This window comes from Chenopodium quinoa, unplaced genomic scaffold (genome assembly GCF_001683475.1).
Source record: "Chenopodium quinoa cultivar QQ74 unplaced genomic scaffold, ASM168347v1, whole genome shotgun sequence".
In the NCBI taxonomy this organism is placed as follows: Eukaryota; Viridiplantae; Streptophyta; class Magnoliopsida; order Caryophyllales; family Amaranthaceae; genus Chenopodium; species Chenopodium quinoa.
In genome coordinates, this window is record NW_018745286.1 from 2,693,552 (window position 1) to 2,765,640 (window position 72,089).

At 38.4% G+C, this 72,089-nt stretch overlaps 2 protein-coding genes across 2 annotated transcripts; both read left to right on the top strand.

Moving 5' to 3' along the window:
* Positions 1–1,778: 1,778 nt before the first annotated feature.
* LOC110712036 lies at positions 1,779–3,102 on the top strand. Its single transcript, XM_021890460.1, has 4 exons — positions 1,779–2,216; positions 2,338–2,569; positions 2,643–2,718; positions 2,805–3,102. The coding sequence occupies exons 1-4, from the start codon at positions 1,779–1,781 to the stop codon at positions 3,100–3,102; spliced, it is 1,044 nt and encodes a 347-aa protein (XP_021746152.1).
* An 8,729-nt stretch (positions 3,103–11,831) lies between these two features.
* LOC110711993 (serine decarboxylase-like) lies at positions 11,832–16,634 on the top strand. The gene is made up of 5 exons (XM_021890429.1): positions 11,832–12,356; positions 13,360–13,591; positions 13,971–14,164; positions 15,126–15,262; positions 15,780–16,634. Exons 1-5 carry the CDS (start codon positions 12,026–12,028, stop codon positions 16,344–16,346), a joined length of 1,461 nt encoding a protein of 486 aa, XP_021746121.1. The 5' UTR covers positions 11,832–12,025; the 3' UTR covers positions 16,347–16,634.
* Positions 16,635–72,089: the final 55,455 nt, after the last annotated feature.

Sequence of the window (72,089 nt, forward strand, 5' to 3'; positions counted from 1 at the left end):
GACAATGATGATGAGCAAGATGATCCTTTAAATTTAACCCCCGAGGATAACAATGTAGATCATGAGAATGATTCTTCTAGAATATCACCTCCTCTAGGAAAGCGTAAGAGTTTGGGGGAAACTAGTAAAATTAATAAAAAGAGGATGAGTGACATTGACAAGTGTATAGAGCTTGTGAAGTCAACTATTCAGGCTGAGTCATCAAAGGTACATAGTAATCCAGTACAAGAAAAGTTCAATCTTCTTGCTGCAACTCTTAAAGAGATTCCTCAAATGAAAGATTACAGTGATTCTTTTTATATCCATGTTTTGGAGTACTTAACTAACGATCACAATAGGGAATTTTTCATGGCACTTACTACTAATCATCAGAAATTGTTTTGGTTGAAGTCAAGGGGTATAGCTTTTCCTGGAGACTATTATACTCCCCAATTAGATAATGAAATAAATGACTTGGACTTGTCATAAGTAGTAAAAACTAATGTGCTGGAGATTATTATGATGAAATAAATGAGTGTTTATTTTAATAAAAACTTTGGTCCTTCGTTATAATATGAATAAAATAATTTCATTTTATTTCTTTTGACGTTGTATGTTTATTATTATTATTATTATTATTATTATTATTATTATTATTATTATTATTTTACTATTATAGATTTTGTATGGTGTAAATCATGCATGCTCCGGTTTATGTACAAGCTCCTTTGATTATAAAAGGAATAGGTAACAACAGAATGAAATTACACGTTTTTGAAGATTCACGGTTTATTACAGATCGAATTCCTCATTAAAGTAGTATCAGCATTCGGCTAGTTTGTACAGAGTCATCAATTGATGAGATGATACTGACTTTGTAATTAAATTTTCATGAAACATCCCTTTGTAATGAATTGATGAGATAATGCATGCACCTAAAGGCTGTAATAACTTATAAGTGGTTATTATTATCAATGATTAGAGCTGAATTGTATGCTGGTGGGGATGCATTTCCTTGTACGTTGACATATGAAAATCCATGCAAAATTGTACACAAATGTCATTATACCTGAGATGACCTTATACAAAACAAGCCTTAAGGGTTTAATTTTACAATAAAAATAACAATCATTTAAGTATCCTATTCGCAAGGGATGGGGCATTTGTACATGTCTGATCACTAATCAATGAAACAAAATATTAACATTCCTAAATACAACATATATTTAACTTTTCTCAAAAAAAAACTACATATATTTAATAATATCTTATTGATAAAAATTGTAGTTCGTTATTTTTGGTAAATACTATATTTTTGGTAAATACTTTGTTAGTTTTACCATATATGTATTTGAGGAAAACTTTATTTGTTAAAAAAGAAATATGAGGAAAACGTTATATACGCCACTCTTTTTTTTTGACAAGTTATTATATGCAATTTTTTTTTTTGGTAAATATATATGATATATACGAGATATTGAAAAAGATATGGGAAAATCAATCTCTTTCCTTTGCGTTCTTTGTCCTTCGTATATATGGTAAAACAAATAATACTCTTGTATTGCATGTAGTTTTAATTGCTTATATATATATATATATACATATATATATATATATATATATATATATATATATATATATCTATATACTACTTGGGTGGGACGAATTGGACAATCATAAAAATATACAATACTTTTTGTAACCATCTACATATTGAAGGTTATACGTTAATATTTTTTTTATATTTTTTTTGTTTAAATTTGATATCTCGCTTCTTGTTGTTGCTTTTATATTGTAGAATGGACAATGAGTTGCTTCAGAAATGCATACTGTTTTTGGTACTATATGAATTGTCGAGACTCCTTACCCCAATTCATCGCTTACCTTTAAGGATCGGGGGTGAAAGTGGATCAGCATATATAACAAGGTTGTTAACAGTTCATCCTGGTTTGTTTAAAGAGCAACTAAGATTAGATAGGGATATGTTTGTGCAACTAGTCCAATTGATGATAGAAAAAAAATTATTATCGGACGGAAGGTTTGTAAAAGTGGTTGAACAAGTAGGAATTGGTCTATTTATATCGGCAAGAGGGGCATCTCAACGCCAAGCTGCTGACACATTTAAGCACTCAATATCCACAATTAGCAAATATTTCAGAAGGGTGTTGCAAGCATTGACAAGATTGTCATGTGATTTAATTCGTCCTTACCAAGATTTGGCCGATACACCACCAGAAGTACAAGAAAACTCATTATATTGGCCTTTTTTTTAAGGTTAGTATGTTATTTAATTTTCATATAAATGCATTTATAAAAGCATAATTTAATAATAAAAAAATTAATTTTTTCATGTGTTAGGATTGTGTTGGTGCTTTAGATGGAACTCATATTAGTGCAGTTGTGTCCGATGGTGATGGTCAACCGTTTCGAGGACGTAAAGGAACTAAAACTTGGAATGTACTAGCCTCATGCTCTTTTAATAGGTTATTCACATTTGTCAATGTTGGATATCAAGGAAGTGCTCATGATATAACGGTGTGGAGAAATTGCTTAACTGATCCTAAATTCGAATTTCCACACCCTCCTCTAGGTAGGTAATTCTTTAATATTATTTTCTTTTATCAGGATAATTTATTCTAATAAAAATTTTATTTTCTTATCAGGAAAATATTATTTAGTGGATTCTGGTTATCCTAACACACTCGGTTATTTGAGTCCAATTAAAGACAAGCAGACAAGGTATCATATGCTGGAATTTCTCCACCTCGAGGAATGCTAGAACATTACAATTATCGTCATTCTTCATTGCGTACTACAATTGAAAGGTGTTTTGGCAACGTTAAGGGGCAATGGAAAATTTTGAAAAACATGCCACAAATGTCTCAAACATATCAATTATCAATCATCTTATCAACGTTTACTCTTCATAATTTTATCCGATTGTACACTTTAGGGATACCAATTTCAGAAAGGTGTGCAAATGTTGAGCCTAGAGCGGAATACTCCATATTTGATGAAGGTAGGAAAGCTCAGATGGATATAGTACAAAATCAGATAGCAGAACATATTTGGCAATCAGTTAGGGACATCGAGGAAGAAAATCATCATATGGACGTTGAATAATAAACTTAAATAGTCATATGCAATAAGAAGCAATCCTTGTAATAATTTATGATTATAATAAAGTTATGATTTTATTCTTATTATTATTAGTTTTATTGTTTTGGTATGTTTGGTTGTAAAGTTAGGCAATGAAATTAAAGGCAGTATCCCTAAACCTAATATCATATACAAGTATATCAAATACATATTCCCATAATATATAGGCCAACCATTTTTATATACGATATTATGTAAATTTAAATGGTTGGCATAATATATTATCGTTATATATACCAACTATATAAATTACAAAAATAGATTATTTTACCTAATATATCTATATATATCTATTTTGGATTGTAATTCACCCGAAGCTAGGTTTTATTTGTTTATTTTGATTTACCCGAAGCTCATTTTATATTTTTTTAATTTTTTCCATCTGAAGCAACAAAAAGCCTCAAAATGGAGTTTGGATGCCTCGATCACATTCACTTTGGCTCTTAAATTATATATATATATATATATTTCTTAAAATGAAAAGACATCTTGGCTCTTCATCTCCAAAATCCAACGGATGATATTTTACGTATATATAGTGACCATTTTTTAACTCATAGAGACCAAATAAATTTTTTCACTTATAATGACTATTTTTATTGTTATAGTGACTCTTTTTACTATTATAGTTACCCCTTTTTATTGTTATAGTAACCATTTTTCTAACGTGAAATCTCTAGTATCGGATCTTACCATTTAAAGGACCAAAATATTTTCTTATTCTTTTTATTTTAAGCACTCTTTTTATTAGATCCCTCCTCTATATCCCCTATATCGAGAGATGCCCCATGTTTTATGGAGTTCACACTCTCCCTGACCGATATACTGATATTATATTAAGCCAGGTTTATTTTATTGTATGTTATTAATATTATTCAAAAAAATTTATAACAAAATTAAACATTGATCCGTGGTATTGTATTATCATTTTTAACGCATTTTTATTTATTGTTTTAAGAGTTGTATATGTGTTTAAAGACTTATCTTTATGGTGGTGCTACATGATGCATTTTGGCTAAATGGTGCAAAAATTATACGAAATATAAGACTACGCTCTCATGTATTAAGATTTAAGAGACTCAAGTCATCATCTCTTATTTGACACATCTATTATGTTGAAGATCCTAAATAGCGGTTACATCCAACTTTTATTTTTAGAATTTTCTCAAAATCAGATTTCTCTTTTAAGTTCAGCTTTAGGATATCCCAATCTCCTTGTAGCAAACAGTTAGAAATTTACAATGTAGTTGTTGCTACAAAAGTTTTCTTCTTCCAAGCTTTTGGCTTGCACTTTGGCAACAATGGGATGTACAATTTCATGGAAAAATTCCTAATTTATATCGGGTATAAATGTGATAACTTATATCACGTTAAAAAAAAAAAAATGCTTTCATAAGATCTCATATTATTATGTCACAAGTAGGTGTTACTATGTCAAATATGTGGTATTATCTAAAATAAAAAGCAAAAGAAAAAAAATATTTTACTGGGATTTCTGATAAAGCTGTTAGTATATCATATATATGTGATATTATCTTATGTATAAAAATAAAATTACAATAATGATACTATCATGTACATAAATAACATATCAAATATATAAATAATGATTTCAGATATATAAATGAAATCATGAAAATAATCCTTGATATACGCACAGTGATTTATACTCGTATAAATTACAAAAGCTCCCAGTAATATGAATGTCATTGTTGTTGACCATCAGCGCGAGCACTTACTCGTATAACTCCGTATTTAATAACAATGGACGATGGTCACCTCAAAATGACAGTTCATGACTTTGTTTTTAAACAAAGGGTGCATTCTTTATGGTCCAATAAAAATAAGTTCTAATTAAGTTTAATACACTTTCTATTTTTTTATTATTTTCATATTTCATATTAAAAAAATTTATAAAATTCTTTTCACTTTGAATCTTCAGGCAAATTTTTGTAACCATTTAATCCTTTTTAATTACTATTTTATTCTCATCTACCTAAATTACTCTTCATTCACATACTTCTATCTCTTTCATTATTTACTCTATTTTCCCTTTCCAATTTTTTTCAATCTTTAATAATTCTATTTCGTTTTAATCATAAAACTATGATATTAAGAAATGATCTTTATATCTAGTTATTTATTTATTACGAAAAAATATAAAAACTTAATGCTTATATAAATTATCTTACTTGCTCCCCGATTCCAAATAAAAAGAAAAGAATAGGAGTATTAACATTCAATTAGGTTTAGCTAGTTCCAAAAAGTTTCAAATAAAGTTAAATCAAATACAGTCATGCTCAAACTGACACCGACAAGTGATCAACAAATGTCATATATAATAAATGAAGGTTTTTAGTCACATAAAGTTTTGTAGTGCAAAAATAAAAAAATTATAAAACTTTTAATTATTGCTCTAACTAAAAAGTGTGTACAGAAAATGTCAATTCTAAAAACTTTCCTATTCATTAACTTGGTAGAGGAAGAGTGTCATTGCCTCATTGGGCTGATTAGTGAAGCTGAGGGGTGGTATTCTAAAAAATAAAACAAAATTTATGAAGGATATTTTTGGTATTTTGATTAATAAAATACATGAGTTTTTTCGGGAGGTATCTATGATATTTAGAAAAATTCACAAGATATTCAAATATAATAAAATTCACACAATATTCCCTAGAATTGCAATATTATATTATGTCCACAAAGTATATTAACTAGAACTAGCCGACTGTGTGAATATAATATCTTATTGTTAAACCAATTAACCCAATAGTATGTTTTAACCCCTATAAACTTCTTAATAATCCATTTAATACGGAGTATCTTAAATACCCACATAATAAAAAGTCTTTTATGAGAGATTTATTAGAAATTTTTACGTTATGATTTGTCAAAAGAGAAATCCTGTATGAACTTTTTAAATCCTTTTATTTTTTCAGATATCCACATAATTAAAAGTCTTTTTTGAAAGGTTTGTTAGAAATTTTTACGCTATAATATATTAAAATAGAAATTAAGTTAGATTGAGTAATTCAATTAATTGGTTAGTTTTAAGTTAATAATAGTAAATGTCAGTAGTTCTTTAAGGGGTTTATTATTGAGAATTTTAGAGGTATATGATTAATTTTTTTCTAAAATTTGCTTTGTGAATTTTGAAAAATCTGAAGGACACCTCGTGAAAAACCATAACAACATAACAATTACATACTAATAATTCTAAATTTTATAGAGAGTACCTAACTCTAAAACGTGTTGCACCAAACCGTCTTTAAATAATGTTGTAATTTAAAGAATATTTTTGATACGGAGTATCTTGGAACGAAATACAATGGCATCTTCCTGCGACATGCTATTGGCTAAGTAATAGACAGGCTACCGTGGCTAAGTAATAACTAACCATGTGAGCATCCTCACTAATTGCCTCGGCATCCGTTACACCATTTTAATCTTTTCATAATCAGAAAGTCAACCAGTTTCCAGGTCCTATCTTACACGTGTTCACCTTATTATCCTCCAAAGAGTCAAATGATTTGTAATTTAATAACAGGGGCTCTCAATTAATTATATTCTTGTGAAATGAATACTTCACAATTTAGTTATTAACCAGATTGTCCTTGTCTTTCATATCATGTCGAGAGATGCCCCCATGTTTTATGGAGTTCTCACTCTCCCTGACTCAGTGATATATGATATTATATTAATTCAGGTTTATTTTATTGTATGTCATTAATATTATTCAACAAATTTATAACAAAATTACACATTGATCCATGGAATTGTATTATTATTTTTAACGCATCTTTATTTACTGTTTTAAGAGTTGTACATAATATGTGTATAAAAGACTTATCTTTATGGTGGTGCTGCATGATGCATTTTGGCTATATGGTGCAAATATTATACGAAATATAAGACTAAGCTTATTAAAATGTATATATGTTGAACTGAAATTATTTATAGTATATTTAACTATCACGTTGGACTTTTGTTTTCATTTTCAATAATTAGATATTAAGAGACTTATTTAATCATCTCTTATATGACACATCTATTATGTTGAAGATCCTAAATAGCGGTTACATCCAACTTTTATTTTAGACTTTTCTCAAAATCCGATTTCGCTTTTTAACTTCTGTTTTATGACATCCCAGTCTCCTTGCAGCTAGCAAACTGTTAAAATCTAGTTGTTGCTACCACAGTTTGTACCTCCAAGCTTTTGGCTTGCACTTCGGCAACAATGGCATGTACAATTTTATGGAGAAATTCCTAATTTATATTGGGTATAAATCTGATAATTATATCACATTATAAAAAACTAAAGAAAAATGCTTTAATAAGATCTAGGTGTTATTATGTAAGAAATAAGTGTGGTATTATTTCAAGAAAAAAAAAAGCAAAAGAAAAAAATAATTTACTGAGATTTCTGATAGTAGTGGTAGTAACTTAGTATTAGGGATGGCAACGGATATTGGATTCGACCCGGATCCGTGTATCCATATCCGTTTTTGCGGATACAGGTCTTCAAAAATTAGACCCGACGGATCAGAGTCGGATTCGGGTCCTGTGACTGAAAAATGGATCCGGGTACGTGTCTAACTATAATACCCGGATCCGTTACCCGTTTATTCATTTACTCATTTTTACTTGTTTGTATTGTTATTCAAAAGACATGTAAAAATTTGATTTCATTCATTTGTACTTTGTTGTTTTGTAATATTTGAGTACTTATATCAATTGTATTCAAGTATTGAACTTATGTCTAACGTTGGACTGTTGTCGTAGATGTAAAATGAAGATTTATAAATTTGAAATTATTGTCGCAAAAAAATAGACAAAATATGTAGGATCCCTTTTGGACCCAGATCCGTTGGATCTGAATTTGGATCCTTACTTTCCATACCCGTCGAATTTGGATCTGGATCCATCCTTGAAAAACAAATCTGGATTTGGATCAATAAGGATCCGATCCAAATCTTGTCCGTTGCCATCCCTAATTAGTATATCATATATAGGTGATATCAGAGGTATAGAAATATAATTACGAAAATGACCCTACTAGTAACAGAAATAACGATATAAGATATACAAATAATGATATCAGGTATATAAATAAAATTACGAAAAAATCTTTGTTATATGTGTAGTGATTTATATCCAGTATGAACTGTACATACAGCATGACTTTTGAAAAGTTAGGGGAAATGTGCTGTACATTGACAGTGGGAGTACAAAAAAGTTCTAATAAATTACACTTTTGCCATAAAAAAGCTGAAAATTTTTGGGCCATTAGATCTTTTTATCAACGGTGATAAATGATTTCTCATATTTTAAAAGTTCTCATAAGGGGAAGGTTCTCACATGATCCCTCCCATATATATAATATATATATATATATATATATATATATATATATATATATATGAAATGGGATCATGTGAGAACCCATGGCTTAGGTGAGAACCATTTTAAAATGAGAACTCATCTAACACCATTCATTTTTATTAGATGAATGGTTCAGATTTATTGTTTCATTAGTGAGAATTCACGTGGGCCACCTTCATTAATTGATTGTTTGTATTTTTTTTTTAATTTTTGTGCATTGGGACACAAAATCTGCCAAAAGCTGTCATTATTACATGCTTTTTATTATTTATTGCATTGAAACACGTTACGTTAAAATGTAGTTGAAGTGTACGTCGTTAATGATGTTTCGTAAAATATATCAAGTGTTTCAATTTATAATATTAATGTTTCATATATATTATTGCTTGTTTCATACAGTTGGGCTCTATATGAACTAGGTGTACTGTTATTTCTTATACCTTATCTGATGTTTCAAAAAATATACCTTATGTTTCATTTTATAGTGCTTATGTTCCATAAAATATATGTGTTGTTTCATATACTAATGATATTGTTTTATACATAAAAATCATTGATGTTTCATATAATATTTTATTCGAATATTATTTATATTTTTCCAGAAATTTGAACTATTGTCTCATAAATATTATACATTGTTCCATACCATATGTGTGAAATGTATCAATGACTGAAATGCATGTTCCCAAGAAAATTAAAAAGCATGTACCAATGACTGAAATGCGTGTTCCCAAGAAAATGCATGGGAAATTGATAATTAATCTCAGCCATCCATTAAGTGTAGTTGGTGTACGTTAATGATGTTTCGTAAAATATATCAAGTGTTTCAATTTATAATATTAATGTTTCATATATATTATTGCTTGTTTCATATAGTTGGGCTCTATATGAACTAGGTTTACTGTGATTTCTTATACCTTATTGATGTTTCAAAAAACATACCTTATGTTTCATTTTATACTACTAATGTTCCATAAAATATATTTATTATTTCATATACTAATGATATTGTTTTATGGGACAATAGTTCATATTTATGGAACAATATAAATAATATCCGAATGAAATATTATATTATGTATAAAACAATATCATTAGTATATGAAACAATACATATATTTTATGGAACATAAGTAGTATAAAATGAAACATAAGGTATGTTTTTTTAAACATCAATAAGGTATAAGAAATCACAGTAAACCTAGTTCATATATAGCCCAACTATATGAAACAAGCAATAATATATATGAAACATTAATATTATAAATTGAAACACTTAATATATTTTATGAAACATCATTAACGTACACTTCAACTACATTTTAACTTAACGTTGACAACACAATTCAATGTAACATTACATTTTTTTTAATTGAAACAGCGACAAGTCTTTTTGAAACAATAATAACATCTTTTGAAACATCTCAAAATTATTCCTTTAATACAATAAAATAAGTAATTAATACTGTTCCAATTGGATGATATGCCCGTTATTGTCAATACAATTTATATTGTTCCAAAAATATGAATTATTGTCCCATAAATATTATATATTGTTCCATATATAAGAACTAGTGTTCCAATTACATGATATGCCCCTAGTTTTCGAATTTTAAATATGTCGTTCCAGAATTTTCAACTATTGTACCACATACAGATTTGCTCTTTTTTTGCACTACTTCGAAAATTCTACCAAAAAAATATCAAACGAACTCCAAAAATTCAGAAATTTTGTATGCTTATTCTACACAAAAAAATAAGCAGATTCAAAAAAAGAATCGCTTCAAAAGGGTTTTTTATGAGAGAGAAATCTTCATTTGAAATCCGTCTTTCCAGATTTGCTCCTTTTTTGCACTATTTCGAAAATTCTACCCAAAAAAATATCAAACGAACTCCAAAAATTATGAAATTTTGTATGCTTATTCTACACAAAAAAATAATCAAATTAAAAAAAAATCGCTTCAAAATCTTTCTTTATGAGAGAGAAATTTTCATTTGAAATCTGCCTTCATTTCTCTCTCTTCAATGGCTAAATTAAATTGAAACCAGATTTTCCATTTTCACATATTCGGCTGTTTCTAGTTAACATACTTTGAGGACATATTATATAATATTACAATTCTAGGGAATATTGCTTGAATTTTATTAAATTTGAATATCTTGTGAAATTTTCTAAATATCATAGATACCTCTTAAAAAAACTCATATATTTATTAATCAAAATACCAACAATATCCTTCATAAAATTTGTTTTATTTTTGAGAATATCACCCTCAACTTCACCAATCAGCTCAATGACACTCTTCCTCTACCAAGTTAATGAATAGGAAAGTTTTTAGAATTGACATTTTCTGTAAACTCTTTTTGGTTACAACAATTATTAAAAGTTTTATATATGTTTTTTTATTTTTTCACAATAAAACTTTATGCGACTAAAAACCTTCATTTATTATATATGACATTTGAATGATCACTTTTCGGTGTCAGTTTGAGCATGAATGTATTTGATTTAACTTTATTTGAAACTTTTAGGAACTTGCTAAACCTAATTGAAAGTTATACTCCTACTTTTTTTCTTTTTTATTTGGAATCAGGGAACAACTAAGATAATTCATATAAGTATTAATTTTTTTTTTGTGAAAAATAAATAATTAAATATAAAGATTATTCTATAATATCATGGTTCTATACGTTAAAACATAATAAATTTAGTAAATATTGAAGAAAAAAACATTGGAAAGGGAAAATAGAATAAATGAAAGAGATAAAAGTATGTGAATGAAGAGTAATTTAGGTGAATGAGAATAAAATAGTAATTAAAAAGGATAAAATGGTTATAAAAATTTGCCTAAATATTCAAAGTGAGAAAGAAATACAGAGAGCATTAGACTTAATTAGAACTTATTTTGAGAGTGAGGGATAGCTCAGTTGGTAAGAGCTTTCCTCCCGATTCCAGGTGATCCTGGAATTGATTCTCATCCCCGCCCTAGTGGCTCATATGAACCAAAATAAATAAATAAATAAATAAATAAATAAATAGAACTTATTTTTATTGGACCATAAAGAATGCACCCTTTGTTTAAAAATAAAGTCGTGAACTGTCGTTTTGAGGTAACCATCGTACATCGATGTTATTAAATACGGAGTTATACAAGTAAGTGCCTATGCTGATGGTCAACAATAATGACATGCATATTATTGGATGCTTCTCTAATGCTGATGGTCAACAATAATGACATGCATATTATTGAATGCTTCTCTAAACAAATACAACAATTGAATCAATATAGGTTTTCTCATCTAAATTATGATCTTATGGGAGATGTTGCGTTATATGACATCCCTCACGCATATGCACCGTCCCTTTTTTTTATAAAATTTTTAATCACGTCATTCACCTCTATATAAGCATGAGTGTGTTTTAAAGTGTAACACACAGCTTACGGAAGGAAACAAACACTTTTCTTACTAGTTCATTCGATCTTTCAATCATCCAAAAGAAAGAATGGTAGGATTTCTTGACACGCTAGTATTTCTCGAGCAGGATAACAATGAGAGCCAAGATGTTGATAACTTGGTCAGTTTTGAAAAAGATTGGGATAAAAATAAGGTGATGCTGCTGTCCAACCAACCGCATCACCTTATTTCTAACATCTCCTACCGTGCGGCGAAGCCGAAGTCAGAGGAACGTGACTATAAAACGAAAAGTTTTGAACTAGCGCAGGTTGTGCGCGCCACATGCCTTGAAATCGATGAACCCAGCAGCGACTCTTACTTGAAGGATGTTTTGGGAAAATACACCAAAAAATGGCTTGAGAGGACCCACCACCATTTAGGTATTCAACTTTTCTCTCTTCTCAATTCGTTATACGGAGTACTCTGCTGTTATCTAATATCTTTATCAAATTTTCATTTATAAATTATAGTCTACAATTGTTGCACTTGAGCCGTACCATTCTTCCAAGTAAGTGAGTAACAGTTCCTAAAGATAGGAAGGGGTTACTAAAAAATAAACTAATTTTTTGTCTTTTGATTCGGAGTTGGTTGCTTTATTATTCTCTTGTTTTTTTTTATTTAATTGTAATTTTTATTTAGTAAATAGATATTCGCTTTAACAAAACCTATTATATATAAATAGATTTTATTTTATAGTGCTTTTTAAGACAAATTAAATTATATAAAATAAATTTTTTATTTTATTAGTTGCAAAAATGATTAATTTTATTTGTGCAAAACGTTTGTATTTGATTAATACCCAGTTTGTTTCTTGATTTGAGTTAATTCATTTGTTTTCTAATTTAATTTGCATTGTATACATTGTATTCCGTAGAAGAAATTGTTTCATAATGCAAGTTCAATGGTATGTGTATCTTTCTCTTATACAAATTTTTCATAGTTATCATTTTAGATGGCAAACTACGTATGTCATGTCAAGTGCCTTTCTCTTAATTAGGGTAAAAACTCCTTTTTAAATTAAGTTAAAAGAATAGATAGATGTGCCACATATATGTAACTTACGATGAAAATAACATGTGTAGCGACGCTCGATATATTTCATGTTACTTGCGTGGTGTATATTTATAAAACTCATGATTCTTTACAGATGTACAAGTTCATGTCGAACACGAGCTTGTCTTTGTTCAATTTTGCAATAGCAGATTACGTCACTGTGAACTCCTTTTGTTGATGTTCATGAATATATATATATATATATATATATATATATATATATATATATATATATATATATATATATATATATATATATATATATATATATATATATATATATATATGCATGCATGCATGATTCTAATTTAGGTGCAACACATGACGCAGGATATCCGATAAATTCGAACTTTGATTATAGTGTTCTGGGTGAACTGAATCGTTTCTCAATCAACAATGTTGGTGACCCATTTATTGAAGGCGGTTATGGTGTGCAATCCAGGGACTTTGAAATTGGTGTTTTAGATTGGTTTGCAGATCTTTGGGAGATCAAGAAAGATGAATATTGGGGATACATTACAAATGGTGGAAGTGAAGGAAACCTTCATGGCATACTTGTAGGGTACGGTTCAGCTATGCTTTTTTTTTTTTTTTTTTTTTTTTTTTTTTTTTCTCTGTTAACAATTGATCGAGGCCTTCATTTCCTTAGTTTTCAAAATCATTTACGGTTAACAATAAATTAATTTGATATGGACAAAATAATTTTTGACTGATAGAAGTCAATTTTTTTTGCTTAAATAATAAATTTACTCCCTAAGTAATAAAACTCAATAAAAACCCTAGTGAATCAAAGTTAAAGTTACGCTCTAGATTTAATTTATAAAAATAAAAACAAATTATGTTTTCTTTAATTGTAAAAATAAGTTAAAGAGATCTATTAAGGTTTTACTATCTTCATAGATAACTAATCTTATAGCGATAATTTATATTTTTTTTTTCAGGAGAGAAGTATTTCCTGAGGGAATTTTATATACTTCAAAAGAATCACACTACTCGGTCTTTAAAGCTGCATTTATCCTCCGAATGAAATGCATTCAGATCGAGACATTAACTTCCGGGGAGATTGATTGTAATGATTTAAAGAAACAGCTTCTCCAAAATAAGGATAAACCAGCCATCTTAAATATCAACATAGGTAATCTTATCACTTTACCATGCGATTAATTATTAATTGTGGTGATTGAAACTTTATTTTCTTGTTTTCTTTCTCATTTACTTTAACGTTACATATTACGTTATTTATTAGGAAAAAAGTTAGAACATGATCAATTTTGAGTCTTATTACTCTAGATAATATCACTGATGTATAGGGTCTATGCGTTTTAATGCAAGATTTTTTTATTTTCCTTTGTTAATGTGGTAAAGTCTAAGTCAAGTCTTAAGTGGAGTATTGGAAATTTAAGACCTAACTTAAGACTTGTTGGGAGAGTACGGAACCACTAAATTTCATAGACGAAAGGAATGATGTGCTAAAAGGGTCGTTTGAAGTTAGTGAAAATCTGACGTGGCATGTTTAAAAAGTTTTAAGACAAGATAGAGGTGATCACGCCAATCCATTTAAAAAAACTTTGAATTTCCGTGACCACTTTCCACCTCTCGCAAGGACAATAATAGATATAGACGAAATTCAATCTCATACACCAACCTCAAAATTTTAACCATTTCAAATAATTGTCATTAAAAAAAATGCACAACATGAACCATTAATTTCTGGAATGACATAGCAGGAGAAATCAGAGTACTTTTAACTTATACTAATAAATTATCATAATGATCTTATACTGTTTGTACCCAAATGTCATAAAAGTGACTTATATCCCCCCATATCTCCTCCTACCTACTGTCATAAACTCGTCCAAATGATGTTCATTTAGTTTTTTGCAGTTAATTAAGGTATGTAACACAATAACAAAACTTTTGAAAGTATATGTTACATTTAGAATGATGAACAATTTACATGCTTTATGCAAAATCTACATAAACAACATACATTGTTTGACTACTAAAGTAGTTTTTAATTGTCAATTTCACTGCAATATTATTCAACTTCTGAAGAGGAGTGCCAAATTACTTAATGCAATATTCATTTATTGTAGGAACTACCGTAAAGGGTGCCATTGATAATCTGGATCTCGCCATTCAAACTCTTAGAGATTGTGGCTTCTCTCGTGATCGATTTTATATCCACTGTGATGGAGCCTTATCCAGTATTATGCTTCCATTTCAGGATCAAGTTAGTATCTATCCTCGTTTCCTTAAGAAAAAGCAGCACTTTCATTTTTTCTCGAGATGCTAATCTGTAATCTGAAATCACTCATACTAGCTAATACTCTTGCCAATTTGATGCATTTCACATATTTTTTTTTTTTTTCCTTGATCACAAGCGCATAACTATTTTTATTATGATAGTATTTAGGTCTAATATATGATTAGCAAATTAAGAACTTACCCAAGAGATGAGAATAGTCCTTTTACAATCACGTCAATCAGGATCCGTTGATGGTTATTGCACCTAGGAGAGTCAAACACAAAAAGACTCCAAATGCACATCACACGGCAGTACGCTTAGCAACCATTAAGTTTGTGATGTGATGTCCTCTTTAGTCATAGGACTCGTGCAATCACTTTAGTATTGTACCATGTAGTAGCCGGTCATGATCTCAAGGAATGAATCGATATTGTCTTTGTCTTTCTTGTAAAAATAACATTTTACATTTTTCATATTCGGGCTGCTATTGTATTGTAAACAGGTGCCTCGAGTAACATTTAAAAAGTCAATAGATAGTATCAGTGTTTCAGGCCACAAATTTGTAGGATGCCCTATGCCATGTGGTATTCAGATAGCAAGAATAGAGCACATGAAGGAACTTACTAATGATCATGACTATATAGCTACAAGAGATGCTACAATAACGGGAAGCAGAAATGGCCATACACCCATCTTCTTGTGGTTTGCCTTGAACCGCAAAGGGAAACAGGGGATTCGGACTGAGGTTAAACAGTGCCTGGACAATGCCGAGCATCTAAAAGAGAGGCTTAAAGCGATGGGAGCGAGTGTCATGCTCAACAAGGCGAGCATCATCGTGGTGTTTGAGCGTCCTCCAGAGAAGGAATTTATAAAACGCTGGCAATTATCTTGCACAGGGAACATAGCTCATATCTGTGTGATGCCTCATGTTACATCAGACAAGATTAATGAATTCGTTATTGAGCTAATTGAGAAACGTTCAACTTGGTACAAAGATGGAGGCAAGCAACCTCCTTGTGTTGCTTCTGACATAGGCAAGGAGAATTGTGTTTGCCCTCTGCATAAATGAGAAATCTGGTAGTGGGCACACCAAAAAAGTTTATTTGTGTTTGTGTTTGTGTTTTAATTTCAATTCCTGCAATGTCATTGTTGGCATATTCCCACTATTGATGGGGGTAGAGTCTTCTGTAACTTATCTTTATTACTGTGTTAGGATAGCTACATGGTTTTATTTACTCTTTCAGAGTAAAGTTTTACATGTAGCAAAAAATATGTATTTTAAGTTGCAAACTTTATTTTCAGATCAATTTGAATTCAATAAACAAAGGTTGAGCGTTTGCATGACTGATTAATTGAGTATTTGATAAGTGCATTTATTTGTACTTTTCTATATTGATTCGAACTCCTTTTTGGATGGATTTTAGGTGATTTTGGGTTTATTTTACCGAATTTATGCTAATACACATATATATATATATATATATACGGGGAGGTTCCGCTGAAAACAGGGCTTATGGTGAAAACTAAAAACAGAAAATCTCAACCATCCATTGTTACTAACAAGATCTAACGGTTTAAAAAAAAATAAAATAACGTAGAGTCACTATATATAAAAATAACATAACTGTATACAAAAATAGGGTAACTATATCAATTTTTACAACATTTGTCACTATATACAAAAATAGGGTAACTATACCAATTTTGATCCTATTCATAGAAGTCACTATATACAAAAATAGGGTAATTATATCAATTTTGACCACATTTACATAAAGGTCACTATATACAAAATAAGGTAACTATATCAATTTCGACCACATTTACAAAAATGTTACTATATACAAAAATAAGGTAACTATATCAATTTTGATAACCCCATTTGGAGGAGGAATCCAACGCCTTGGCCTGGTACGGGGGGCAGTACCTATATGTTGGGGAGGGTTCTTCAGCTTTTCTCACTCCTCTGTCCACCGTAGCACACGAGCCTTTAAGACAACAACTGGAGTTTCTTTCTCCTAGAAATTTTCACATTTCTATCTTGCCAAATCCTCCATATTAAAATCTAAAAAGAACTTACACTAACATATTTTTGCTAATAGCAGTGGACTTATAGCAATGGAACAGCTACACTACAACAAAATAAGATCAATTTCCTTCCAAAATTGCAAAGTTTCATCATATATCTCAAATCAGTACTACTGTAATACAATTTGGATATAGTGTACACCAATACTAGACAAATATGGGTTGTGACCCCTAAACTGAAGTTGGTGTTTCCTTATCTTGCTCAGTACCCTTGTCCTCATCGCTTTGGCTTCCAGCATAACCATTCCGTGACATCTTGAGCTCAGATGGAAGATTTTTCCTGGCTTTGCGGCTACCCACGATCTTCCATTGATCCCACACCTTTGTTTTTGGAGGTGGGGCAGTATCTCCAATGGGTGCAACCAAACCTGGTGTTGGAAATCTCGCTCAATCGGTGAAGGCGATTCAACCCAATCCCACTCTCCGACGACCAATTACGGAAGTCAATCACAGCTCTTCACCGATCTCATCTTCTTCGTTCACCCCTACCCCCGAACCAAACTTCGGTGATAAATCCACCCTCACAAACACCGATTGTAACCCCCACCATCCTAAATAAAAAAAAATAGCAAAATCGCAAATTAATCAAACAAAAAAAAGCAAAAACCCTAAATTGAACAAAATTGAACAAAATCGAACAAAATGGAACAGAAAATCGCAAAATCAAACAAAATCGAACAAAATTGATGAAAAAAAGTCGAAAAAATTGATGAGCAAAAGTCGCAAAATCGCACTGGAAATCGAACAAAATTGATGAACAAAACACGCAAAATCGCACAATAAATCGCACAAAATTGATGAACAATTTTAGAGAGAGAAGTTGCGTGAAGGAGAAAGAAGTGAGGGAGTGTATGTCTAATACACGAATTACTAAATCCCAAAAAAATCAAATCGAAAAATCAATTTGGTATTTCCAAAAACACGTATATAATACCAAATTAAACAAATATCATAAACGAAAACTCACTTTTTTGAAGCTATTGACGAAGATTGAACCAAATTCCTCTATAATTTGATGATGTTTAACATTGATATTGAATTGGGAAGCAGAGAGAATGAAGAAGATGGTGAACTTAAGATGGAGGAGAAAGAAAAATAGAGTAAAAAGTAGAGGAGTGGATGGATTTTCAGAAATCAAGGAACAAATCCCACGGTCAAGAATAACTATCACACGGATATAATCTCCTCCGTCAGATTAGAATTCAATGGTCTAGATTACTTGTTTTTAGTTTTCAGCCTTAGACTTGTTTTCACATGATCCACTCCCTATATATATATATATATATATATATACACAAAATGATGAAAATTAAAATCCAACAAAAAAAAAAAATCATAATTATTCCCAGCATATATATGGAAAATCATCATTTAATTTTAAAGATTGTTAAGATCATCATTAATAATAATTAATATCCTTGAAAAGCATAACTTGTTTAATTATTGGTGTATTAATATTTATGAGAATAAATAATTTTGGTTTAGTAAAACTCGTGTCAAATGTGCTTATACAAAAAAATTGTCCCCTCCGTCTTAAAATGATGTTTCTGTTTTGACTTTTGATTAGGGGATTTTTATCCACCAATCACCATCTGACAAGTGGACCAACCAGGTTCCGCCACGTGTCCTTCACAAAGGCCAACAGGAGCTTGCCACGTGTCAATCACAGATACGTCCTCCATGGACCACTTAAGACACGCCACGTGTCCGCCCATGCCAAATGGGAAAACCGGCCATCAAGGCCCAATTCAGTCTAGAGGCCCGATCAGCCCTAGGTTTACCTTAAACCTAGAGAGTTGCACGCTTCCCGAGGCTATAAATACTCGATTAATCCTCATTAATCACACGACCGAATAATTAAGAGATCAAGCAGAGAAGAACAGACTTATTAACGACCGGCTAATCTCGCTAACAACGCAGATTACCAACACTAAACACTCTCACCTAGAGAGATCTGTTTACTTTAATTTCTGTATTGATTACTCCTTAATCGGGTACTAACTTGACCGTTGGAGGCGGAGCTCTCAGGAGTCTCCGTTATTTTGCAGGTACAGGCGTCCGGTTCCAGTCTCGGAATTGTAACTCTCCCGCAGGACATCAGAAAACCCCGAAACATTTGGCGCCGTCTGTGGGGAGAGTACTTCAGAGATGGCATCCAAGTCTGTACCGATTCCAGAAGAGAGGCGTCCCCTAGACGACCCTCAAGTTCAGTCGGACCATGATACCGAAAGTGAATTTGAAGTTGAAACTCATACAGCTCCAGACGGGACCCTAAGGGCCCGACGTACCCGTCATACCGAAATGAGGGAACGGGAGTATCTTCAAACAGGAAGCGAGCCAGCAGGCGCACCGCTTGCTCGGCAACAGCCGACTGATGGGTCTGCTCCCATCACAAGGAACGAACTCATGACCTTCATGAGGGATTTCAAGGGAGAGATCCAAGAGTTGATCAACAAAAAACCGCCTGCTTCAGTCAAAGAGCAGTCGGCCAAGAAACCTTCCACTTCACTAAAGAGGAAGTCAGTTCAAGGGCGAGAGGCGACTCCCCATCCTAAATTCAAGAAGCGGGAGCCGTCTGCTCTTGATTTCACAAAACTCCGTTATCCTACGGGAAATAGGAAACCGGTTCGTCATATTCAGGCGGACGGGTCAAAGCAAACGTTCACAGATGCTCGGCACCTGCTAGAGCAGAAGAAGAGTGACCGATTATCAGAGTCGGCTTCTACTTCAAATTTTCAGGACAGTTTGCGAAATGCCTCGATGAGGCCAACTCAGTCGTACCATGAGAGTCAGTCAGGCGGCACCTCCCGTCAGTCCGACTTTCATAGTGCCCAGGCGGTACCAAACTTACCATTTGTGCCGCAACAACAGTATTTTATGCAGCCACCTCCATTTGGTGGACCTGCAGCAAAAAACGTCCAACCTATGGACTGGCAGCTACGGCTGCTTAGACTTGGTGAACAGCCGTCGGCCTTCTCCAAGGAAATTACTGAAGCCGCTCAGCCGGCCAAAGTAAAAAATATTCTAGTAGGCGCCTATGACGGCACTACTAACCCAGAAGACCATCTGATGGCATTCACCAATCTGATGTACCTTCAAGGGTTGGATGACCCCACCTGGTGCAAGTGTTTCCCAGCGACTCTCAAGGGAATCGCACAGCAATGGTTCGGCAACCTGCCGACTGGTTGTGTAAACAACTTCAGGACGCTTGCTTACTTATTTGCCTCCAATTTCGCTATGAACATCCCTGCGAAGAAAACGACCCTTGATTTGGGAACAATTCAGCAGGGCGAGAAAGAGGGGCTTCGTTCCTACATCAGGCGGTTCAACCTGATGAGAATACAGATTCAGGGGTTACCGGATGAGGTAGCTTATACTGACTTTTTTAGAGGTCTCAAAGACGGGTCTACCTTCAAATTTGATTTAGTTCGAAAAAGGGTGGCGACTCTTCAAGAGGCCTTGATTGAAGCAGAAGCCTATATACAGGCGACTGATCTGTGTACGATAAAACAGTCGGACGGGAAGAGGTTCGACAACAGAGAGGGACGACAGAAACAGTCGTCCAACAAAGATGAAAAAAGAAAAGAGGTCTGGGCGGCTGATTCCTCTAAACAGCCGGCTCAGAAAAAGAAAAAAGAATTCAAACCATACTCCCCAAAGTATGTGTTTAACAAGGATAACCAGTTTATCCTAAAAGAAATAAAGGGACGGCTCTCAATTGAGAAGCCGCTCCCCATGAAGGGTTCTGCGAGCAACCGGAACCAAGACAAAATCTGCGCTTATCATGATGACATTGGTCATCACACCAATGACTGCATCAGTCTCATGCGGTACCTAGACCGCTTGGCTGATCAAGGTGATCTTGACACTTATGTCAAGAAATCTTCGGGGAACACTTCCTCAAAAAAGCAGTCGGCCAAAAAGAATCAGCAGGCCGACAGTTCTGATACAGATGATGCAGTCGTCTACACCATTGCAGGCGGCTTCTCAGGAGGCGGCCCCACTATTAGGGGCAACAAAGATAATATAAGGCGGTTAGATGTAAATTCCGTTCACCAAGAACGACCGTCCAAATATACATTTCCTGAGATTGTCATCACTGAAGAGGATCTAGGAGGAATAAGGGGGCCGCATGACGACCCTCTCGTTATTGAATGTAAAGTGGCCAACCAGAGAGTTGGCCGAATCCTCATAGATACCGGGAGCTCCTCAGATCTTATCAGCAGCAAATGTCTGTCAAAACTGAAATATCAGACGGACTGCATACATCCGGCCTCCCACCCTTTAATAGGGTTTGGAGGAGGAGTCGTCCACCCACTGGGACGAGTGGATCTACCCATTCGCCTGGGCGAAAAAGGGGAAGGACGACACATGGTAATCCGGTTCCTAGTGGTAGAGGAACTCTCGGCCTACAACATGATTTTGGGTCGACCAACCCTGAATAATTCCAAGGCTGTTATAATCCCGTCACTTATGCTGCTTAAGTTTGAAAGGGACAATGGAACAGTCGGCTCCCTAAGGGGAGATCAGAGGATGGCCCGAGAGTGCTATCTCTCGGATGTCAAGCCCACTGTTATGGCCACTGGGTCAAGTGGAGAAAAAACAGACCTTGACAATGTCAAGGAAAGTGCGCCTGTTCAAGAAACAGGCGACAAAAAGAGAAAGGCACCCCAGACTGAGTCCGCAAGAAAAGCAAGAAAATAGCAATCATTGGCAGAGGACCGGCCGGATGAGTTCCGCCCTCAGCCGGCTGGTGAGCATGCGGACCTGATATTAGACGACTCCCATCCTGACCGAACAGTCAAAGTAGGGACGACTGCTCTGAGAAACCTTGGTGACGACTTTCACAACCTGTTGAAAGAATACAAGGACATCTTTGCATTTGAAGTCCATGAAATGCCAGGCATTAGTCCTGATCTGGCAGTACACAAACTCGCTGTGGATCCGAAAAAGAAGCCGGTACGACAAAAGAAACGGAACCATGGTGAAGAAAGAGGTCAGGCGGCTGCTGCCGAAGTCAAAAAATTACTTGATGCAGGGTTCATTCGGCAATGTTACTTCCCAGATTGGGTTGCAAATGTGGTGCTTGTTAAAAAGCCGAATGGCACCTGGCGAATGTGTGTAGACTACACAGACTTGAACAAGGCGTGCCCCAAAGACAGTTACCCTCTGCCTAAAATTGATAACCTGGTCGACTCAACAGCCGGCCATGCCTTGATGAGTTTTATGGACGCCTATTCTGGTTTTCATCAAATTCCTTTATGGAAGAAAGATCAGGAGAAGACGGCCTTCGTCACTGATCAGGGATTATACTGTTACACGGTCATGCCGTTTGGTCTTAAGAATGCCCCGGCAACCTTCCAACGAATGATAAACACAGTGTTCTTTGATCAGATTGGGAGAAACGTCGAGGCATACATTGATGATATGATTGTCAAGACTAAACTTCAGAAAGATCATCTGACGGACCTCCGAGAAACTTTCGCCACACTCAGGCGGCACCATGTCATGCTCAATCCCAAGAAATGTGTATTTGGAGTTGAGTCTGGGAAATTTCTCGGATTCCTTATCAACCAGAGAGGAATAGAGGCGAACCCTGAGAAGGTACAGGCGGTCATTGACATGCAGTCGCCTCGTACCGTCCGAGAGGTTCAGAAGTTAACAGGTTGTCTGGCGGCCTTGGGAAGATTCCTAAGTCGATCAGGCGACAAATGCCTATACTTTTTCCAGGCAATTAAGAAAAAGGCAAGGTTTGAATGGGGGCCGGATGCTGAGGCCGCCTTCCAGAAATTAAAGGTTCACTTGCATTCCTTGCCGAGGCTGGTCAGCCCTTTGCCCAAAGAAAATCTCTACATGTACCTGGCCGTCTCTGATCATGCGTTAAGCGCGGTGCTCCTTGCTGAAAGGGACGGCTGTCAACTTCCGGTCTACTTTGTCAGTCACGTACTGAAAAATGCCGAGTTGAGGTATCCCCTAGTGGAGAAATTTGGTCTTGCACTCTTCATGGCTGTTAAAAAATTGAAGCCCTACTTTCTGGCACATGCAGTCGTCGTGTATACCGACCAACCAATCAAGCGGCCCCTTACCACCATGGAGTCCTCCGGACGAATGATCAAATGGGCCATAGAAATGCAGAGTCTCGAAGTTACTTTCGAGCCTAGAAAAGCAGTGAAGGGGCAAGCCTTTGCTGACTTTATTGTAGAGATGACTCGTCCTCCTGACTCTCAAGTTCCAGACCAAGTCTGGAAGGTATATGTGGACGGAAGCTCTACTTCAAACGGTTGTGGAGCAGGCGTCGTATGTCAATCCCCAGAGGGCGACAGGTTCGAGTATGCTCTACGCTTCAGTTTCCAGGCTTCAAACAATGAGGCAGAATATGAAGCTTTACTAGCCGGGATCCGCATGTGTAAGGCGGCAGGGGCAAGGAAAATAGACGCCTGTTCTGATTCACAACTGATAGTGAGTCAGTACAATGGCGAATACGAAGCAACCCATCCGGCCATGATCAAGTATTTACAGGCGGTCCGACAAGCAGTCGGCTCCCTTGAGGATTTCCATCTGATCCAAGTGCCGAGATCAGAAAACAACCAGGCAGATGCACTTTCGAAATTAGCATCATCCGCCTCCTCCGATACTCCTCGAACTGTGTTTTGGGAAGTAATGGAGAAGAGAAGCATCGAGGAAAATCCTATTGGAATTCTAGACAGAAGCTCAACCTGGATGGATTCAATCAGGGCCTATCTGACAAACGGTACACTGCCGGATGATCCTCAACAGGCGGCAGCACTGAAAAAACGAGCCTCCTGTTTTGAAATAATACAGGGAGAACTTCACAAGAGGGGGCACCTTCAACCCTTCTTAAAGTGTGTTACTCCTGAAAAGGGACGAGAGATACTAGATGATCTTCACTCTGGTTTCTGTGCTTCCCATATAGGTGGTAGGATGCTTGCTCAAAGGGCAAGGCGGCAGGGCTACTTTTGGCCTACTTTGGAAGCAGATGCAATGGAGATGGTGAAAAAATGTGACAAGTGCCAAAGGTTTGGCAAATTAATTCACCGTCCGGCTACTGACCTCACTACCATTCACAGCCCACTACCGTTTGCTAAGTGGGGCATGGACATTCTGGGTCCATATACGCCTGCTACAGGCGGCAGAAGGTATATACTTGTTGTCGTTGACTACTTCACTAAATGGGTAGAGGCGGAGGCTGTAAAGGGAATCAAGACGAAAGATGTAATTTCATTCATTTGGAAAAACGTCATCACTCGGTTCGGGGTTCCCATGTCTATGGTTTTTGATAATGGTCCCCAATTTGAGACGCCTGTTCTCAAAAGCTGGTTGGGAGACCAAGGAATTGCACATTACTTTGCATCTGTCGGCCGTCCACAAGCAAACGGCCAGGTAGAAGCCTTTAATAAAATCATCTCAGATGGTCTCAAGAAAAAGATTGAACGAGCAGGCGGCCTATGGGCAGATGAACTACCACATGTTCTTTGGGCCATTAGGACGACTGAAAAAGGGGCGACTGGAGAAACTCCCTTCCTCCTAACTTATGGTGCAGAAGCTGTTCTTCCAATAGAACACTACGAGCCGACTCTTCGGGTAATGCTATATGACGAAGAGGCAAACTGGGAAGCTATGCGCCTGGCATTAGACTCACTTCCTGAAAAGAGGGGCAATGCTGTTTTGCGCCATGAGATCTATCGCCTGAGAATGACTAGATCATACAACAAGAAAGTACACAGGCGTCCACTCAAAGTAGGGGACTTTGTACTTAGAAAAATGGAAGCAGTTGGTAGGGCCAATGAGTCTGGAAAACTAACTCCCAACTGGGAAGGACCCTACCGAATCTATGCGGAAGTCAGGGACGGTACCTACCGTCTGGAAACACCAGACGGACAACCGTTGCCTCGAACCTGGAACGTAGATAACCTTAAAAAATATTTTTTCTGAATGATGTAAAGTAAAGAGCTACTTAATAAAGTTTGCACTTACTATTCAATATTGTATTACGAGGGGCATGCCGTCTGTACCTTTACAGTCGGCTACTCTCCATTGAGTTTCACTCTTTATCTTTAGAGGGGCATGCCGTCTGTTCCTTTACAGTCGGCTACTCTCCATCGAGTATTTTACTCACAATACTTAGCTAAAAAGATTAGGGCCTGGCCGATCCTGTAACTAACAGGCGGCTACCCTTCTTTTACTTAGCACCTACGTTCACCAAGAACTTACCAAGGCCACCGGCCGAATGATCAGACCAGGCGCCAAGCCACCTGATCAAAACTACAAAACTAATTCGACCTGTCCCAACATCATAGCAGGCGTCCGACGGCATCCCTCCGGATGAAATTCGTCGCAGAGAGCAGCTCCCTTTTGGGTGGAACATTGTTCTATAAACTAATTACACGGCACCTATACGACTGTCCCCAAGGGCAACCACGTAGCCGTTTTTGAGACAAAGATAACTCTATCACTAACCAAACCAATGGTAGCAGTTGACATCTGAGTCAGATAACCGCCTGTATTACTTGGGATAAATGCAGGGGGTACCTATTGAGTTAATAGCCAACAAACATTGGCGAATCAAGGGGTCTAGCCGGCCTACGCCGCCTGGTACCTCTACTTCTCAAACAAAAGTGACGGCGACTGAGTAACTCCAAAGTTAACTCATAGTCACTCCTTCAAATTTGGTATGGAACCTAAAAAGTTTGGGTCGTCCGCCTGTTTTAAACAAACAAGGGCACTCGAACCCTTATTCCTACTGGATAACCTATTGAGTTAATAGCTTACATTGGTGAATCAAGGGGTCTAGCCGGCCTACGCCGCCTGATACCTCTACTACTCAATCAAGATTGTGACAAAGACTAAGTAACTCCTATGTCAACTTAATAGTCACTCAAACTTAGTATGGAGCCTAAAAGGTATGAGTCGTCCACTTGTTATTAATAAACAAAGGCTCTCAACCAATACTCTTGCTAGGTTAACAAATAACAAAGGCCAACATTGGCAATAAAGGGAAACAACCGGTACCCGCCGCTTGTTTTCCTACTTAATTCCTTGGCTACTAGGTAATTCTATTTACTTGGTCAAATTGAATAAAGAGTTCGAATACCGATTGATTAAATGGCCGACTGATCATCTATCCTGGAAACAGACAACCAGTCGTCCAGGGGCATAGGCGGCATACTTACTATTTGTACCTGTCTTAACGTTCGGCCATACACAACAGTCGGTCTAGTGAGCAAATTTCAAATACTTAGACAAATTTGAACCAAAACAAAATATTTGATTAAAATGAGCCGGCCATAAAAGACCAGCAGAATATTCAAAACCCCGGCCCCCTGGCCGGGTAATTACAAAGCAAACGGCACGCAGGCCGTGAAAAGAAAAAAATACTTAAAGCTTAAGAAGGGGGCAGTTCAGTATCAGCAGCAGCCGCCTGGTCAGCACTCTTCTTGCTGGACTCGGCCTTAGCTGCACCATCTTTTGATGCCTTACCCCCAAGTGGCACAAGCGCCACAACCGGCTCTTCCTCCTCCAACGCAACGTCCAACGCCTCTTCTTCAGCAGCCGCCAGGATCTGTTGATTATATATTTCCGAACACTGGCGGTACGTTCTTTCCCATGAGGCAAAGTCGGCACTGGGGAACCGTCGTTCCCAGGTCATGCGTTGGATTTGGGCGGAGTCTTCCACCATCTCCCGGACGAGCTCTTGTTTCTCTTGCTCGGCCTTGTCCGAGAGCTCTTGGGTGAGACTCTTCTCCTGGTTCACCAGGCGTTCTTTTACGTTAGCCAAAGATTTCTCCATGGCTTCGTAAGAGTGCATTTTTTGGCGAAGGGGTTTCAGCTCGGCTTTAAGGTTGGTGACGGTCCCTTCCAGCTCGTCAACCTTCTTTTGGGCCGCCTCTAGCTGAGCCCGAACAGCGGCGGTCGCCTGCGCCTGATAATAAAGAAGATCAATGGTCAGTACTTCATTTTGGGCAATTTGAAACATTGCCTTATCACAGCTGGAGGCGGCCATAGCCTTTGCGGCCTTTACCTCTTTGTTTTTCCGATCAATCGGCTTGCGAAGGCTGTTGACTCGGAGCAGGGCCTAAGTACAAAGAAAAACAGGCGTCAGTTTCCAATCAAAAGAGTTAACAGGCGTCCTGGAACTCAAAAGCTCAAAAAGGTGCTAAGTATACCTCAGCTAGGATCCCTGAAATTCCATCGAGGTCAAGGGTGCCGGCACCCTTGACCGCCTCCCTGTCAGATGGAGGAACTACTTTAACCATTGACTTGGCTACCTCAACCAAGTCAAGTCCCTGGGGGCCGGCTGCATTAAGTAAAAGGATAAAACAAGTTAGACTTAATCAAGAAGGAAGCAAGGGTGAGTTTTTTACAAGTGAGGGTCCATACATCTAGGCGGCCCCGCCTGGGTTTTTGAAGAAGTGGCCGGCTGCTTCTCAGCCGCCACTGTTTTCCTGGAAGACCCAGGAGAGCTTGCAACAGTCGTCCTCCGGGCCTTGGGGTCCGGCTGTTGCGAGGAAGAAGCCCTTGGAGTGCTAGACTGAAAACAAAAAGAGTTAGTATATGCATAATACAACTAAAAGGAGAAGAGTTTTCAAAGCTTACCAAGGGTGCCTCCTTGCTGGGGGAGTCGGCGTACGACTGCTTCATTAGCGAAACCCGCAGCATGGCCGCCGCAGTCTTAGATGCTGTTATTTTACTCATGGCGTCGGCTGAAAGAAATAAACAGCAAAGTTAGTAAAAATCCCAAGTAAACAAGGCGTGAAAAAACAGAGTATTCGTCAGGCCGGCTACCTCTAGAGCACCGACTGCCGAGGCCACAGGCGGCCAAGAAGTACTCGTCATAGAGCCACTTGAAGCTCGGGACGCAATTTAGGGGTACTTGCTCTCGTACCCCTGAAGTAGAGTTCACCCTAGTCTCTACTTTGAAGAGTCCTTTGTCTAGGATCTCTTTTTTAGCCTTTGGGGGAACAGGCGGCATGCTGCGGCCGCCTGCGAGAAGAGGCGGATCCCTGTTCCACTTGTTAAAACGTTTGTTCAGCTCCGTGTCTGAACTCTCGATAATAAGGAAGGTGTTCCGCCAATCCTTCCATTTGTTTGCCTTACCTCTCGTCATGAGGTAACCCCTATGGCTTGTTAATTGATACCAGCCGGTACCTCCCGACTTAGGGGTCCGGCTGAGATAGTTCATGTGGGCGAAAGCCTCAAAACTTGGCTCCACCCCGTTCAGTTCGCACCCGGCCACATAGCCGAGTACGTTTACCCAAGAGTTGGGGGCTAACTGCCATAACCCCAGATCATACCCATCTAAAATCCGCTGAACAGCCGGATGTAATGGGAAGCGCAGTCCAGCTTTGATGGCCGCCACATAGCAGCCAAAGCAGCCGTCACCATAGCTGGTACCAGCCGGCCAGTCGACAGTATCTTCTGGATCCGGCACAAACAGTAAATACTCCGGGCCCATTTTGTGGTTAGCAATAAAGCTCGCCACGTTGTCTCGCATTGTTGCGATCCGGCCCCGGGGTACCCTGCAGTAGTAGGGGGCGTTTTCCTCTCTGTAAGAGGCGGACGGCTCTGCCCAATTATCCCCCTTCTCCACTGCATGAGAACTTCTCGCCTCTTGTAGGCGGCTATGTTTTTCTTCTGAGCCAGAAGAACTATGGTCAGAAGAGCTGGATTCGGACTCGTCCCCTGACGAGTCCGAAGAGGACGACTCCTCCCCTCTCCTAGAGGGGCCCGCCTCCTCTCCCTTAGAAGGAGCAGAAGGAAAATTAGACATGTCCACGGTAAGATGAGAAGGGAACACCTTGGTCCCTCTCTCAGAACTGTCAGCTTGACAGTCGCCTCGTTCTACATCTGGCGCCTGGTCAGATGTTTCGCTAAGGAGCACCCTTTGGGAGGAGCCGTCTGAGTTTGATATCATAGCAGTCTTTTTTGTTCTGGCCATCACGTTCTGCATAGACACAGATTCAGTCGGACTTTGTATAAAGGGCAAAGATGGGTCCAGAAAAGGGCAGGCGGCACTCCTAGTCCTAGATTCAGCCGTCCCCGGTGACCGGCTGATCACTAACTTAGGCCGTGTCGTGTGCTTCCATGGTGCCATTTCAAAAAATAAAAAGAAAATTAAGAGTAAGAGAACTGAGTTACCTGAACGGGTGACGGTTGATGAAGTCCTGGAAGTTCGGGTCAGTCGGCTTGTCAGAACAGGCGGTAGGCAGAAAAAGTCCGAAAATGTCAGAGCAAGTTCAGGGGTCCGAATGTTCTCGCAAAAGTTCTCAAATGTGAAAATGACCGAAGTCAGCACTTCCTTTTATAGGCAAAATGAGAAGGCGAAGGGTCGCTTCCGAATTCAAAATTTGGGCGGGAAAATCTCTCGGCCGTCTGCAAGGTGACACCTGTAACGGGCCGTCGCCTGTCACCGTGCGACACCTGTCACAGGCGACACGTGACCAGTCGCGTGCCACCTGTGAGGGGCAAATGATTAGGGGATTTTTATCCACCAATCACCATCTGACAAGTGGACCAACCAGGTTCCGCCACGTGTCCTTCACAAAGGCCAACAGGAGCTTGCCACGTGTCAATCACAGATACGTCCTCCATGGACCACTTAAGACACGCCACGTGTCCGCCCATGCCAAATGGGAAAACCGGCCATCAAGGCCCAATTCAGTCTAGAGGCCCGATCAGCCCTAGGTTTACCTTAAACCTAGAGAGTTGCACGCTTCCCGAGGCTATAAATACTCGATTAATCCTCATTAATCACACGACCGAATAATTAAGAGATCAAGCAGAGAAGAACAGACTTATTAACGACCGGCTAATCTCGCTAACAACGCAGATTACCAACACTAAACACTCTCACCTAGAGAGATCTGTTTACTTTAATTTCTGTATTGATTACTCCTTAATCGGGTACTAACTTGACCGTTGGAGGCGGAGCTCTCGGGAGTCTCCGTTATTTTGCAGGTACAGGCGTCCGGTTCCAGTCTCGGAATTGTAACTCTCCCGCAGGACATCAGAAAACCCCGAAACAACTTTCATGGTCAAACTTAAAAGCATTGATTAAAAAAATTCTCATAAATCACATTTAAACAAATATAGTTTTTTTTTTTTTTTTTTTTTTTGAGAAAGATTTAAACAAATATAGTTATGTGATACATTGTTAGATTCGTAAAGGGGTGAAAGTCACTAAGATTAAAACTAAAATCCAAATCGAATCGAATTGGATTATTGATTCAAATTGATTTTTTTTTTTAAATTCGAATCGAATCGGATCGGATTAGAAAAGTACCAGAAATTAAATTATAATTTGAATTCGGTTTTGAGTTGCTAAAAAAAAGGAACCAAATTGAATCAATCCCGTGCCGAATGCCCTAATCTATATATTAGGCTCAAGCATATAGCCACCTGCTAATGTTACTCTTCTCTTATAAAAAGAATATAAGAGAACCCTAAAACCCCATCACCCTCACCTCTTAGCCGTCATTTTCCCTACTTTCTCCTCAAATGTCTCAAACATTTTCTCTCTCCTCTCTCAACCCTTATCTCTATGTTATACAAATATGAAATCATCTATCTCCTCTATCACACACTCTCATTATGGAGTATAGAGTATTATTTTTTTAGGTAATGATGTTGAGAAAATTTTCTATTTTACCACCCATAAATAACTTGATTTTTAAAACTACAACCAAAAAAAAAAAAAAAAAAAAAAAAAAAAAAGATTTCACTATCAAATCTGTTAAATCTAACGTTTAAATTTTTTTTTTTTTTTTTCCGATTTTCATGCATAAAACATGTTCCTTAGAGATTTGGGGAGTCATTTTTGTCCAAAGAATTTGATAAGGTCAAAATTGACAAATAATTATAAAAAATGCCTTATTTTGCGTGTGCCATGCAAACCAAGGTATTTTTTAGTACACAAAACAAGAGACAATCATTTTTTTTTGTAAATTTGACTTCAAAACGGATCCATAGGGCAAAAATAACCTTTAAAACATCTAAAGAGCATGAACTGGCACGAAAATTAAAGAAATTTTATTTAAACCATTAGATTTAACAGGTTTTTTTAACGGAACATGTTAAATGATGGTAAAATCCATTTTTTTTGTTTTTTTGAATGGTATATTTTTTTTTTTTTTTTTTTGTGGTAATTTCAAAAAGTAGGTTATTTGTAGGTGGTAAAATACAAAATAACTTAATATTGAAGATGGATTTAAAGTTTTTGAGGGGAAAGTATTTAGAAGGAACACAAGTGAGCGACAAAGCTGACGAGATTATTCATGCTATACTGAAGTAATTTGTTTGAGATTTTTGGTGGGCAAATTTAAACCTTGTAAAAATTATTGTAAATATTTTTAAAAATTTATAGATGTTGTTAGTTTATAACTCATTCTTTAAATTATTATATTACACAGACTAAAATTAGACTAAAAAATTTTGATTTAGATCTAAGTAAGATTTTAAAATTCGGCTTGGTTTGAATTGGATCGAATCCTATTTGGATTGGATTTGGCCGGATTGAAAAATCCAAAATTAAATTATTCAATTTGGATTTGGTTTGGGCCAAAATTCAAATTGAACACCAAACTTTCGCCCCTAAAATCGTCTTTATTAGGGATGATAATGGGTAAAGTCTAATAATTTCCGAACCCGTACCCAAATTTTTTATCCATACCCATATCCAACCTACACCTTAGAGTCTAAAATTTTTAGACCCTTACCCGAACCCTATGGGTCTAGCAAAGTTTGGGTAGGGTTCAATTAGGGTCCTTTACCTTTTTTTTTCCCCCTAATTTTTAATCGTACTTTTTAGTGCACGATTGCATATTAAAAAAAAATGAGAACATTGATAATTAGTTTTACTAATCGTATAACAATTATAAAACCGGTAAAACCGGTGACATGGATGTTGCTTGAGACTGATAACTCGGTAAAACAAATTGCGGTAAAGTACTGAAGTTGAGGACTTGAGGTTTCTCTGTTTGGAAATTGTAACTTTGGACTGGTGAAACAAAATGTGAGATATGTGGCAAATCGGCTATAAGCTCCTTACATACTTAGGGTTTTGCATGTATTATTTAATTTTGATTTTTTTTTTCGTTTTTTTTTTTTTTTTTTTTTTTTTTTGTAATTTAGTATATTGGGCGGATCTGAGTGGGATCTGGGTTTGACGGGTCTGCGGGTATGGTCTAGTTTGAATACCTTGTACCCGAACCCTTACCCTATCCGATACCATCTATACCCATACCCTATACGTACTTATAGGGTCTATAAAAATTGGATCCATACCCGTATTTTAGGGTAGGGTCTGACACGGTATGGGCAGGTTCATGGACCCATTGTCATCTATAGTCTCAATGTGTAGTTTCTTATAATATCTCATTTAATTTTTCACAATTTTAGTTAATACATAATTAAAGATATTAATTAGTGGTCAAAATTACATTATTCATGAACAAGATAAATTTTGATATTTGATTTCAACTATATAGTTATTGGAGATTCCAAACCCATAAGAAAAAAAAAAATTCATGTATCTGCCACTTATGGGTTTAGTGTGTTCAGCTGAACTTATACTGGATCCGAAGAAAACGGGTTAGTAATTTTTAGGAAAAAGAAACAATAGTTAAAAACAATCAAAAGTTTTCGCATGCATCGAGTGTACAATAAATTCAATGTACATCCGGTTAATTTACACCAAAATTTACTCATATTATCACAAGCGTTACCCTTAATTTCATAAAAGTTACCCTTATTACCCAGTTACTATTATTCTCACAAAATTACTCTTAAACTACCAAAAGTTACCCGTATTTCTCAGTTAATTTTATTCTCATAAATTACCCTTAAATTATCAAAAGTTACCCATAGTGTCACAATAGTTACCCATACTTATTTCCATTTTCTTTCGGTCACATAACTAATTACTGTACACCAGATTATTTAAAACACTTGTACAAAGCAATGTTCAATTTTTTTTGAACAAAATCAATTCACTAATAAAAAGCCATAAGACATCTACAAATGAAATTTAAATTAACATATTCATAAAATAGATCTTGCACTTTGGTATATCTCTAACACACAACACTGAAATATGCAACCTTTTCGCAGAGATGGTCTAACGATTTGTTGTAGTCGCAAAGATGATTATTATATGATTCACTTGACCGTATTTGATAATTCGACAATTGTTGCGATCCCGAACAAATCTTTACCAACCAACTAATAATAAGGCAAAATATGATTACTTCTTTGATAAGCCTTGACACACATATAAACCCTAACGAAAAACAAACAACTATAAACTAACAAAAACTAACGATTTCACTCAAAAACTCCCTTGAAAGAAAGGGTTTCTCTCCCTACCTCGATAAGCCTGTTTTACCGTCTTTCCGGTTTGTGCTCTGGTTTTGGTGGTTGCTCCTCCATCATGGCTGAGGATGAATTAGCATCGCAGTGCTCTAGAATCCGCTTGGAGGATGATGGAGGTGGTATTGTTGATCTGGGGGGTGTTAATTCGGAAGATTTGACGGAAAACCTAGAATTATTATTAGTTAGGAAATTACTGACTGTACAACCTTTTAATACAGAGGCGTTCAAGCGGACGATGACCAAAAGTTGGGCGCCTTCGCACAAATTGGTAATTAGGGTTTTGGGACCGAACCTCTTTGCATTCCAATTCTTCCATTAGCGAGATAAGGAGAAGGTTCTTAATGGAAGGCCATAGTGTTTTGACAACAATCTAATTGTGCTCAAAGAGATTGAAGGCGACGAGCAGCCTGAACAGGTTACCCTTATGAGGTCCCCTTTTTGGATGCGGATTAAAAACTTTCCCTTCAATTGCAGGTCGGATGACCATGTTAAAGCGCTTACTGCTGGCATAGGAGAACTGTTAGAGATTGAAGAGGATTTGTTGGGGTTAAATCGATTTAGAAGAGTTAGATTAATGCTTGATATAACAAAACTTTTGCGTCGGTTTCAGGGCATCACGGACAAGAAGAGGAAAGAAGTTGTGGTGGAATTTGCTTATGAACGTCTACCTTTTTTGTGCTTTGCGTGTGGGGTTATGGGTCATTTAGAGAAAGATTGCACTATTGTCTCTGAGGAAGAGAAGAAGCGAGGGTTGGGTTGGGGCACTTGGCTTAAAGCTTCTCCTCGAAGGGGCTGTACAAAAGAGATTGAAGAATTACATGATCTGACATCATGTAAAAAGTCTTTGTTTAATACAAAGGAAGGCACAACTCCATGTGATGTTATGGGAAAAGAAAAGCATGATGAGGGGACTAGCACTCATTTGGATGTTAGCAGTAATGACAAGGTTCTAGCTATTGAAGGTAGTACGGAAAATCTTGGGAGTTTCGTTATTGGCTCAAATGATTTTAAGAAAGGGACAAAAATGAAGACGTCTCATCCTATGAAAAATGCATCAGGTGCTACTGTCAGTAGGGAAGAATTAAGCTCCTCGAGTCATGAGTCACGAGCTTTAGCAGAAGGACAGAAGCAGCCTAGTTCGTGGAAGAAAATAGCAAGGGTTTTTAATAACGGGAAGGAGGGAAGTGAGCATCCTATACTTCCCCTCAATAGAAACATTGAGAAAGGGAATGTAGATAGTTGGGTGACAAGATAAAGTCGTATCTCCTAATCAAAATAATTACCTAAGTCCTCTAACTAAAGCAGATAGGAAAGTTAGGTCGAATCCACAGGGAAACAAGTCTTTCTATTCATAATTAATTAATATAATCTAAACTATTAAGTAACCAATTTATTTTTTAGGGGAATTAAGCTAAAGGAACTAATTAAATTAACACGATTAAGAATTATTAGAATAACAATAAAACAAAGCCTAGGGTATAGGTTCACCAATAAATAATATTCCAGGGTAAAACTTAGTAATCAATCATCAATGCATCAATTAATCAGATCATAAAGGGCTTTCGCTACGTATTACAATCAAAGAATTAATCTACCGGTATTAAAACGCATCTCTCGAATCTTGATTTAACCATTTTTAAATTAACCTGCCTATTGAAACTAAGCCTAAACATTAATTCTCATCTCTCGAATCTCGAATCAAAATTGCAAAACTCATACAATTAAACCGGGCATAATCTAATTGCACAGCAGTAAATCAATCAATAGGAAATCAATCAAAGCATTGAAAATCAACAATAACAATTCACCCCTTCATATTATTTATGGATCCCCACAACCCTACAAATAAATCTACTCACACATATTAAAATCTAAACTAAGGAAAGAAAATAAACAAGACATGATTAAGCAAATCAATTAAATTACTGAAAATAAAAGGGGAAAAAATTGTTACCAAAGTAAACGGAAATAATGAATTATATAAATCAAAAGTATAGAGAGAGAACAGTAGTAATAATCCAAAGCCTAAATCTAAATCTGAGAAATTAAATAATGAGAAGAGGTACTCTTATCTAACTTAGCAAAACGTATTTATACTTAAGCTCAAAAAAAATTAAAATAAAATAAAATAAAATAAAATTCCTAACTAAAAACAAAGTAAAAATCTTCGAAATCCTCTTCAAAATCACACGCCCAATCGGGCAAAGATTCGCCCGGTCGGGCCCGCCTTTTTACTTGAGTGGAGTCTTGCTCGCGCCCGATCGGGCGCGAACCAGGGCGAAGCGTTCTTCTTCTTTCTTCCTTGCCCGACCGGGCACGCCTTAGGGCGAGGCCACTACCCAGTCGAGCGAGCTCTCGGGCAAGGGATCATCTTCGATTGGGTCATTTTCTTGGCCCAATCCGGATTTCCTCTTTGGGGCCTTTATAGCTCGGTCCAATGCCTTGGTCTCTTCTTTGCCGAGCCCTTAAGCACCGATTTGATAACTCTAATCGATCTTGGGCTACGGAAAATGGTCATAAATCTCTAATGCTCGTAGTGGCTCCCATAAGTCCGGGAAAATGCTCCAAATATGCAATTTCCTATAAAACAATACCAAATCTACGAAAACACTAGAAAACGCCTATTAGTAATAAAAGTGGCTCTAAAGAGCCAAAAATGCTCCTAATTATGACCAAGGGACGGGGGTAAAACACTATATAAAATGAACGTATCAAACTCCCCCAAGCCAAACCTTTACTTGTCCCAAAGCAAAGAGTTCATCAATGAACAAATAAAACATACTTCACCCCAAAACCAATTAAAACCAAGTATAACCAATTCAAAGCAAATCCAACAAGTATGCATCAAAGTCAACCAATCAAATCCATTTAAATACTCATCCTTCCTAACAATTGTCAAATAGAGCAAATCACATGAGCAAGTAGAATTCAAGACTAGTGCTCACATACTCAACTCTCATTTATGTGGCGAGTAAAAGATGTACTCGATCGCTCTCCATCCCAACCCCTTATATGTGAACAATGTCCTCCCAACTCACAACACTCGTGTGTTTAAAAGACATTCACTCAAGCTAGTAGTCGACTCGTAATATATCAAATTATTCTTTGCATTGATAAACAACTAATTTCACGTCCATACAACTCTATGCACAAAGGTCAGAAGGTCTTCAAAGTTTGTAATGTAAGGCTAGGGTAAAGAGTAGGAAATATTTGGGAAAATGTGAGAGTAAAGCTATGTTTAAGGGAGCCAAATCCTAATAAAAACCAAGGTCAAAAATAAATAATGACCAAATAAATCATCTTCAACACAACTCAACTCAACCAAATATTCACCAAACAACCAATTATATCAACAATTCCCAACTCTTACAATCTCGCTCATAAAAATATAATAATTAAGAAGTTGAGCGAATCAAACAAACTTTTGAATTCTTTAATCCTTGATTTTTATTCAAAATTTCTTGTTCTTTTGAACAACCTTCTCTTAGAACATTTGAACATTGAACAATTTTTTTTCTTTTGCTCTCTTTTTTTTCTTTTGAAGTTCACTTAATTTTTTTTTCATTCTTGTTTTTTTCTTGTACTTCTCTTCTTTTTCAACATCATGCTTTATTTTTTCCAAGAAAATTCATCTTTCAAAATCATCAAAATAAACCATAATCAAGAACAAACAACTTCTTAACATCACCCAAATTGTGCAAATAACAAGCACACTACAAACTCCTTCACCTCACTCACTAATAGCTCCCCCAAGCCAAGCTTGGGACTAGTAACCAATAGAGAAAAAATCGGCTTGTAATGTGGCTAATAAACAACAAAAAGTCAAGACAACAACATGGGTAGCAAAAAGGGAACAAATGTATCTTATTTCGTCTGAAGGCCACCTAAAAGAACTTAATGCCTTCGTCCTCCTCAATTTGCATAACAATGAGTCACATAAACATTACTCAAAGTTGCAAACCAATACTCAAATTTATTGACATACCAGGAACTAATACACATTCCTCATCAAATCAACTAGTCAAGCACTATATTCACAAGCAGTTGGACAAAATTGACTCATTATTAGGACATCCAAGCAATCAAAAATCAAATCATGGCTAACCTATCCACTATACTCATCATCATATACCAAGAATCAAAACAATTTTCAAGTATGGGGCACAGGGAAGCATGATTTATCATTCATTGGATTGTATTTTTGTATTTTTTTTTTTTTTTTCTAATTTTTTTTTGTATTTTTCAATTTTTTCAAAGCAATACATTTAACTAGAAAGCAATAAATCTATACTAAACACACCAAAAAAAAGAGAGAGAAGAAGTAAAATACCTACATCCAAAAATCTCCCCCAAGCCAAAATCAGATAATGTCCTCATTGACTCGGGAGTTAGCCCAGCATGGCTAATCATCACCATCCTCATCCATCGCACCAAATCCTCCTCCACTGCCACTTGCACCAACAGAAGAACTCTCGTTCATATAGGTTGAGGAGCCGGTCTCGTTGTTGCGAGGTTACAATTCTGATCGTTGGCCATTACGGAAGTTGTAGAGTCGGGTCTACCGTTACACTCGATCTTGAACCTCTTCCTCCTTGAGTTCTTTCCCTCTTTGAAAACATCTTGAATATGGGTCTTAAAAAATTGTGTCAAAACCAAACAAAATTAGTGTGGGAATGTAGAGGATAAAGAGAGGAAAAAGAATATGTAAAAGTTTTTGGATTTGGGTGAGAAATAGAGAAGAGATCTTAGAGTGAAGGTACAGAAAAATTAAGGTTTTAGAGAGAGAAAGAATGGAGGAAAGAGAAAATAAGAAGAAAAGAAAGAAGAAGGAAGGAGAAAGAAGAAGAAATAGAAGGAGATCGGGGAAAGAAAGAGGTGCGCCTAGTCGGGAAGAGCCTCGCCCGATCGGGCGATCTGAGGTTTTTACAATTTCTGGGCTCGCGCCTGGTCGAGCGAATTTTAACTCTTTGAGTTCACTTCCTCTCACGCCCAGTCTGGCACACCTTGCCCTATCGAGCGAGATTTTGCTCTTTTTTGACCCCCATTCTCGCTCCCGATCGAGCGATTTTGTGGTCAAATTCTACCGAGCGCGCCTTGCCCGGTCAGGCAAATTTTGCTCGTATACGAACTTCTTCTCGCACCCGGTCGGGCGGGTTCTCTCCCGGATGGGCGCGCTACAGCACTATGAGTCCGATTTTTTTCTTCTTTTCTTCAAAAATTGGCTAACTCTTTTTTCTTCAACCTGTACAAAATACTCTAAAACACATTAAATTCCCTCATCTCTTCTTCTCAAAAGACAAAAATAAGGGAAAAACTATTCTAAAAAGCAAGAAAATACGGGTTGCCTCCCGCAAAGCACTGGTTTATCTAGGTCCCGCACGACCTTTTTACCATATGTCGATCAAAATGAGATGGAATCGATTAGGTGAAGTAATTCAACTGCACTAATCGTAACCGCTTCATGGTATAATTTCAATCTTTGACCATTTACCCTAAAATCACCACCATATTCATCATATAACTCCACAGAGCCGAATTTGTTTGCCCTTTTCACAGTGAAAGGACCGGACCACCTTGACTTTAAACTTTCCTGGGAAAAGTTTAAGTCTAGAATTGAACAACAAAACCTTATCACCCTCTTTGAATTCTCTCGGAAGGATCATCTTGTCATGCCATTCCTTGGTCTTCTCCTTGTAGACACGTGTGACAGGCTAAAGTCGTATCACCTAATCAAAAGAATTTACCTAAATCCTCTAGCTAAAGTAGATAGGGAAATAGGGTCGAATCCACAAGGAAACAAGTCTTTTTATTCCTAATTAATTAAAATAATCTAAATTATCAAGTAACCAAATTGTTTTTAATGAGAATTAAACTAATAATTAAACTAAAGCAAGTTGAATAAGAGAGGAAAACAATAATAAAAGGCCTAGGATATAAGTTCACCAATAAATAATATTCCAGGGTAAAACACAATAATCAATTATCAATGCATAAATTAATCAGATCATGAAGGGCTTTCGCTAAGTATTACAATCACATAATTAATCTACCGGTATTAAATCGCATATCTCGAATCTTGACTCAACCATTTATAAATTAACCTGCCTATTGAAACTAAGCCTAAACATCAATTTTCATCTCTCGAATCTCGAATCAATATTGCATAACTTATACAATTAAACCATGCCTAATCTAATTGCATAGCATTAAATCAATCAATAGGAAATCAATCAAGCATTGACAATCAACAATAATAAACTACCCTTTCATATTATTTATGGATCCCCACAACCCTAGAAATAAAACTACTCACACATATTTAAATCTAAGCTAAGCAAAACAAATAAATTAAGCATGGTTAAAATCAATAAGCAATTAAATAAAACAATTAAATGAAGCATAATAGAAATAATAATAAAAGACTAAACATGAAAACGATAAATTAAACAAAAGTAAACAGAAGTATTTTAATACTAAAGCAATAAACGTACAACTAAAACTAACGGAAAAAAAAACCTAAACTAATATTACCCCCCTCTGAACCTACGTACTACTATTGTTTTTATAAAACAATGAAGAGGAGTTTTAGAGGAAGTCAACTACTACTCCCACTAAAATTAATATTACTACTCCTAAACCGACATTCACCAATCATCAGCAACAGGAGCAAGCAACCGGGCCCAAGAATGCACAAGCCCAATAGCTGAAGTAGCCTAGCGCTGATATCCGCCCATTTGAGTGATCTTCAAATCTGATTTTATTATTGGGCTCTTCTCCTTTGGGTCGTAATTCCCTCTTCTCCATATTCAAGTATTAGACTACCAACAAAATTAGTATTCCAAACGAACCGAGCCCTTAATCACCGAACCAAATTAAATTAGCTCAATCTTGGGCTTCAAATATACGGTCATAAAATACGATCCGACTCCAATATCTTCGTAGTGGTCTAATAAGACCGGAAATTGTCATAACTCTGCAAATTCCTACAAAATAATACCAACTCTACAAAAACACTAGAAAACGTATATTAGTAATAAAAATAGTTCCGCAGAGCTCAAATAAGCACAAATATGACCGTGGGATGGGGAATAAAAATATATATAAAATAGACTCATCAAACTTTCCCATGCTAAACCTTTGTTTGTCCCTAAGCAAAGTAATGAATAAAAAAAATCAATACTTCACTCCAAAAGCAATTTAAATCAATAAATACAATTCAAGGTAAATCCGACAATTATGTATCAAAGTCAACCAATCAAATTCATCCAACTATTCATCCTCCTTAACAATTGTCAAGTAGAGCAAACCACAAGTGTATATGGATTTCAAGACTAGTGCTCACGCACTCCTCACTCTTTATGTGGCGGATATAAGATGTATCCGATCGCTCTCCATCCAACCCCTTTAATTTGAACAATGCCCTCCCAAACTCACAACACTCGTGTGTTTAAAAGACATACACTCAACCTAGTAGTCGACTCGAAATATATCACATCATTCTTTGCATTGATAAACAACTAATTTCACATCCATACAACTCTGTGCACAAAGGTCGAGAGGTCTTCAAAACTTGTAATGTAAGGCTTATGTAAAGGGTAGGAAATATTTGGGAAAATGTGAGAGTAAAGTCATGCTTAAGGGAGCCAATCCTAATAATAAAAGCAATGTCAAAATAGATAATGACCAAATCATCTCCAACACAACTCAACTCTACAAAAATTCACCAAACAACCAATTATATAAAAAATATTTCCAACACTTACAACTTCACTCATATATACAAAATATAACATTGAGAAAATAGAGTGAATAAACAAACTTTGAACTCTTTTTTCCTTTCTCATTTCTTGAAACTTATTTTTCTCGTTCTTTTCTTTTTAGCAGCCTTCATTAGAACACTTGAACATTGAAACAATTTTTTCTCTTTTGCTCTTTTTTTTTTTTTTTTTTTACTTTTATCTTACATTGGAATTTTCGACTTTGAACAACAATTTCTCAATTTTTTTCCAATCCATAAAATAAGAACAAATAAATAACTTCTCAAATCCACCCACATTGTGCATATTATGTGCACACTACAACCCCCTCACCTCACTCACTAATAGCTCTCTCAAGCCAAGCTTGGGACTAGTAACCAATGGGGTTTAAATAGGCTTGTAATGTGGCAAAATAAATAATAAAAGTCAAGGCAACAACATGGGTAGTAAGAAGGGAACAAATGTATCTAAAATCGTCTGAAGGCCACCTAAAAGAACAAATGCTTTTGTACTCCTCAATGTGCATATAATGAGTCATACAAACATTACTCAAAGTTGCAAACCAATACTCAACTTCATTGACATACCAGGAACTTACACACAATTCCTAACCAAATTAACTAGTCAAGCACCAAATCCACAAATAGTTAGACAATGTTGACTCATGTTAGGGAATCCAAGCAATCAAACATCAAATCATGGCTAACCTATCCACAATACTCATCATCATATACCAAGAATCAAAACAATTTTCATGAATGGGGCACAGGGAAGCATGATTTATCATTCATTGGATCATATTTTTGTATTTTCGTTAAAATAAACCTAGAAAGCAATAAAATCTATACTATAAAAGTAATAAAAATAAAATAAACACATAAAAAACAAAAAGAGAGAGAAAACAAAGATACCTCAATCCAAAAATCTCCTCCAAGCTAAAATCAGACAATGTCCTCATTGTCTTAAATGGAAGCTAGTAGTCAAGGTGACTACTACTCATCATCATCACCACATCAATGTCACCAAAGCCTCGAGGATTGCAATGCATCTCTTTGGAACAAATTTGGGCAAGAATGAAACAAAGTGTTAGTGGGAAAAAGATTATAAAGTGAGTCATGTGCACTATTCTGATCATAACTTTTGATTAATAAATGATAATGCAGTGATTCCAATTAGGTTGGAAAGTAGACTTGAAGAGTTTTCCAACAATAGGTCACACCCAAAAATCCGATAAGAAATGCAAAAGTTACAGCCTGTCGAACTTGAGCAGTTTTGCTAATCTGTACGCGCGCCTGATCGGGCGAGCTCTGCCCGAGCGAAACCGAATACAATCCAGCTTTCTTCTCCTTTTAAATCGACACCTTTCTAGATCAAAACCTGCACAAATAGAAACTCCCACAAAGCATAAGAAATGCTCTCCTTATCTCTCTAAAATAAAACAAAAGAAAACACAAAAAAAGAAAAGACTAAAATACAAAACAATAAAATACGGGTTGCCTCCCGCAAAGCGCTAATTTATCAAGGTCCCACTCGACCGTACTCCATCCCTCCTCAATCGGAAGAATTCAACGCCTTGAGTAACTTATCAAACGCTCCTGCAAACATTTCATTAAGCACTAGATATGGCTTTTTTGCAAGCATATTTATCTTTACATAGGAAAAATTAGAAGCACATAAAGATAACTTAAGGTAAAAGGAAAAATCAAAAGAAAGAGATGAAAATATACCACAACCTTCTACTTCCTCCGCTAAAAATTTAGAATTAATAGAACGAACATGGAGGTAGTTTCGACTTTATCATCCAATAATGACTTGAATATTTTACCCTCATGAATAACCTCATCATTAACAAAGGAATTTTCAACCACCGTTTCTACAACTAATGATTTTTCAATCACCGATTTGTCAACCAATGATTTTTCAACCACAAATTCTATAACTAATGGTTCCTCATCTTCAATAACATTCGTATTATTATAGTGTCCATAGACTTTTTCATCAAGAGCCTTTCAATAACTCTCATTTGCAACTACTCGTCTCCGGATATGATCATATGTATATAGAAAGACTCTAAAATCATCCGGAGTACACACAAAAACTATAGGGGCATTTAGGATTTTCATGACAAAGACGTTGACAACAACAGTAGTCAGGTTCTGCATAATACGAATATAATTCTTGTAGTGGCGTAGGCATGGATATTTTCAACTCATAAAAAAAAATATCTAGACTCTAATAATAATTAGAAATAAAAACAAAACATTTTCCCCGGCAACGGCGCCAAATTTTGACAGGCTAAAGTCGTATCACCTAATCAAAAGAATTTACCTAAATCCTCTAGCTAAAGTAGATAGGGAAATAGGGTCGAATCCACAAGGAAACAAGTCTTTTTATTCCTAATTAATTAAAATAATCTAAATTATCAAGTAACCAAATTGTTTTTAATGAGAATTAAACTAATAATTAAACTAAAGCAAGTTGAATAAGAGAGGAAAACAATAATAAAAGGCCTAGGATATAAGTTCACCAATAAATAATATTCCAGGGTAAAACACAATAATCAATTATCAATGCATAAATTAATCAGATCATGAAGGGCTTTCGCTAAGTATTACAATCACATAATTAATCTACCGGTATTAAATCGCATATCTCGAATCTTGACTCAACCATTTATAAATTAACCTGCCTATTGAAACTAAGCCTAAACATCAATTTTCATCTCTCGAATCTCGAATCAATATTGCATAACTTATACAATTAAACCATGCCTAATCTAATTGCATAGCATTAAATCAATCAATAGGAAATCAATCAAGCATTGACAATCAACAATAATAAACTACCCTTTCATATTATTTATGGATCCCCACAACCCTAGAAATAAAACTACTCACACATATTTAAATCTAAGCTAAGCAAAACAAATAAATTAAGCATGGTTAAAATCAATAAGCAATTAAATAAAACAATTAAATGAAGCATAATAGAAATAATAATAAAAGACTAAACATGAAAACGATAAATTAAACAAAAGTAAACAGAAGTATTTTAATACTAAAGCAATAAACGTACAACTAAAACTAACGAAAAAAACTAAACTAAAACTAAAAGTAAAACTAATACTACCCCCCTCTGAACCTACGTACTACTATTGTTTTTATAAAACAATGAAGAGGAGTTTTAGAGGAAGTCAACTACTACTCCCACTAAAACTAATATTACTACTCCTAAACCGACATTCACCAATCATCAGCAACAGGAGCAAGCAACCGGGCCCAAGAATGCACAAGCCCAATAGCTGAAGTAGCCTAGCACTGATATCAACCTATTTGAGTGATCTTCAAATCTGATTTAATTATTGGGCTCTTCCCCTTTGGGCCGTAATTCCTTCTTCTCCTTCTTCAAGTATTAGACTACCAACAAAATTAGTATTCCAAACAAACCAAGCCCTTAATCACCGAACCTAATTTAATTAGCTCAATCTTGGGCTTCAAATATACGGTCATAAAATACGATCCGACTCCAATATCTTCGTAGTGGTCTAATAAGACCGGAAATTGTCCTAACTCTGCAAATTCCTACAAAATAATACCAACTCTACAAAAACATTAGAAAACGTATATTAATAATAAAAATAGCTTCGTAGAGCTCAAATAAGCACAAATATGTCTGTGGGACGGGGAATAAAAATATATATAAAGTAGACTCATCAACGTGCACTATCATAGGCCATCAACCTAAACTCATCTAGTTGGTTAAGTTGTAGTAGCCTTTTCTCTCCCGCTAACTTAGCATCCAAATTGAGCTCTTTAATTGCCCCAATAAGCCTTGTACTCTAATTCCACCGGGAGGTGACATGTTTTCCCATACAGAAGTCTATAGGGGGAAGTACCAATGGGGGTCTTAAATGGGTTCTATATGCCCAAAGGGTGTCATCCAACTTATCACTCCAATCCTTTCTAGATTTTGCTACCACCTTCTCTAATATAGCCTTAACCTCACGATTAGAAACCTCAAATTGGCCACTAGTTCGGGGATGGTAAGCTAAACCCGTCCTATGGTAGACACCATACTTCTTGAGAATGGTATCTAACTTCCGCTCATGAAAGTGAGATCCTCCATCACTAATAACGGCCCTAGGGACTCTAAATCTAGGAAAAATGGTTTTCTTGAAGAGCTTATGGACCACCTTGGCATCATTGGTAGATGTGGCAATGACTTCAACCCACTTGGATACATAATCAATAGCGACAAAAATATAGCAATTCCCTTTTGAAGAGGGAAAAGGTCCCATATAATCAACACCCCAAACATTAAAATTTTCAATTTCCAAAATACCAGTTTGACGCATCTCATGCTGCCGCGAGATGTTGCCAGTCCTCTGGTGAGAGTCACAAGCATGAACAAAGGAGTGAGCATCCTTAAACATGGTAGGCCAATAAAAACCCAACTCATTGATCTTTGCAACCGTCTTGGTGGGACCATGATGTCCACCATATGGTGAGTTGTGGCATCTAGTAAGAACACCGTGAACTTCCCATTCGGGAACACACCTGCGAATAGTCCATCTGCACACTCACAAAACATAAAAAGGATCATCCCAAAAATAATGTTTAACATCATAAAGGAACCTCTTTTTCTGTTGGTAAGACATATAGGGAGGTAAAGTACCACCCACCAAGTAATTAGCATAATCGGCATATCAAGGGTGTTGCTCTACAACTGCAAACAAGTGGTCATTAGGGAAAGAATCATCTATAGGAAGAGGATCCTTACCTTCATCATACCTGATCCTCGATAAGTGATCTGCAAAAACATTCTCTGCTCCTTTTTTATCCTTAATTTCCACATCGAAATCTTGGAGCAAGAGAACCCAACGGAGGAGCCTAGGCTTTGTTTCCGCCTTAGCTATAAGATATTTCAAAGCTGCGTGATCAGTAAAAACAATAATTTTAGAATCAACTAGATATGATCTAAATTTTTCTAAACCATTAATCTCAGCAAGAAACTCCTTCTCCGTGGTGGCATAATTGATTTGGGCTTCATCCAAAGTTTTACTTACATAATAAATAACATGCAAAACTTTGTTCTTTCTTTGTCCTAGCACAACTCCTACTGCAAAATCACTGGCATCACACATAATCTTGAAAGGAAGATTCCAATCGGGAGCACATATGATAGGTGCCAATATCAAAGCCTGCTTAATCCTGTTAAAAGCCTCAAAACACTCGTCAGTAAAATCAAATGGGGCATCCTTGAGTAAAAGCTGAGTTATTGGTTTAGCAATTTTTAAAATCCTTTGATAAAGCGACGATAAAACCCCGCATGACCTAAGAAACTTCTAACCCCCTTAACATTAACTGGTGGAGGTAATTGCTCAATCACAGAAACCTTAGCTTTATCTACTTGTATACCCTTATCAGATACAATATGACCAAGAACCACTCTTTCTGTCACCATAAAGTAACACTTTTCCCAATTTAAGACCAAATTGCATTCTTCACATCTTTTCAAAATTTTAGTGAGATTAGCTAGACATGCATCAAATGAAGACCCATACACACTAAAATCATCCATAAAGACTTCCATGATAGACTCTATGAAATCAGAAAAGATACTCATCATGCAACGTTGAAAAGTAGCAGGGGCATTACATAGACCAAAGGGCATCCTACGATATGCAAAAGTACCATAAGGGCATGTAAATGTGGTCTTTTCCTGATCTTCAAGGTGAATTGGAATTTGGAAAAATCCCAAATACCCATCCAAATAACAAAAGAACTTATGATTAGCTAACCTTTCAAGCATTTGATCAGTAAAAGGGAGAGAGAAGTGATCTTTCTTAGTGGCGATATTTAATCTACGATAATCAATACACATACGCCACCCTATTAAAGTTCTAGTGGGAATCAATTCATTTTTATCATTTCTAATCATAGTCATCCCACTCTTTTTAGGAACTACCTGTATAGGACTCACCCACTTTGAGTCAGAAATAGGATAGATAATACTTGCATCAAGTAATTTCATAACTTCTTTCTTGACTACTTCCTACATGTTAGGATTGAACCTTCTCTGGGGTTGAATACATGGCTTTTGATTGTCCTCTAAATGTATCCTGTGCATACAAAAGTCAGGGCTAATACCCTTGAGATCATCAATATTGTACCCAATTGCCCTTTTGTGGGTTCGTAGAACCTCTAGAAGTTTAGAAGTTTGTGGGTCATCAAGTGTAGTACTAATGATCAAAGGGTGTAATTCCTGTTCATCAAGAAAAACATATTTTAAATGAGAAAAGAGAGGTTTTAGTTCAGGTTTCTTAACCTCTGCAGGTTTTGATTCCTGAACTAATTTTACTACCTTCTTGCTCTCTTTAAGATCAAGTTCTTCAATAACGAGAGCTTTCTCAATGGCATCCACCTTACTACTCCAAATGCCTACATCAAGTATAGTAAATTCACCACAAAGAACTTCCTCCAAGGGATCCCTTGCAAGAACCTGTGGTAAGTTATCTTCACAAATAACATCTATCACATCAATCAAATCGATTAAGCAACAATTTTCCTCTAATATAGGACCTTTCAAAACCTTCCCTATCTTAAAAGTGATATTATCATCTCCAACAGAAAGAGTTAGTTTTCCATTTTTAACATCAATAATGGCTCCTGCAGTGTGGAGGAAAGGCCTACCTAAAATTATGGGAATTTGAGTATCCTATGCCATGTCTAAAACAACAAAATCAACAAGGATAAAAAATTTACAACCCTAACAGGAACATCCTCTAAAATACCTAAAGGGTATTTAACAAAACGGTTTGCCATTTGCAAAGTAATGTTAATAACTTTTAAATCACCCATATTAAGCTTTGAACACACAGATGATGGCATAACACTAACACTAGCGCCCAAATCACATAAAGCTTTATCAATGAAGACATTACCAATATGACTAAGAATAGAAAAACTACCAAGATCCTTTAATTTAGGAGGGGATTTATTTTGCAATAAAGCACTACATTCCTCTGTAAAATCTACAGTCTCTGCCTTAAAAGGCTCTCTTCCTAGTCAAAATATGTTTCATAAATTTAGCATATGCAGGAACTTGTGTAATTAACTCTGTGAAAGGAACTGTTACCTGCAAATTCTTCACAACCTCTAAAAACTTACCAAACTACTTATCCAACTTATTCTTCAGATGTCTATTAGGGAATGGAAGTTGGATTGTAGGGCTTTGCACATCTCCACTCCTGTCTTGAATTTTGCCCTGCAAAGAATCATTTGAAGAGTTAGTTTTACCCTGGAGCCCTGTAGGGCTAGTCACGACACCATTTGGTATAACAGAATCAAGATTAGCAATTTTTGTTAAAACAGGTTCATCATCTTTGGGCATAGGAGGACCATCATAGTGTGAACCACTCCTCAGAGTAATTGCATTTGCATGATCTGTAGGTTGTATTGGTTGCGATGGTAGGGCTCCCTACTGGCGAACTTGTAGAGTAGAGGAAAGTTGCGCAATTTGATTATCTATAATTTTATTATGTACTATAAATGAGTCAATTTGTGCATCTCTACTTTGCATTTACTTTTGCATACTGGCCAACATAGTTTTAATTTCTGACAAGGCAAGTTCAGTAAATGGAGGTGGAGTTTGTGGTTGGGTCCTTTGGTTGGGTGGTTGATAATATTTTTGCTGTGGTTGATGTGGTGCTTGTTGTTGTGGTTGTTGTGGAGGTGGAGGGTTTTGCACATCGGTACTCCGGTAGGAAATATATGGATGGTTCCGGAGACCAGGATTATAAGTGTTGGAGTATGGATTATTTTGCCTATAAGCTTGGAAGGCATTAACTTGCTCCATGGAACTCCTACAATCTTGTGCCCAATGACCTACAATTCCACAATTTTCATAAAAAGCATCGTTAGTATTATTGACAGCAGAAACATTAGCTACTGAAGTAGGAATAACAGTACTAATATTATCTAGTTTCTGGCAAATAGAGGTTAATTGGGCAAGCACAAAGGAGGCGGAATCGACATTATGTTTCCCCTTATTTGCAAAACCTCTAGGATTCTCGTATTGGGTATTATGAATTGTCATCTCTTCAAAAACTGTTCCTGCGAGATCTACTTGAATATTCATAAATCTTCCATTGGCTGCTGAGTCAAGAATTAATCTAGATGAATTTCCAAGCTCGTTGTAGAAGGCTTGGATTATCTGCCACTGCGCTAATCCATGATGGGGACATTCTCTCTACAAATCCGTAAATCTTTCCCAAGCATCATATAGACTTTCATCAGCTTCTTGGGCAAAATTTTGGTTTAAACTCCTTAATAAAGCTGTCCTCTTTTCAGGGTAATATTTATTATAGAAATTCAAAGCAAGAGTATCCCAGTTTATAACCAAGGGCAGTTCTATTCAATCCAATATACCATAATTTAGCTTTACCACATAAAGAAAAGTGAAAAAGAATCTACCTGATTTGGTCCTGCGTGACCCCAGCTTGTCTGATAGTGTTGCAATATTGGAAAAAATCTAAGATATGAAGATTTTGATCTTCACCCTTAGCTCTGCTAAATTGCTTTCTCTCGATCATAGTAATAAACTGGGGTTTAATCTCGAATTGTACTCCCTCGAGATTAGGTGTAGGAGCAAGATGTGGAAAATCCGTCAGGGGCGGCTGTGAATAATCGCTAAGCTTTCGAGGTGGAGGTGGTGGATCCATCTCTGGTTCTAAGTCTAAAGAAACTTCCGAATCACTTAGAATCCGATGGAGGTTCCAAAGGTGTATTACCCTTGGAAGTAGCTTGTACTTGTCTGAAAAGATTCTTCTGTCTATAAAAAGAATGTTCGCTTTCAGGATCGAATGGAATGTAGCCTGATCTAGAACGCTAGGGAATAAACACATAACTAAACAAACAAATATGAGAAACTGTCTCAAAGAACTTGCGTTCTCTGAGACGAAAGAAAATAATCTAGACTACAAAAACAATTAGAAATAAAAAGAAAATTGTTTTCCCGGCAACGGCGCCAAATTTTGACAAGATAAAGTTGTATCTCCTAATAAAAAGAATTACCTAAGTCCTCTAACTAAAGCAGACAGGGAAGTAGGGTCGAATCCACAGGGAAACAAGTCTTTCTATTCCTAATTAATTAATATAATCTAAACTATTAAGTAACCAATTTATTTTTTAGGGGAATTAAACTAAAGGAACTAATTAAATTAACACGATTAAGAATTAATAGAATAACAATAAAACAAAGACTAGGTTATAGGTTCACCAATAGATAATATTTCAGGGTAAAACATAGTAATCAATCATCAATGCATCAATTAATCAGATCATAAAGGGCTTTCGCTACGTATTACAATCACAGAATTAATCTACCGGTATTAAAATGCATCTCTCGAATCTTGATTTAACCATTTTTAAATTAACCTGCCTATTGAAACTAAGCCTAAACATTAATTCTCATCTCTCGAATCTCGAATCAATGCAAAACTCATATAATTAAACCAAGCCTAATCTAATTGCATAGCAGTAAATCAATCAATAGGAAATCAATCAAAGCATTGAAAATCAACAATAATAATTCACCCCTTCACATTATTTATGGATCCCCACAACCCTAGAAATTAATCTACTCACACATATTAAAATCTAAACTAAGAAAAGCAAATAAACATTACATGATTAAGCCCATAATCACCGATCTGATAACTCTAACCGGTCTTGGGCAACGGAAAATGGTCATAAATCTCTAATGCTCATAGTGGCTCCCATAAGTCTGGGAAAATGCTCCAAATCTGCAATTTCCTATAAAACAATACCAAATCTACAAAAACACTAAAAAATGCCTATTAGTAATAAAAGTGACTCTAAAGAGTCAAAAATACTCCTAAATATGATTAAGGGACGGGGGTAAAACACTATATAAAATGAACATATCACTAGGATGATGATGTTGCTGTGGGAAAGCGCAAAAAAGTTGACCTTCATGGACAAGAGGATTACATTATGGCGGCGGAGGTTGGTGTAGACCAACCCCGCCCAACATTATGCGTCGGTTATGCTAGAACTGTCGAGGGGTGGGCAACACTCGATCAGTTTATCAACTCCGTAGTGGAGTAATGCTTATGCCCCTGATCTTTTATTTTTCTTTTCGAAACAAAAATAAACAAGCAAGAGATTGAGAGCTTAAAATATGGGATCGGTTTTTTGAATGCTTTCTGTGTTGCTAGTAGAGGACGTTCGGGTGGGTTGTGCATTTATTGGAAGGGGGAAACCACAAATTTTAACCTTGTTTCCTTCTCACAGAACCACATTTGTGGGGATGTGATATGTTCAGATTTTTCGTGGAGGTTTGTTGGCATATACGGGTGGCCAAAGACTGAATTTAAGTACAAAACATGGGCTCTCATGCGCCATCTGTGGGAGGAGTGTGAAATTCCAGTAGTATTTGGTGGTGACTTCAATGAGATCTTACGGTACGAGGAGAAAGAAGGGGGCTCTGATTTTAAGAGAAGGGAGATGGTTCCTTTTTGAGAGGTGGTTCATGACTATGGCTTGAGAGACTTGGGTTACTCGAGCTTGTGGTACACATGGGAACGAGGTTTGCCCCGGCTACTGGAGTGCATGAACGGCTTGATCGATCCTTTGCTTCTTTGTCATGGCTTGAAATTTTCCCAAGTGCTATAGTCAAACATTTAGTACGATACAAATCAGACCACTCTGCTAATTTACTTAGCTGGCGAACGAATGAGAAGACACAAAAAAAGAAAAAGAAGAGGGGCTTCAAATTTGAGACATGCTGGTTGTTAGACGAATCTTGTGAGCAAGTGGTCAGGGATGCTTGGTGTAGTGCAGCAAGTGATGTCGTGCCCTGGAAATTAGCTATGGTGGCTGAGCATTTGAAGTCGTGGAGTGCAAAAAATTTCGACCAGCTAGGAAAACAGATTGCAAAGGCAGATTCGGCGCTGTATGAAGCTCAAAGAAAGTCAATTTCTCTAGCAAGTTGTACAGAGAGTATTGAGCTGGAGCGAAAGTTAGACGACCTTAATGCTAAACATGAAGCATATTGGTATTTAAGGTCAAGAGTTGCCGAGGTGAAGGATGGAGATAAGAACACAAAATGTTTCCATCATAAAGCCTCCCATCGGAAAAGCAAGAACCATATAAAGGGCCTAAATGATGAGCAAGGCAACTGGCAGGTAGGGGAGAAAAATCTGGAAAATATTGTTGCTTCTTACTATGGTCAGTTATTTGCCACTGCTTCTCCGACAATGAGAAATCTGCATACACTACTCTCCTCAGTCCGTACAGTCATCACCCCGGAGATGAATGATACCCTTTTGAAACCGCTTTCAAAAGAGGAAATCTTTGAGGCTTTAAAACAAATGCACCCGTGTAAAGCCCCTGGCCCTGATGGCATTCATGCTATCTTTTATCAGCGTTTCTGGCATATAATTGGGAATGATGTCTCTTACTTTGTTCGTAATATTTTACATGGTAATCTCTCCCGGAAATATGTAAACAAAACCAATATTGCCTCAATTTCGAAAGTTAATGAGTCGAAAGAAATGTCGGAGTATAGGCCTATTAGTCTTTGTAATGTTCTTTATAAGTTAGTGTCAAAATCCATTGTGATTAGGTTGAAAGATATTCTTCCGAGTGTTGTCTCAGAAAATCAGAGTGCTTTTGTTCCAGGGAGATTGATTACAAATAATGCTCTTATTGCTTTGGAGCTCTTTCAATTCACACTATGAAGAAGAGAAGTAAAGGTCGTAAAGGTCACATTGCCATGAAACTTGATATGAGTAAAGCCTATGATAGGGTTGAATTTGGTTTTCTGAAAAAGCTTCTTCTGACGATGGGTTTTAACAATACATAGGTGAACATTGTGATGGAGTGTGTTATGTCTGTGTCTTATTCTTTTATAATAAATGGGGGTGTGTATGGCGAGGTGACTCCTACGAGAGGTATCCGTTAAGGCGACCCTCTTTCTCCTTATCTTTTTATCTTGGTCACTGATGCTTTATCTAGTATGTTGCGGAATAAGGTAGAAAATTGGGAGATACATGGTGCTAGAGCGAGCCGGAATGGGCCAAAAGTTTCTCATCTTCTATTAGCAGATGACAGTTTACTTTTTGCTAGAGCGAATTGACAGGAATGCTCAAAGATAGTTGAAATTTCTCAACCAATATGAAACAGCATCCAGTCAGAAAATTAATTATCAGAAGTCGGAGGTGTCGTTTAGCAAAGGTGTTAGTTCGGAGCAAAAAGAAGAGTTATTCAGACTGTTGGACATGAGGCATGTTGAGAGACATGAGAAATATCTTTGTATTCCTACCATTGTGGGAGGTAAAAAAAAAAGGTGGTTTTTGGTGCTTTGCTTGATAGGGTATGGAAAAAGCTTATGGAAGGTGAAACTCCTCTCGAGAGCTGGTAAGGAGGTATTGCTTAAATATATAATTCAAGCAATACCAACTTATTTGATGGGTGTGTATAAAATTCCTCCTTCGATTATTGCGAGTATAAAATCGGCCATGGCTCGGTTCTTTTGGGGTCATGATGGTATGAAGAGAAAAATCCACTAGAAGAATTGAGAATCGATGTGCACACCTAAATTCTTAGGAGGAATGGGGTTTAAGGACCTTTCGATCTTCAATGATGCGTTGCTCGGACGACAAGGAAAGAAGACGCTTTTTGGGAGAGTAATGAAGGCTAAATACTTCCCTAGGTGTTCAGTTCTTGATGCAACCCTGGGTTATTCTTGTAGCTTTTCATGGAAGAGTATATGGAGCTTTAAAGCTCTTGTGAAGGAGGGCATCATTTGAAGAGTGGGGAACGGGGCAAGAATTGATATATGGTCAGACCCATGGCTGGCGGATGACAGGGGCAGGTTTGTGACAACAGAGAAGACTAATGATTTTAGCTATGTGCATGAGTTGATTGATCATATTAGTATGGAGTGGAAGGTGGAGACCATCAATGCAGCTTTCAATGAAAGAGGTGCTCAGTGTATCCTTGCAATTCCTATCAGCTGGCGGGGTCCTAGAGATGAGCTCTCTTGGGCCTTTTCGAAAGATGGTCTATATTCGGTGCGTACTCCTTATACTTTAGGAAGGGGTTTGGATTTCGATGCTTTCCATTTGGCCTGGATTGTGATTTGGGGTTTGGATGTGACCAAAAGTCAGATTGTTCCTGTGGAGAATATGCACCAACACCTTACCTGTTCGTAGCCTGCTAAAACACCGCCACTTAACTAATGATGATGCTTGCCCTTGGTGTGGAGAGGTGGAGACTACTATGCACGGAATCTTTGAATGCCATCAAGTTATGTACCTCTGGGAAGATGTTGGTTGCTCAAAGCTTGTGGAATACGAGGAAGGAGGTACCTTATGTGATCTCAATGCAAGTTGGAAGCTGTTGGATGCATCTGTGAAGCACTGAAGTGCTATATTGGCGTGGTGTGCTTGGTATGAATGAAACTTAAGGGGCCTTCCAAGGCAAGGAAACACCTGCTGCTATTATACTAGCGCGAGTGGAAAAGCATGCTGAGGAGCAAGCTCTATATGCAGCTCGTATCTACAAGCATCTGACTGCCCAAGAGAAACCTGCTAGCCCAAAGATTTAGCATGCCCCAGCACCTGGAATCATCAAAATTAATACTGATGCCTCCCTTTCTAAAGGTGGTTGGATCAGCTTAGGTGCTGTTGCAAGAGAATACGAATAGCAATGTAATCTTTGCTGCAGTGAGAAGGCAACAAGCTTGGTGGCCGCCTGAAATAGCCCAGGCAAAAGCAATAGCATGGGCATTAAAGCTAGGTAGGAGGTATGAGCTTAAGGATATTATACTTGAATCGAAATGTCAGGTTCTTGTTTCTCATCTCTTGGGTGGTACTATTTGTCTCTCAGAGTTAGATGTTGTCCTTGGTGATATTTTAGAGTTAAGTAAAAGCTTTTAGAATTTTAGTTGGTCTCATGTGAAGCCAGAGGGCAATATTGTAGCCCATATGCTCGCTAAGCTAGTTTCTTTCGGTGTTGAACAAATTTGGGATAATCATGTTCCGAGGGAGATTTCCCATTATGTAACTATGGATATTTTGTCTCTTGAGAAATGAACTTGCTTACTTTTACTCAAAAAAAAAAACTAAGCTAATGATTTCACTCTTGGGAGATTGACGAATATGTACACTAGTCGTGTAGATTTATTAAAACCTAAAAGCTTATGGAAAAACAAGAGAAAGGGTCGGAAATAGTCTAATTTCCGAAGCAATTATTCATCCCACAACAACTCTTCATCTGTACAATAGCAACCTGCCGCATCCCTCAACATTCCCCCATCCTGCATTCCCACACCTTGACTCTCGCTTCGACTCTTCAGCTTTTCAATCAGGTATAATTTTTAATTTATAAAAATGTTAATTTAAGATATAAAATTTTATTTCAAGTTATAAACTTGTTGATTCAACTTATAAAATGTTAATTTAAGTTGTAAAGTTGTTAACTCAAGTATTAGAATTATTGATAGAAGATTTCAAGTTGTGAAATAGTTGATTGAAGTAATGGTTAAATTGTAACATTGTTTATTCGTGTTAATATGTACTCCGTTTATTTTTGGCATTGTATATATTACAGTTTGGAGATGGAACGTTTAGAATATTTTTGGAAAAATTGCTCACAAAAATCATCAGTTATTTTGATTGTAATTTATTTGAGCAAGTTTTTTTTTTTTTTTTTTTTGCAATTGACACGTGTTGTGTACACCCAATTAACAGTTTAAAATGTTAATGAAGTTTATGGAGTATAATTTTTAGCAAATGTGATGTTTTTCTGCTTGATTTTGACCAGTTAGTCTCATAGATTATTATTGCCACATAATCTGAATGAATTTGTAAAATTCGTGTCGTATAGCCTTATAGATGCTTAGTGATCTAGTGCAACGAATGGTGTATGATGAGATTCATGGTTATTCTTTGACGGCTACAAATCCGTGTATGGATGAATCGAGCCCTAGGGATCACATGTTTGTTGATGAATTCAGCTGCATAGGTGTGTCTTGTGTATAGAAAATGTAGATGCACTACTTTGAAATTGGTGACAACAAAAAAAAAAGGTCTTTTAAGAGATTATAAGGGATGGAAGAGGAAGATTTTTGTGGATGACTATACAAAATAATTACTTTTGGTTCATGTAGATGACCCCACTTATGAAATTAAGGCTTTGATTAATTGATTGTATGATATTTGATTACACTATACGTTATTGAAAATTCCGAACCTATAAGAAAATATTCTTAGATCTGCCACTGTTTGATAATCACTATGGTCTAACTTGATAAATAAAAGGACAATTTGTAAATAACCACCCAAAAATGTACCTGTTTTAAAAATAACCACCTATTTAATATTTTTTTTTATTTAACCACCCCTTAAATTAAATAAGCACACAGATCACCACCCATTTCTAAATTCCGGTGAAAATTCCGTCAGTAGGCCCCACTTTTTTTTTTCTTCTATTCTCTGGATTTCCTCTCTCACCCCGATTTTTTCTCTCTCCTACCTTCCTACCTTCTTCCACCTTCAATCCTCACCCCAATCTCCCCCACTTTCTCTCTCCTCCATTTTTGTATACTTGTGCAATCTACCACCATCTCCTCATCCCAGTTTGAATCCTTGTACGACTTCTCCTCTCTAAAATTCGCGCAAATTTATGTGAAAATACAACTTTGATAGTGATTTTTCTACCAAATTCTATAAAATCTGTGAAATTAAGAGGTAAAATTATGCAATTTCTAGCTAAAAATACGTAATTGTACATAAATTGAGCTTGAACACGTAGAAGACGATCAAATTCTGGAAACAATCTCTATTCGACTGTTCGATTCCTTGTGATGTTGTGAATCAACTGCTACTTTGAATTAAAACATCCAATTTATCTCTCTATTAAAAATGTTGACAATTTTGAGCAAACAAAATTGAAAAACCCTAATTATGCGCTAATGATCAAAAACGAAATCAAAAAGCCCTTAATTTCAAGATCGAAACCGAGATTTTACCTCTTAATTTCTAGCTAAAAATTACCCAAAAACAAGATCGAAACCGAGATTTTTTGTTAAAATTGCACAAAATCCAAGAGGAGGGAGAAGCAGACTCATTTCTAGAAGCTTGTTCAACAATGGCGGATGTAAATGAAATAAAGCAAAATCAGGAGATGTAAGGATGAGGAGGAGCAAAAGCAGGAAAGAGAGAGAAATGGGGGCAACTGGGCAGCAAAGCAAGAGGTAGGCCATTAAAAACCAAAAAGACAAAACTAACCCAGGTGAAATTGGAAATTCAGCCAAGGAAGCAGATTGCAGAAGTATACAAAAATGGAGGAGAGAGAAATTGGGGGAGATTGGGGTGAGGATTGAAGGTGGAAGAAGGTAGGAAGGTAGGAGAGAGAAAACATCGGGGTGAGAGAGAGGAAATCCATAGAATAGAAGAAAAAAAAAAGTGGGGCCCACTGACAGAATTTTCACCGGAATTTAGAAATGGGTGGTGATCTGTGTGCTTATTTAATTTAAGGGGTGGTTAAATAAAAATAAATATAAAATGGGTGGTTATTTTTAAAAGGAAAATTTAATGGGAATAATCCAACCTTTGCTCCGTTCTCCCATATTAATCCAACCTTTCGATTATTCTGCATTAATCCAACCTTTGCCCCCCATTTTCTCCAAGAAACCCTTGTAGGTCAACAACCGGTTTCAACCGGTTTTAATGATGACGTGGCACTTACCGTTGTTGTTTGAATTATTTTGGTTTTTTAAAAAATAGAAAAAACTCCCCTTTATTTATCAACCCCCCTCCCTCCTCTGTTCAGGTTTCCCCTTGTGTGTTCCTCCTCGATTCTTCACAACCATTCTTTCTCAATCGTGCTTTATTATTTGAGGTTGCGAACTAATTTAGAAAAAATTTGTAATTATGGATAGGGAAAAACAGCGAGGAAGTTGCAATTCTGGTTCGTCTTCTTCAAGGGGTTGTCTGTCGAACTTGAAATGCGGAATTTATCAACTCCGGTTTCAGTTGTTCGAGAAGGAAACCACAATTGCGGAATTGGAAATGCAGAAGCAGATGGTTGAAGAGAAGGTTAAGAAGTTGCAATTGAAAAAGGAGAACATGGAAGAAGACTTGCAGGAGTTGAGAGCAGAGGTTTCTCAAATGCGAATTGAACTTATGAAGAGTTCTAGGAATGAGAAGAATTTTTCTTTGTCTTTAATGTTATCATGGGTGTTATTTGGGATTATTGTGATGTATTTGAAGTAGGTTGTGTTAGAATTGTTGAATGTAATGTGTTAAAGTTATTAATAAAAGGAAGGTGTTTGGAAACATTCAATCTTTTCTGTGTGCATATATATGTATGTGCCTTGGTGAAATGTGTCGACAGTGTAGCAAAAACCATGTTGACAGTGCATGACAAACCATACATAGTTGACAATAATTTGGCCAACAATGATAGGCATAAATTACATGCCACCATATTGACAGTGTAGCATAAACCATACATACATAGTTAATAGGCTAAAACATTGTTCACAAAATATTCCCTAAGTCAAAATAAAGGCTAAAATATTGTCAATACATGCAACTGATAGGCTAAAATATTCAACAAATAGGAAGTACATATTGTACTCAAAATCTGGCTAATATTACATGCCACCATCTTAGTTTTGATCCAGGTACTTGATGTTGTTGTGTTGAACACCTCATCACAGCTTGTCAAACTTGGCTGCCTTGAGTTCCAGGGTCATTCTGCCTGCCTTGAGAAGGTCCCCGTGAACACATGACAGCACAGTGTAAGTGAACAAAGAAGTTCATAAAGACATGAAACTAAACAGAGTGAAATGAGCTAACTCACTCCTTGGATAGCACTGCCATCAGCTGAAATAAGCATCCCAACACCAACAGAAGGCCTGTTCCTTCCTCTTCCTCTTCCCCTTCCTCCTTGTCCTGTTGCAGTGCTCCCCCCAACAGATGCAGTAGAAGAGGATCTGCCACCTCTTGAACCAAGTCCTCCTCTTATCATCCTCCCCCCTCTCCCAAGCTGGGTAGGTTGTGCAGTAGCAAGGTGATGTTGTTGGGTAGCATCAGTAGGTTGCTACACAATAGAGGTTTGAGTTTGTTGGTCAGCAGACCCTTCTGAATGGGGTACCTGACCATCATTCCTTGGTCTGCCCTTTGGTCTTTTTGTTGGAGGTTCACTAGCAGTAGTTGTGTTGTTGTTTGGACACCTTCTTTTGTTATGGCCCTTCTCTTTACACACACTACAGGTCATTTCCATGCCAACCCTTGTTAATGTCCCTGGTTTTTTGGGATTCTCATGAGGATCCTTGATCCTATTCTTCCTAGGCCTGCCTGGTCCTATCTTGATGGGAGGGGGTTCAAGGCTACAATTCACTTGTGGCCAATGTCTTTCCCCATCACATGGTGGAATTGACCCTGAAATTGAGAGCATAATCATATATTAACAACATCAACATTGACAGCATAAGCCTAACTTTAACTAAAAACAAACCTGCATAAGCTTTCATGTACACATCCTTCCTGTACCATTTATCAACATAATCTTTAGCATTTTGGTGCAGGAAAAAGATGCATGCAACTGCATGGCAATATAGTATTCCAACCATGTCCCACTTTCTGCAAGTACAGGTTCTTGTCTCCAAATTCCAACTAATTGATCTAACTAGTAGCAGACATTAAACAATGATTCAGTTGAAGGCATGACATCACCGTAAGCAGCTTTGTCTTTCTCTTTCTCAAGCTTCTTCTAAATATTAGGGCAAAGAACTGAAGTACATTTCTGCATTTCAATCCTCTTTAGCACAAGCCTCTACATCAAGGCAACCCTAATCTCCTCAAGCATATAAATCAGATGCTTTGTTCTAGCATTGATGATATACCCATTAAAGGTCTCAGCCATGTTACTAGTGATTGCATCTGTTTTCACAGATGTGTCCAAGAAGGCTCTACAGAATAGCTTAGGGTTGTAGCCTTTAAATGCAGTGGCAGCATCTGAGTTTAATGTCTCCAGATTCTCTAAAGCATCATTACAATCAGCTAAGTTGAATGCCTTAGCTATTGTCCAAAAAAAAAGCTTCAAATCATCCCCCTTATAAGTTCTATGCCACAATGCAAACACATGCCTAGCACAGTGTTTATGCTCTGCCCTAGGGAGGACAACTCTAACACCATTCAAGATAGCCTTCACAACAAACAACATAACCATATATCACAAATAAGGCAATAAAATGCATAACAATGAAAACAACTTCAACAGACAGAAGACATACCATGTGTTCATCTGAAATGATGTAGATCCCTTCTTCATCTCCAAGATCTAGACACTTTTGAAGTTCCCCAAAGAACCACTCCCAAGACAGATTTTTTTCCCCTTCAGCAACTACCCAGGCAATGGGATACATTTGCTCATTGCCATCCCTGCCAACTGCTGTCAACAGCTGCCCTCCCAGAAAAGTTTTCAGAAAACACCCATCCACACAAATCACCCTTCTACACCCCTCTTTCCAACCATTTTGCAAACCCTCAAAACAAGTAACAATCTCTGGAAAACAGGTGTGAGTGGCTTTTTCTTCAGTGTTGTCACAGTCACCAACTCAAGTGAACTCCCTGGACTATTACTCTTCAAAGCAGCAAGGTACCTTCCAACCTTTTGATAATGCTCATGCATTGACCCATGGAGCAATTTGTGTGCAGCATATTTCACCTTATATGCAAATCCCCTCCTCACTACCACCTTAAAAGCCCTCCTGATTGTCTCAATGATCTCTTTGGCAGGCCAATGGGGTCTACTTTTGAACACCTCTAAAAATTGCCTAGCTACCCAAGTAGACTTCAGTTGTCTGTTTCTTTTCATGTTTCTTTGACAGGTATGGTCTGACTCAACCCTTTTAACCACAAATGTTTCTCTCCTAGAATCCCAAGCACCATACGGGTAAAAACCACACCCTGGCACACACCCAACTCCAAGTCTTTGCCGCCTTTTCTAGTCACTAATCTCAAATACTAGATCCCTTCCCTGTAATATAGCATACTTAGCCACTGCGTCTTTAAAAGCATCCCTAGATGCAAACCTTTGACCAACCTTCCAAGTGAACACAGCAAAATCTGTGTCTGCTTTCACCAGAGTACCTGACCTCTTCTTTCTTTCTTCCCTAGTTTCATCCTGGTCACTGTTTCCTAGAGTCAGTAAATCATCATCACTGTCATCATATTCACTCTCATTTCCCTCCTGACCAGTCCCTACTGTTGCTCCTCCTACTTGAGCCTGTTCCCTATGGTTGCCTAACCTCCCTTCAGCAGCTTCCCTCTGAAGTTGCTCTGCTATTTCAACAAGCTTAGCAGAACAAGTCCTCACCCTCTCTTTTGCAGTTTTGAACTCTTCATCATCTAATTCTGTTTCATACCCTCCATCATCCAAAAGCAAACTTTCATTAAACCCCTCCTCCTGCTCATCAAACTCATCTTGTAGATCTAAACTTCCATCTGACTCATCCTCAGTGATAGGATCATACAGTGGATCAGAATCCTCACTCTGCTCAGAAAAGTTTAAAAGCTCATTCTGTTTCGGGGTTTTTTGATGTCCTACGGGAGAGTTACAATTCCGAGACTGGAACCGGACGCCTGTACCTGCAAAACAAACGGATGCTCCGGATGATTGGAGATCCGCCTCCAACGGTCAAGTTAGTAATTGATTAAGGAGTAATTAATGCGAAAATAAATGTAATGTGGTCTCTCTAGGTGAGAGTGTTTAATGTGTGTAATCCCCTTTAATGAGGATTAATGGGCATATTTATATGCCTTGGGATGCGTGCCAGTACTAGGTTTAGGTTAAACCTAAGGCTGACTGGGCTTCCCACCAAGATTGGGCCTTGTTAGCTGATTTACCTATTTGGCATGATGGACACGTGTCACATCACAATTGGTCCATGGAGGACGTATCTCATGATGACACGTGGCAGGCTCCTATTGGCCTACGTGAAGGACACGTGGCGAAACCTGGATGGTCCACGTGTCGGATGCTGATTGGTGGATAAAAATCCCCTAATCATTTGCCCCTCACAAGTGGCACGCGACTGGTCACGTGTTACCTGTGACAGGTGTCGCATCGTAACAGGCGACGACCTGCTACAGGTGTCACTCAGTGAAAGGCCGAGAAATTTTCCCGCCCAAATTTTGAATTTGGAAGTGACCCTTCGCCTTCTCATTTTGCCTATATAAGGGTGTGTTGACTTCAGTCATTTTCACACTTGAGAACTTTTTGAAGAGAACATTCGGACCCCTGAACTTTCTTTGACATTCCGGACTCTTTCTGCCTACCGCCTGCTCTGACAAGCCGGCTGCACAGAATTTCCAGAACCTCGTCAACTTCACTCGTTCAGGTAACCGTCGGTTCTCTTACTCTTAATTTTTCTTTATTTTTTTCTTTTTGAGATGGCACCACGGAAGCACACGACACGACCTAGATTAGTGATCAGCCGGTCATCGGGGACGACTGAATCTAGGACTAGGAGTGCCGCCTGCCCTTTTCCGAACCAATATTTTCCCTTTATACAAAGTCCGACTGTCTCTGTGTCTATGCAGAACATAATGGCCAGAACAAAAAGGACTGCTATGATCTCGAACTCAGACGGCTCCTCCCACCGGGTGCCGATTAGTGAAACATCTGACCAGGCGCCAGATGCCGAAGTTAACCAAGGCGGCTTAACCGCCGACAGCTCTGAGGGAGGGATCAAGGTGGTCCCTTCCCATTTTACAGTTGACATGTCTACATTCTCTCCTACTCCTATTGAAGGAGAGGAGGCGGGCCCCTCTGGGGGAGGGGAGGAGTCGTCCTCTTCGGGCTCGTCAGAGGACAAGTCCGAGTCTAGTTCTTCTGGTCATACTTCTCTAGACACAGAGGAAAAAAACAACCGCCTACAAGAGGCGAGGCTTTCTCACGCAGTTGAGAAGGGGGACAATTGGGCGGAGCCATCCGCCTCTTACCGAGAGCAAAATACCCCTTACTACTGCACTGTCCCACAGGGCCGGATCAAGGCCATGCAAGAGAGAGTGGGGAGCTTTATTACGAACCACACAATGGGCCCCGGCTTTTTAGTTTTTGTGCCGGATCTAGAAGACACGGTCGTCTGGCCGGCTGGTACTAGTTATGATAGTGCCTGCTTAGGCTGCTACGAGGCGGCAATCAGGGCTGGGCTGCGCTTCCCACTACATCCGGATGTTCAGCGGATCTTGGATGGGTATGAGTTGGGGTTATGGAAGTTAGCCCCAAACTCCTGGTTCAACGTTCTCGGCTATGTGGTCGGGTGCGAACTACACGGGGTGGAGCCAAACTTCGAGGCTTTCGCCCATATGAACTATCTCAGTCGGACCCCTAAGGCAGGCGGTACCGACTGGTATCAATTGACGAGCCACCGAGGCTACCTCATGACAAGAGGTAAAGAAAATAAATGGAAGGATTGGCGAAGCACCTTCCTTATAATTGAAAGTTCAGACACAGAGCTGAAAAAGCGCTTTAACAGGTGGAACCGGGATCCACCTCTTCTTGCAGGCGGCCGCAGCATGCCGCCTGTTCCTCCAAAGGCTAAGAAAGAGATCCTGGACAAAGGACTCTTCAAAGTAGAGTCGAGGGTCGACTCTACTACAGGGGTGCGAGAGCAAGTGCCCCTGCACTGCGTCCCGAGCTTTAAATGGCTCTATGACGAGTACTTTTTGGCCGCCTGTGGCCTCAGCAGTCGGTGCTCAAGAGGTAGCCGGCCTGTTGAATACTCTCTTTTGCCTTGCATTATTGTTATTACTGTTATTAACCTTGGTATTTGTTCTTGCAGAGGACGCCATGAGCAAAATTACCGCCTCAAAAACTACGGCTGCTATGTTGCGTGCTTCCATCATGCAACAGTCCTCTGCCGACTCCCCCAACAAGGAGGCGCCCTTGGTAAGTTCCAAGCCTCTCACTCCTTTTTAAAGTTAGAGTTTATGTAGATACTGACCGTGCGTCTTGTTGTGTTTTTTTTTTTTAGACGGGCACTCCAAGAACTTCTTCTTCCCAACAGCCGGACTCCAAAACCCGGAGGACGACTGTTGCGAGCTCTCTTGGCACAGCCAGGAAACATGCGGCGACTGAGAAACAGTCGGCCACCCCCTCTCAAACTCCAATCAGGCCGCCTAGGAGTATGAAACTGTCCTTGTAAATTCAGACTTGCTTTCCTTTTACTAGGTCTAACATGCTTGTTTATGCTTGATACAGCCGGCCCTCAGGAGCCAGACTTGGTCGAGGTGGCCAAGTCCATGATCAAAGTCGTCCCTCCAGCTGAGAGGGAGGCGGTCAGGGGTGTCGGCACCCTTGACCTAGACGGGATCGCAGGGGTCCTTGCTGAGGTATACTCGGCATATTTTTGTCATTTAAATTCCAAGACGCCTGTTTTTTGTTTAAAACTAACGCCTGTTCCCTTTTACTTAGGCCCTGCTCCGTGTGAACGGCCTTCGCAAGCCGCTTGATAGGAAGAACAAAGAGGTAAAGGCTGCTAAAGCTATGGCCGCCTCTGACTACGATAAGGCAATGTTTCAAATTGCCCAAAATGAGATTTTGACAATTGATATTCTTTATTATCAGGCGCAGGCTACTTCTGCTATCCGGGCTCAGTTGGAGGCGACCTAGAAGAAGAATAATGATCTGGAGGCGACCATCAACAATCTCAAGGCCGAGCTGAGGCCTCTTCGCCAAAAAGCGAGCTCATTCGACTCCTTGGAGAAATCCTTGGCGAGCGTTAAGGAGCGCCTGGCGACTCAGGAGAAGAGCCTCACCGAAGAGCTCTCGGCTAAGGCCGAGCAGGAAAAGAAGGAGCTGGTCCGAGAGATGATGGAAGACTTTGCTCAGATCCAGCGCCTGACCTGGGGCCGCCTCTTCCCCAATGCCGACTTTGCCTCATGGGAAAAAACGTACCGCCAGTGTTCTGATAGATATAATCAAGAGATCCTGGCGGCTGCTGAGGACGAGGCGTTTGAGGTGGAGGAGCCGGTAGTGGCGATTGTGCCGCTTGGGGTGGATGCATCGAAGAAGGATGCAGCTGAAGCCGAGTCCAACAAAAAGAATGCTGACCAGGCGGCAGCTGCTATTATTGAAGATCTGCCCCCTTCTTAAGCTTTTTGTCTTCTTTCTACGGCCTACGTGCCGTTTGTTTCTGTTTACCCGGCCAGGGGGCCGGGGTTCTGAATATTTTGCCGGTCTTATTGACCGGCTTCTTTTTGTATCTTATACCCGGGCAAGGGCCGGGGTTATGAATATTTATGTCGGTCTTTATGGCCGGCTGTTAATATAACTCAGGCGACCATTATTTTAGGTCGCCTTTTTGCCAAAATGTTTCGAATTTGTGCTTTTTATTTTGCTAAGTATCGAAACTCTGATACCCAATTGCATACTATACCGACTGTTTTGCATGGCCGATAGTTTCAGACTGGTACGAGGTAGTCTTCAGACTGGTACGAGGTAGTCTTCAGACTGGTACGACGTAGTCACACCGCCTATGCCCCTGGACGACTGGTTATCTGTTTCTAGGCTAAGCGATCAGTCGGCCATTTTAAAGACTGGATCCCCTTTAGGCAGGCGGTCCTGTCGTTTGTAAAATTAACCAAGTAGGAAGATGGTTTCCTACCTGCCTTGCTTTTAGGCAAGAGACTCTAGCCGGTCCAGACCGGCTATTCCCTGCCACATTTAACCTAGTGTGAACAGGCGCTATATGAACACCTTTTTAGTTTCATACTAAGTTTTTAAGGAGTGACCAAGTAAACACGATTGTTACTTAGTCGCCGAGTGACTAAGTAGTAGAGGTTTCAAGCGGTAGATACCGGTTGTTCCCCTTTATTCGCCAATGTTTTTTGGCTATTAACTCATAAGGTACTGACTGTTCTTATCCCAAGTAGTTTAATCGGTTAGTTGACACGGATAGTTAAGTTAAGTGAGAGGTATCCTTGTCTGAGAAACGGCTACGTGGTTGTCTTGGTTAGACAGTCGTATAGGTGTCGTGTAATGATTTTATAGAACAATGTTCCACCCAAAAGGGAGCTGCTCTCTGCGACGAATTTCATCCGGATGGATGACGCCGGACGCCTGCTATAATGCTGGGACAAGTCGAATTAATCTTATATTTGGATCAGTTGGCCTGGCGCCTGGTTTGATCACTTCGGCCATGAGCCTTTGATAGTTCTTGGTGAACTGTGTTATGGGAGAGTAGCCGGTTGTGTGGAACAAGCGGAATGCCCCTCGTTAAGCAAGACTTGAAAATAAGTAAAATGTGGAGAGTAGCCGACTGTTTGTCAGTAGGCATGCCCCTCTTAGTACAAAATTGAATGAAACAACAAGCTTTTATTAATTAGCTCTAGGCTATTTACATTATTCAAAAAAAATACTTCTTTAAGTTATCTACATTCCAGGTTCGAGGCAACGGTTGGCCGTCTGGTGTTTCCAGACGGTAGGTACCGTCCCTGACCTCTTCATAAATTCGGTAGGGTCCCGCCCAGTTGGGAGTTAATTTTCCAGACTCATTGGCCCTGCCGACTGCTTCCATTTTTCTTAGTACAAAGTCCCCCACTTTGAGTGGACGCCTGTGTACTTTTTTGTTGTATGATCTGGTCATTCTCAGGCGGTAAATTTCATGGCGCAAGACAGCATTGCCCCTCCTTTCTGGGAGTGAGTCTAATGCCAGGCGCATGGCTTCCCAGTTTGCCTCTTCGTCATATAACATTACTCGAAGAGTCGGCTCGTAGTGTTCAATTGGAAGAACAGCTTCCGCACCATAGGTTAGGAGGAATGGAGTTTCTCCAGTCGCCCCTTTTTCAGTCGTCCTAATGGCCCAGAGAACATGTGGTAGTTCATCCGCCCATAGGCCACCTGCTCGTTCAATCTTTTTCTTGAGATCGTCTGAGATGATTTTATTAAAGGCTTCTACCTGGTCGTTTGCTTGTGGACGGTCGACTGATGCAAAGTGGTGTGCGATACCTTGGTCACCCAACCAGCTTTTGAGAACAAGCGTCTCAAATTGGGGACCATTATCAAAAACCATAGACATGGGAACCCCGAACCGAGTGATGACATTTTTCCAGATGAATGAAATTACATCCTTCGTCTTGATTCCCTTTACAGCCTCCGCCTCCACCCATTTAGTGAAGTAGTCGACTGCAACAAGTATGTACTTCCTACCGCCTGTAGCAGGCGTATAGGGACCCAGAATATCCTTGCCCCATTTAACAAACGGTAGTGGGCTATGAATGGTGGTGAGGTCAGTAGCCGGACGGTGAATTAGTTTGCCAAACCTTTGACACTTGTCACATTTTTTCACCATCTCCATTGCATCTGCTTCTAAAGTAGGCCAGAAGTAGCCCTGCCGCCTTGTCCGTTGGGCAAGCGACCTGCCGCCTATGTGGGAAGCGCAGTAACCAGAGTGAAGATCGTCTAGTATCTCTCGCCCCTTTTCTGGAGTAACACACTTTAAGTAGGGTTGAAGGTACCCTCTTTTGTGAAGTTCTCCCCTTATCATTTTAAAACTGGCTGCCCGTTTTTTCAGCGCAGCCGCCTGGTGATGATCATCCGGCAAGGTACCGTCTGCCAGATATTCCCTGATTGGATCCATCCAGGTTGAACTTCTGTCTAGGATTCCAATAGGGTCTTCCTCAATGCTTCTCTTCTCCATTACTTCCCAAAAAACAGTTCGAGGAGTATCACAAGAGGCGGAGGATGCTAATTTTGAAAGAGCATCCGCCTGGTTGTTTTCTGATCTCGGCACTTGAGTCAGATGAAAATCTTCAAGGGATCCGACTGCTTGTCGTACCGCCTGTAAATACTTGATCATGGCCGGATGGGTTGCTTCGTATTCGCCATTATACAGACTCACTATCAATTGTGAATCGAAACAGGCGTCTATCTTTCTTGCCCCTGCCGCCTTGCACATGCGGATTCCGGCTAGTAAAGCTTCATATTCTGCCTCATTGTTTGAGGCCTAAAAACTGAAGCGTAGAGCATATTCGTACCTGTCGCCCTCTAGCGACTGACGTATGACGCCTGCTCCACAACCATTTGAAGTAGAGCTCCGTCCACATATACCTTCCAGACTTGATCTGGAACTTGAGAGTCAGGGGGACGAGTCATCTCAACAATAAAGTCAGCAAAGGCTTGCCCCTTCACTGCTTTTCTAGGCTCGAAAGTAACTTCGAGGCTCTGAATTTCTATGGCCCATTTGATCATCCGGCCTGACGACTCCATGGTGGTCAATGGGCGCTTGATAGGTTGATCTGTATACACGACGACTGCATGTGCCAAAAAGTAGGGCTTCAATTTTTTAACAACCATGAAGAGTGCAAGACCAAATTTCTCCACTAAGGGATACCTCAACTCGGCATTTTTCAGTACATGACTGACAAAGTAGACCGGGATCTGACATTCGTCTCTTTCAGCAAGAAGAACAGCGCTTAACGCATGATCAGAGACGGCCAGGTACATGTAAAGTACTTCTTTGGGCAAAGGGCTGACCAGCCTCGGCAAGGAATGCAAGTGAACTTTCAATTTTTGGAAAGCCGCCTCAGCATCCGGCCCCCATTCAAACCTTGCCTTTTTCTTAATGGCCTGGAAGAAGTATAAGCATTTGTCGCCTGGTCGACTTAGAAATCTTCCCAAGGCCGCCAGACTACCTGTTAACTTCTGAACCTCTCGGACAGTGCGAGGCGATTGCATGTCGATAACCGCCTACACTTTCTCAGGGTTCGCCTCTATTCCTCTCTGATTGATAAGGAATCCGAGAAATTTCCCAGACTCAACCCCAAATACACATTTCTTGGGATTGAGCATGACATGGTGCCGCCTGAGTGTGGCGAAAGTTTCTCGGAGGTCCGACAGATGATCTATCTGAAGCTTAGACTTAACAATCATATCATCAATGTATGCCTCGACGTTCCTCCCAATCTGGTCAAAGAACACAGTATTTATCATTCGCTGGAAGGTGGCCGGGGCATTCTTCAGACCAAACGGCATGACCGTGTAACAGTATAACCCTTGATCAGTGACGAAGGCCGTCTTCTCCTGATCTTTCTTCCATAAAGGAATTTTATGGAAACCAGAGTAGGCGTCCATAAAGCTCATCAAAGCATGACCAGCTGTTGAGTCGACCAGATTATCAATTTTAGGCAGAGGGTAACTGTCTTTTGGGCACGCCTTGTTTAGGTCCGTGTAGTCCACACACATTCGCCAGGTACCATTCGGCTTTTTAACAAGTACTACATTTGCAACCCAGTCTGGGAAGTAACATTGCCGAATGAACCCTGCATAAAGTAATTTCTTAACTTCGACGGCTGCCGCCTGACTTCTTTCTTCGCCATGGTTCCGCTTCTTCTGCCTTACCGGCTTCTTTTTCGGATCCACGACCAGTTTATGTACCGCCAAGTGAGGACTGATGCCTGGCATTTCATGGACTTCGAATGCAAAGATGTCTTTGTATTCTTTCAAGAGTTGGTGAAAGTCGTCACCCAGGGCTCTCAGAGCAGTCGTCCCAACCTTGATTGTTCGGTCAGGACGCGAGTCGTCTAGGATCAGGTCCGTATGCTCACTAGCCGGCTGAGGGCGGAATTCATCCAACCGCTCCTCTGCCAATGATTTCTATTTTTTCTCTTTTCTTGCGGCCCCTATCTGGGCAGCCTTTCTCTTCTTGGCGCCTGCTTCTTGATCAGGCGCAGTCTCCTTGACATTTTCAAGGTCTGTTTTTCCACCACTTGACCCAGCGGCCATGACAGTGGGCTTGATATCCGAGAGATAGCACTCTCGGGCCATCTTCTGATCTCCCCTTAGGGAGCCGACTGTTCCATCATCCCTCTCAAACTTGAGCAACATAAGAGACGGGATTATAACAGCCTTGGAATTATTCAGGGTCGGTCGTCCCAGAATCATGTTGTAGGCCGAGAGTTCCTCTACTACCAGGAACCGGACCACCATGTGCCGTCCTTCTCCTTTTTCACCCAAGCGGATGGGTAAATCCACTCGTCCCACTGGGTGGACGACTCCTCCTCCTAACCCTACTAGAGGGTGGGATACCGGATGTATGCAATCAGTCTGATATTTGAGCTTTGACAGACATTTGCTACTAATAAGGTCTGAGGAGCTGCCAGTATCTATGAGGATTCGGCCAACTCTCTGGTTGGCCACTTTACATTCAATAACAATGGGGTCATCATGCGGTCCCCTTACCCCTCCTAAATCTTCTTCAATGATGACAATCTCAGGAAAAGAATATTTGGAGGGTCGTTCTTGGTGAACGGAATTGACGTCTAGCTGCCTGATATTGTCTTTATTACCCCTAATAGTGGGGCCGCCTCCTGAGAAGCCACCTGCAATGGTGTAGACGACTGCATCATCTGTATCAGAGCTGTCGGCCTGTTGATTCTTTTGGGTCGACTGCTTCTTCGAGGAAGTGCTCCCCTTAGTTTTCTTGACATAAGAGTCAAGATCGCCTTGTTCAGCCAGGCGGTCCAGATACCGCATGAGGCTGATGCATTCGTTGGTTTGATGACCAACATCTTCATGATAATCACAAAACTTTTCTTGGTTCCGGTTGCTCGCAGAACCCTTCATGGGGGCCGGCTTCTCAATTGAGATCCGTCCCTTAATTTCTTTTAGGATAGCTTGGCTATCCTTGTTAAAAGCATACTTCAGGGAGTATGGTTTGAACTCTTTCTTCTTTTTCTGGGCCGGCTGTTTAGAGGAATCAGCCGCCCAGACCTCTTTTCTCTTTTTCTCATCTTTGTTGGACGACTGTTTCTGTCGTCCTTCTTTTTTGTCGAACCTTTTCCCGTCCGACTGTTTTCCCGTACTGCAAAGATAAGTCGCCTGTATATAGGCTTCTGCTTCAATCAAGGCTTCTTGAAGAGTCGCCACCCTTTTTCGAACTAAATCAAACTTGAAGGTCGACCCATCTTTGAGGCCTCTGAAAAAGTCAGTGTAGGCCACCTCATCCGGTAGCCCTTGAATCTGTATTCGCATCAGGTTAAACCGCCTGATGTAAGAACGAAGCCCCTCCTTCTCGCCCTGCTGAATCGTCCCTAAATCAAGGGTCGTCTTCTTCGCAGGTATGTTCATGGCAAAGTTGGAGGTAAATAAGTAAGCAAGCGTCCTGAAGTTATTCACACAACCAGTCGGCAGGTTGCCGAACCATTGTTGGGCGATTCCTTTGAGAGTCGCTGGAAAACACTTGCACCAAGTGGGATCATCCAACCCTTGAAGATACATCAGGTTGGTGAATGCCATCAAATGGTCTTCTGGGTTAGTAGTGCCATCATAGGCGCCTACTAACACATTTTTCACTTTGGCCGGCTGAGCGGCTTCTGTAATTTCCTTAGAGAAAACCGACGGTTGTTCCCCAAGTCTAAGCAACCGTAGCTGCCAGTCCATAGGTTGGACATTCTTTGCCGCATGTCCTCCAAACAGAGGTTGCTGCAAAAAATATTGTTGTTGCGGTGCAAATGGCAAGTTTGGTACCGCCTGGTC

Excerpts from the sequence above, each read along its gene's own strand:
- LOC110712036 (XM_021890460.1), top strand. The coding sequence starts at position 1,779 with ATGGACAATGAGTTGCTTCAGAAATGCATACTGTTTTTGGTACTATAT. Across the intron at positions 2,217-2,337 it reads TGGCCGATACACCACCAGAA|GATTGTGTTGGTGCTTTAGA; the intron begins GTACAAGAAAAC and ends TTCATGTGTTAG. Across the intron at positions 2,719-2,804 it reads ATTAAAGACAAGCAGACAAG|GTGTTTTGGCAACGTTAAGG; the intron begins GTATCATATGCT and ends TACAATTGAAAG.
- LOC110711993 (XM_021890429.1), top strand. The coding sequence starts at position 12,026 with ATGGTAGGATTTCTTGACACGCTAGTATTTCTCGAGCAGGATAACAAT. Across the intron at positions 12,357-13,359 it reads GAGGACCCACCACCATTTAG|GATATCCGATAAATTCGAAC; the intron begins GTATTCAACTTT and ends CACATGACGCAG. Across the intron at positions 14,165-15,125 it reads CATCTTAAATATCAACATAG|GAACTACCGTAAAGGGTGCC; the intron begins GTAATCTTATCA and ends CATTTATTGTAG.